Source organism: Aegilops tauschii, chromosome 3 (assembly GCF_002575655.3).
Source record: "Aegilops tauschii subsp. strangulata cultivar AL8/78 chromosome 3, Aet v6.0, whole genome shotgun sequence".
Classification (NCBI taxonomy): Eukaryota; Viridiplantae; Streptophyta; class Magnoliopsida; order Poales; family Poaceae; genus Aegilops; species Aegilops tauschii.
The window spans coordinates 600,100,998-600,172,585 of record NC_053037.3 but is presented as its reverse complement, the minus strand read 5'-3'; the positions used below and the strand labels follow the sequence as shown (position 1 = coordinate 600,172,585).

The 71,588-nt window shown below is 43.8% G+C and overlaps 5 protein-coding genes across 6 annotated transcripts; 2 read left to right on the top strand and 3 right to left on the bottom strand.

Annotated features, from left to right (window-relative positions):
• Positions 1-8,388: 8,388 nt before the first annotated feature.
• LOC109765827 (chloroplast envelope quinone oxidoreductase homolog) lies at positions 8,389-11,229 on the bottom strand. The gene is made up of 5 exons (XM_020324598.4): positions 10,643-11,229; positions 10,364-10,482; positions 9,885-10,023; positions 9,393-9,484; positions 8,389-9,305 (listed from the first exon to the last, which is right to left on the bottom strand). The coding sequence occupies exons 1-5, from the start codon at positions 10,767-10,769 to the stop codon at positions 8,625-8,627; spliced, it is 1,158 nt and encodes a 385-aa protein (XP_020180187.1). The 5' UTR covers positions 10,770-11,229; the 3' UTR covers positions 8,389-8,624.
• Positions 11,230-11,471: 242 nt separating this feature from the next.
• Positions 11,472-14,114, bottom strand: LOC109765826 (uncharacterized). Its single transcript, XM_020324597.4, has one exon. The coding sequence runs from the start codon at positions 13,944-13,946 to the stop codon at positions 12,120-12,122; it is 1,827 nt and encodes a 608-aa protein (XP_020180186.1). The 5' UTR covers positions 13,947-14,114; the 3' UTR covers positions 11,472-12,119.
• Positions 14,115-42,926: 28,812 nt separating this feature from the next.
• Positions 42,927-44,566, top strand: LOC109765834 (uncharacterized). Its single transcript, XM_020324603.4, has one exon. The coding sequence runs from the start codon at positions 43,084-43,086 to the stop codon at positions 44,380-44,382; it is 1,299 nt and encodes a 432-aa protein (XP_020180192.1). The 5' UTR covers positions 42,927-43,083; the 3' UTR covers positions 44,383-44,566.
• A 1,129-nt stretch (positions 44,567-45,695) lies between these two features.
• LOC109765824 (disease resistance protein RPS2) lies at positions 45,696-54,603 on the bottom strand. Of its 2 annotated transcripts, XM_045233909.2 has the most exons (8): positions 53,552-54,603; positions 52,740-52,821; positions 52,195-52,341; positions 51,996-52,086; positions 51,819-51,902; positions 50,433-51,674; positions 49,320-50,336; positions 45,696-49,223 (listed from the first exon to the last, which is right to left on the bottom strand). In XM_045233909.2, exons 6-8 carry the CDS (start codon positions 51,585-51,587, stop codon positions 46,587-46,589), a joined length of 4,809 nt encoding a protein of 1,602 aa, XP_045089844.1. In that variant the 5' UTR covers positions 51,588-51,674; positions 51,819-51,902; positions 51,996-52,086; positions 52,195-52,341; positions 52,740-52,821; positions 53,552-54,603; the 3' UTR covers positions 45,696-46,586. The 2 variants fall into 2 exon arrangements, with proteins under 2 accessions (XP_045089844.1, XP_045089845.1); XM_045233910.2 differs by having other exon boundaries at positions 51,996-52,341.
• Positions 54,604-57,135: 2,532 nt separating this feature from the next.
• Positions 57,136-62,175, top strand: LOC109765830 (wall-associated receptor kinase 2-like). Its single transcript, XM_040385885.1, has 5 exons — positions 57,136-58,203; positions 58,973-59,113; positions 59,447-60,337; positions 60,458-60,481; positions 60,565-62,175. Exons 1-5 carry the CDS (start codon positions 57,192-57,194, stop codon positions 61,767-61,769), a joined length of 3,273 nt encoding a protein of 1,090 aa, XP_040241819.1. The 5' UTR covers positions 57,136-57,191; the 3' UTR covers positions 61,770-62,175.
• Positions 62,176-71,588: the final 9,413 nt, after the last annotated feature.

The window sequence follows — 71,588 nt, the reverse complement described above, 5'->3', positions numbered from 1 at the left end:
CGCAGTTGGATTACCCGCGCATGTACTAATGGAAATCCTGCAATAAGGGGACACGATCTCCGCTTTGACAAGACGTGGGACGGTGGGCTGGCCAACGGTTCGAAAAAAGGACCAGGCAGGTGTGGCGTCATGTTACTCAAAAGCTGTCAGCGGATAGAGCACGTGTGAAACATATATTCTCTCTGCGGTTGTGTGTGGTACATGGCAGGTCCGGATACTATCGTCGCATCCAAAGACTATCTTGGAGTTCGGAGAAAGGAGAACCCGCCTAGCAATGCCGAATACAATCTGCGCATCGGTCTCCTCGTCATTGAAAGCCAGGTTCAGGGGCTACTGAGGGAGTCCTGGACTAAGGGGTCCTCGGACGTCCGGCCTATTATCTACGGGCCGGACTGATGGGTTGTGAAGACATGAAGACCGAAGACCGTACTCGTGTCCGGATTGGACTCTCCTTGCATGGAACGCAAGCCTGGCGACCAACTATGAAGATTCCTTCTTATGTAACCGACTCCATGTAAACCCTAGATACCCCCGGTGTCTATATAAACCGGAGGGGTTAGCCCGGAAAGCATACATCCATGCATACACACATTAGCATAGTCATACAGGCTAGACTTCTAGGGTTTTGCCATTACGATCTCGTGGTAGATCTACTCTTGTAATACTCATATTCATCAAGATCAATCAAGCAGGAAGTAGAGTATTACCTCCATAGAGAGGGCCCAAACCTGGGTAAACATCGTGTCCCCCGTCTCCTGTTATCATCGATCCTAGACGCACAGTTCGAGACCCCCTACCCGAGATCCACCGGTTTTGACACCGACATATAGTGCAATAGAAATATTAGACAGGTGGATAACTAACTACTACTAGTACTCCAGTAGATGAGATGTGTGAACTGTGAAACGTGCACGCAGGCAGGAGGGTAAGTTGCCACACATACCAATCGTGTACGTGCATGCAGAGCTTGTCTAGGCACGAAGGAACTTTCCACGGACGCCGGGAGCGAGCAGGCAGGAAGGATTTCTGCCGATCCCGGGAAGTTGATCTCTGTCGATCGGTGTTACTGACGACGACCGGAAAGGCGCGTGCCGGGGGCAGACAAAAGCTGCTGCGTCCGCCCGCCCCAAAGGAGATCGATGGAGCCACCGAGGCGTGCATGGCCCGTACAGTGTCTGTATGGGAAGCAGGAGACCGCGAGATCGACGCACATGGCCGGAGAGGAGGCGGCGACGTAAGGCGTGGCACCACAACGGCGAAAGGAGAGGGGGGAATAATGAATAATCCTACCCCATGCCGTCTTGTTCCTGCTCTCTCCTCATCATGAGGTGTCACCTGTCTCACCGAGAGACGCTGTATGTTTTTCTTTTAGCAGCGTGTCTGCTCTGTGCAAAGTAGTAGATGAGGATCGGCGAGGCATCATCCTGGTCCTGGTTCATATCATCTCCATCGGCTCATGTGGACTGGAGTGCGGTTTCTTCACTTTCTGAGAGATGTGGCTCACGGTTATCTCTCTCTCTCTCTCTCCTCCTGTGCTCGGCAAAACCACATCAAGCAGCACTAGAGGCAGAACAGATGTGATATGAGGAAAAAAAAGGGGTTTTCTATTTGGCGCTTCAGGCGCTCGTTATAGATCACTTTATAAATGAGCCCCTGTACTCTTTTCAAAATCGATCAACATTTTTTCATATTGATGAACTTTTCTTGAGATATTAACTTTTTAAAATTGTTGATTTTTTTAAAACAATGAACTTTTTCCAAATCCTTGCACACACACCCCCCCCCCCCCCCCAAGAAACATGATTTCTTTTCAATTTTGTATATGTTGTTTTCAAACTTGTTGAACTTTTTTCTCAAATTTGTATTTTTTAATATTAATGACATTTTTTTTAAAAATCTATGATTTTTTTCAAACTCATAAACTTTATAAACTTTTACAAAATCGTGAACATTCTTTAATTCACGTTTTTTTGATTTTTTTTGCGGATTTCAGATTTTTTGTGTGTCAAAAGTCAATTGTTCATTGGTCAACGATTGACCGATCAACTGGGACTAGTCAGCAGTGAACCAAGCGACCAATCAACAACGAATGAGCGAAGGAAGTGGCCAACGTGTCGGGCGAGCGAGCGCATGCATTGGGCCGACCCAAGTGTGTTGCTGCATGAGCGCCACTTCCGCGAAAGGGTGGCCGAAGCATCGTATGGGAGCTCCCAGAAAAAAGCTGGAAACCTCCGCAGTAAACGGACATTAGCATCTGAACTAAAGAAGGAAATATGAAAAGTGAATGTGGTAAAGGATACCAAGAGTAAGTTCCCTGTATGATTTTTAGGCTTTTTTTCTTTGAACGCATAAATCTATAAAGAAAATAGGATGGATCTTCCACACATGCTATGACTGAATCTTATCATCACTGACTAGTTGGCGCTCACGCACACCCTAGTGGGCCAAGGCCCACGTGTCTTGTTTGCTCGCTCGGACTAGACAGCTCGCTCATCCCAGCAGGTAGGATACTAGATTTCCCTAAAAACGAGGTAGCCTACTAGATCAGGAAAAATGTCAGATTTTTTATACATTAACTTTTTCGTGTATTCAAAACATTTTAAATGATGTTCGTCAAAATTTTAAATTTTCACAAAATATTGACAAAGTTTGCGAATGGGATAAAATTTCATGAATTTAAAACATATGTTCGCAAAATTTGGAAAATGTCGGCTAATTCAAATAAATTTTGTGAGTGCACAAAGTTCTCAGTTTTTAAAAAGAGCTCACTAATTTTAAAAAAAATCACGAGATTGAAAAAGTTTGTGAATTCGAAAATTGTTTGTGGTTTTCAAAATAGTTTGCAAATTTGAATGAATTGCATGAATTTAAAAACTATTTCACAAAATTATAATAAGTTCGTGAAATAGAAAAAGTTGGTTTTATTTTAAAATTATCGAAAAAATTTAGATAGTTTGTGAATTTTGAAAATTGTCATGAAATTGAATATTCTGCAAATTTGAAAATCGATGATGGTTTCCAAAATAGTTAGCGCATTTGAATAGAGTTTCACAGCCAAAATCTGTTCACAAAATTTCAATTTGGAAAAAATAGTGTATTTGATAAATATTGTTGAAATTTGAAAAAAAATCATGGTTTGTAAAATGTTCATGAATTTGAAAAAGCCAATCATGAAATGTACAATGGAAAAAATGTTAAGGAAACAAATTAAAAAATGGCCGAAGAAATAAAAGCAGACACAAACATGCCAAGAAAATAATAAACTGGTTGAGAGCTTATAGAAGTGTTACAAAAATGGTTGGAGGCTTCTAGAAACTATGTGGTCCCTACTTCCTACCCTTAGAAAAACTACCCGGTTTTTCCAATTTCATATCTGAAACTGATAAAACAGGTCAAGGAGCATTATCCGCACAGTTCCTGAGATTATTACAATCCTTTCATGATCAAGGCTACAAGCATTGAACCAGAACACACTAGAACATAACATGACAATGCAAAAACCATACGAAACCGATGCTAGATCAACATCGGAAACTCTATCATATCTTACACAACTCTGAACTTGACAACCATCATCCACCCCTAGTGGCATGCTCACGCCAACAGATCCTCATCATTTGTTGGAACTATTAAGCAATCCGCAAGGCCATCGCCGCCTAAACACTTTTATATGAATACATTAACGGCGACCTGCATCATCAGTAGCCTTGCACCTTAGATTGTGGAGGGGCTATATGTGGATGTCAGCGGGTGCAAAATGCAAACTATGGATGGTTGAGGGGGCAAGCTGGAAGCCTCCGCAGTAAATGGACAAGCAGCACTAGAGGCAGAACAGATGTGATATGACAAAAAAAGGGGTTTCCTATTTGGCACTTCAGGCGCCCGATATAGATCATTTTATAAATGAGCCCCTGTACTCTTTTCAAAATCGATCAACATTTTTTCATATTGATGAAGTTTTTCAAAATTGATGAACTTTTCTTAAAATATTAATTTTTTTAAAATTTGTTGATTTTTTTTGAAAATTGATGTTTTTTTCGTCAAATCCTTCAACTTCTTTTTTCCCAAAAAATGATTTTTTTCAATTTAGTGAACTTTGTTTTCAAAATTGTTCAACTATTTCCTAAATATGCATTTCTCCCAATATGAATGATAAAAAGTCTATGATTTGTTTTCGAAGTCATGAATTTTAAAAAAAATCCATAAACATAGTTTAATTCACGTTTTTTTTTGTTGCAAAGTCAACGCTGGTCAACGATTGACCTATCAACTGGGACTAGTCAGCAACGAACCAAGCGACCAGTCAATAGCTAACGAGCGAACGAAGTGGCCAACATGTCAGGCAAGCGAGCGCGCGCATTGGGCCGGCCCAAGTGTGTTTCTACACGAGCGCCACTTCCGCGAAAGGGCGCCTGAAGCGTCGTATAGGAGCTCCCGAGAAAAGGTGGAAGCCTCCGCAGTGCACGAACATTAGGGTCTGAACTAAAGAAAGAGAATATAGAAAGCGAATGTGGTAAAGGATACCAAGAGTGAATGATTTTTTAGAAGTTCTAAAAAAAGATTTTTAGGCATCTTTTCTTTAAACAAAAAATTCTAGAAAGAAAATTGGATGGATCTTCCGCCTATGCTATGAGTGAATCTTATCATCACTTACAAGCTGGTGCCCACGCGCGCCCTAGCGGGCCAAGGCCCAGCTATCTCGTTCACTCACTCGGACTTGACAGCTCGCAAATCCCAACAGGTAGGGTACTAGATTTCCCTAAAAAAGAGGTAGCCTACTAGATCAGTAAAAAGGTCATACTTTTTATCCATTAACATTTTAAAGTTGTTCGCCAAATTTTAAAATTCACAAAATATGAACAAAGTTTGCGAATTGGATAACATTTCATGAAATTGAAACATACGTTTACAAAATTTGAAAAATGTCTGCCGATTCAAATAAAGTTTGCGAGTGAAAAAAAAATTCAGGGATTTTTACAAAGAGCTCCTAATTTGAAAAAAAAATCATGCACTCAAAAATTTATGAATTTAAAAACTATTCATTATAAGAAGTTTGTGAAGTAGAAAAAGTTGGTTTGATTTTAAAATTATCAAAAACTTTTAAATAGTTTGTTAATTTGGAAAATTATCATGAAATTGAATTTTTCATAAATTTCAAAATTGATGATGGTTTCCAAAATAGGTTGCAAATTTGAAGAGACTTTCACAATAAAAGTTTGTTAATAAAATTTAAAAAAATTCATGAATTTGAAAAAAAATAGTGTGTCTGATAAATATTATTGAAATTTTAAAAAGGCCAAAAATTTGGAAAAAATCGTGGTTTGCAAAATGTTCATGAATTTTGAAAAGCCAATCATGAAATGTAAAATGAAAAAATAATTAAGGAAAGAAATAAAAAAATGGCCGAAGAAATAAAAACAAACATAAAAATGCCAAGAAAAGAACAAACTGGCCGAGAGCTTATAGAAGCCAGACAAAACCGGTTGGAAGATTCTAGAAACTAAGCGGTTCCTACTTCCTACCCGTCAAAAAATTAAGCGGTTCTTCCAATTTCATGTCTGAAACTGATAAAACAGGTCAAGGACCGTTATCCGCACAGTTCCTGAGATTATTACATTCCTCTCATGATCAAGGCTACAAGCATTGAACCAGAACACACTAGAACATAACATGCCAATGCAAAAACCATACGAAACTGACGATAGATCAACATTGGAATCTCAATCATATCTTACACAACTATGAACTTGAAAACCACCATCCACCCCCAGTGGCATGCTCACGCCAACAGATCCTCGTCATTATTTGGAACTATTGAGCAATCCGTAAGGCCATTGCCGCCTAAACACTTTTTTATGAATACATTAATGGCAACCTGCATCATTAGTAGCCTTGCACCTTAGATTGTGGAGGGGTTATATGTGGAAGTCAACGGTGCAAAATGCAAACTACGAATGATTGAGGGGGCAAATGAGACTATTATCTTCAATCTAGGCCCCTCAAACAATTATTTCCTCGGTGACTTTTCCTAGGCTTGGGGCGATGCATGTGCATAGCTTCACCACTGACCTCTGTAAGCCAGAGAAAAATTCTAACTAATGATCTGCGTGTAGTATAACACTAGTAGGATCAAAAGGAAATATATTTTGAAAACATGATTCTTCTTCTTCTCTCTGGTCTTCCAACATAATGGCAGATACCCCTATACAACATTTCTCACCTTACCAAGGCACTAAATTATCCAATTACATGTCTCTTGTAGATAATTTAAGTTCATGCCAATTCTAGAAGCACATTTTACCACGCACATGCACTGCTCGCAAGCGAGCATTGTTTGAAAAGATGATCCACCGTTTCCTCTTTATTACAAAATCTACAGTTTTTCTTACTATGCTCCCGTCCCCTACTCAAAAGGTTATCTTTAGTAAGTGTACTATTCTTCAACATAAGCCAAAAGAAAACTTTATCTTCGAAGGAATTTTACAAACCATAATTTCCTAAAAGGACACCTGGCCTAAACAACTTTCAACATAGTAACATTGAATTTGCGAAAAGAAATTAGAGGAGCTGGTAAATGTCCATATAACTTCTTCTTTTCACTAGACGGACTAATATCAGCACAAAGATCATCTAGTTTCTGTCAACGGACCAGCAAGTCCCTCTTCAAAGTTCTCATGCATTGTTGCTGTGATATTATTCCCTAAAAAAGGCAGACATCTAGTTCCACAGAAAAAATTGCAGAAGTCCATAGATTTCATGTGTGTTTGATCTCTAGTTAATAGTTCTCGAAGACCTTTGTGTTAGTCTCTGTACCTCCTAATTCTCGAGCAGGTGACACAACTCGTGTCATTTGCATTAGAAAAAATACATCAAAATGGCGCAAAGCACGACCATCAAGAGCCAGGAAAGCCACACAAGGACCAAAAAGTGGCCACAAAATCTAGAGAAACCTTGCAAAAGCCAAACTAGCCCGTGTAACAAGCACGAGAAGCAAAAACAACAAGGGGAGAGCTTCAAGCGGTGGTTGGAGAATTACCTATAGAAAATGCAATTAAAGCTTTTTCTTTTGGTATGAATAACACCCTCATACACGATTTGTTCGATAAAAGATATCAACATCTCAACCAATGTGTCCTCACATATGTCATGCTCTATGTAACGCTCTGTTTTACTAACACTTGGGGGTGTATATGAGGGTTGCAATCACCTTGGGTGGAGTATTAGCCATTAGGTTTAATTGCCTCCTGATAAAAGAGGTTTGTCGTGTTAACTTGGTGGATTTATAAACGTACTGCCCATATAATATGAATCCAGCCTAACGCGTGTTCACGTTATTGGTTTGACATCTACAAGTCCATGAGCTGAGAAACTGTGCTAGTCTAATATTCATATATGCTTTATCAGTTTCCGAGGGATTACTTTATAATATCACATACTTGCCATTTAATACAAATTACATTATTCAATGAATATTTAAAAAATTATGGATGCAACAAAATATAATGATCTATGTGATTGCCACTAGTGCATATAGCTAACATTATTGGAGAGAAATGTTAATTTCAGAGTGGATGGGCCAATAATGGTGGGACCATGGGTGAAATCATACGAATATGTGAAATTTGGATACCTGTACATTCGTTGATATGAGTGAATCTTACTGATTTGTGAAATTTCATTAGAAATTTTGTGAATAATAATTGAGATTTTATTGAAATGCTACCGAGTTAATTGCTTTAATTTCACGCATGTTCCATCAAATTCACACATTCTAAACTTTTTTTTAGTAATATCCATTAGTTTCACAAGTTTCGAGGATGTTTGACGTAACTTAAACTACATTGCTAGTGTGTTTACAAAATTATCCCAATCTCAGAATTCATAGAGGTTGAGCTGCCTTTTCTATTTCGTACAAGAATCATGACTTTACACTGATGCTTTGTTGTTGTCGATGGTGAAAATAATAATCCAATCAAAGAATATAATACGGTTCACGTAAACTTAATTGTCATTTTGGTTTATTATTGCATAGTGTAAGATGAGGCAGGTCGTAGCATAATGTTCACAGAAAATTGCACATCAATATGGAAGCGAAGTACTATTGATAGTATAAACCCGTTCGCATCTCAGTTGTCAATTATGAAACACAAAGCATAAGTGGCACACAAAATTATGAGATGTGGACGTGAATAAATTGTTGACAAATAGTCCGGTCATGAAACTTTACTAAATCAAAGGATAGGTGGTTGATGTAAACTCTAATACAAGTTCTATAATAAATTATTTGGGTCTAGCAAGCTAAACTTCATGCCTAAAATTTATTGTGTTTATAGGTTTTGTTTGATACTTTTTTATTACAATGGAAGAAGAAAAAAACTATGGTAGCAATAATAAATATTGAATAACATTACATGACTTCTAGACTGAATGTGCTGTTACACCATATGAACTTTTACAAGATAAAGTAATAGTCCCTCTCCCTTAAATATAAGACGTTTTTTGGCACTAAATAGTGTCAAAAAACGTCTTATATTTTGAGGCAGAGGGAGTAGATGATTAAAACGTTTTTTGTGGATGCGCTTGCTACTACTCTAGTTTACAATAAAGGATCATATGCATGAAGTTCACATCTCAACAATGACCTTTCCTGTCGCGTGGCCGCTCATGCTCTTCTCCCACGCATCAGCTACCTTCTCAAAAGGGTGCCGTGAGTCGACAACCGTCTTGAGCTTCCCTTCCTTCATCAGGTCAAGCAGGAACCTCAAGTCCTCCTTCTCCATCGATGCAATCATAATGGATAGCTTTTTCTTGGAGAAAAATGTCAAAATTGATGCGACGAAGTTCCAAAAGTTGGAAGCTATGTCGACAACTCTGCCAGGGAAGTTGAGGGCCGGCTTGAAGGCCGACCACTTGCCATCGCTCGTGATGTTCACGATGTAGTCGTACTTCTTGCCCGAAGAATTTTTCAGGGCCGCACCTTCCGGGGTCTTGTAATCAAGCACCTCATCGGCACCGATGTTCGCGACGACCTCCAGGTTGCGTGCACCGCAGGTTGCCGTGACATTGTGGTTTCCGAGCTTGGCCAGCTGAACTGCGTAAGTGCCGATGCCGCCTGACCCCGCGGTGATCAGGATGTTGCTGCCGCTGCCCGTGCCGTCAAACTTGGTCCCAATGGCCCTCAAGGCCTGCAAAGCAGTGAAGCCGGCGAGGGGCAGCCCTGCGGCATCAGCAGCGGATATTCCGGCAGGGCGGGCGACGGTGATGCTCTCTGATGCTGCAACATACTCAGCGAGGCCGCCAGATTTCTGTAATTACATACCTTGTGTCATGAATGATGGATATGTGCAATAACATAAAATGAATTGTTAAAATTGTACGACTTTCCGAATTACCCAGAAGACTAATTTGGACACAACTTTGTCACCGACTTTCAACTCTTGAACCGCAGGGCCTACCTCAACAACCTCTCCAGCAACATCGGTTACTGTCTCATTTGTAGGTAGGGAAATGAGTGGTTAGATTGCCATTTTATGATAACAAAGTATACACAAATCTTTCATTTTCTAATTAACAACAAAACTAGATATGCTCTCCCTGCCAAAAGGAAAAATGTAATATCATTGCAAAGATTTGACCAGTCATGAATTACTACCTCAAGGGGAAAATATCCTATGAGACCGGGTCTTCTCCCCCCTTAACTCTCGTATTGTCTCATAGGACCCCCCCCCCCCCCCCCCCCCACCTAGGTAAACCATTCTGTAACAAGTTGCAATCAACTCGATGGGAAATATTTTCACCACAAAAGCTAAAGTCTGGTATACAAGCAATCTATATCTGAAAATCCGGATAATCGTGTTCATAATACTAAATTTATGCGTGAATACCTGGAATAAACGGGAACTTAGGAACGAAAGGACGTAGCAAGCCTTTCTGGATATTCCAATCCGCTGGATTTATGCTTGCTGCTTCAATCCTTATAAGAACCTCATCTTTCTTCGGTGAAGGGACAGGGATATCCACGTACTGAAATAAAACCAAGTCAATCTTCATTTCAGTCGCATTAATTTGTTGTACCTAATCTTGAGAAGTCAACTGCATTCACAGGTCCTAAATTCTAAGTTATGTGTCTTGATTGAGAACTCCTAACTCCATCTTCCCTTTCCAGGGTAAAAGGGTAGTATGGCTCCGAATCATTAAACTCGATAGTATTCATCAACAAGTTTTAGGATCTGTTTGAACTTTTGAAGCCACAGATCTCTTGCAACCAGCTGCAAATTTCACATGAAGCTGCATATGGTTTCATTTACAAATACTACCATAATCATGCATTCTAAAGTTCATCAAGACGAAAACAAGAGCTGACCTTGAGTGCTGCGCCGCCGCCACCGTATCCGCTGTACTGGACGGCGCGCATGGTTGACGGCTTGGTTCCGGCGGTGGCCATGATGCTGACTTTCTGGATGGAGCTGGGGGAGAATGAACCTAGATCAAGACGTATGACTGGTTAGGCATATAAGGCACACTTGCAATTTGCAAAGACAGGTGACTTGGTTGCAAAGAGTTTGACCGGGAACTAGATGATAACTCTTGGAGATTTAAATAGGGAACGAGTAAGTTGCAGTAACACTTATTTTAGCACAACCTGGTGTTTGACTATATATGATCACTACAGCATATATTGAAAGAGTGTTCCTCTCGTGGGCCCCACGAACCAACCGCGTGACAGCATATGGGTCCCATCGGCAATCGGGAACGTCGATGAACAACATGGTTCCATCTCAGATCCAGAATGGACTTCAGAATTCCAGCCCTCGCCGCTGTGTCGTTTCGTTGGCTTCAGACAGAGGTTCTGCAAAATGCACCAAGCCTGAAACCACTACTACCGCACATGCATCTAGTCACCCAGAGTTGAAAAACAGAACGAACAGCTTTCAAATGTCAGTAGCCTCTCCCTTAAACTTTAGGACATAGCAAAATGCATACTGCATTGCATTGCAGGTCTACTATCCCGGCCTCCTCCGCACCATCTCCGGCGAGGCACCGTCACAACTGCATATACTCCTATATAACATCCAAGGACAGGTGATCGGTGTGGAGATGACAGGTGGAAGAAGTACAACCACCTAGGTGGATGATGACTGATGAGGATCCACAGAGCATCCCAAATTTCATATCCACCAATGCATCATGATCCAAGCCGAATTAATTTCCATTCCAAAATACACTGGTTACTGTTCCATACAACAGGAGCATACTAGTAGCAACAGACTTGATTACTGCAGGCATCACCCAGCTCTGTCAAACCACATTGTGTTGTCATTCCCTTTAAGGGGAGCAATAGTAACAACAAACTTAATTCTTGCTATTACAGTACCTCAGTTCTTCAACACAGGAAAGTGTATCTCTTAATGACAAACTCGAACAAATGCCCGAAGTATAGTAAGTATATGTTGATCAGATATAAGTTCCCTGTAGAAAATGCCAAGACAAGCATTTTCCAGCATACACTCTATAACACATGATAGCAATCTTATAAACATATTATGACCCAAACACAAATGTAAGATACAAAGCGCCGTCAGTGATCAGGAGCGTCAGTTAAAACGTGGCACCTCTTAGCGTCAATCTGAAGCTCACAATGCAGAGGAGCTCCAGAATTCCAGTAGTCCTCAGACACAGCTTCATAGTTGGCTTCAGACACAGCTTGCGAGGTTCAGAATTCTAGTCCTCGCTGCACCGTCGGCTTCAGACAGAGCTTTTGAAGTTCACCCTCGCCGCACCGTCGGCTTCAGACACAGCTTGTGAAGTTCACCCTCGCTGCACCATCGGCTTCAGACACAGCTTCTGAGGTTCAGAATTCTAGTCCTCGCTGCACCGTCGGCTTCAAACAGAGCTTTTGAAATGCAACCAGCCTGAACCCAATGCAAAACGGTATATACAAACTTTATTATTTATTATTGCAGCACCTCAGTCAGTTCTTCAGCCCAGCAAGTGTATCTCTCAATGGGAGCATAGTAATAACAGACTTGATCATTGTCCCAACCAGCGGCAAAATTCCCCTGTTTTTTCATTTGCCGAGGAAGTAAGTATAGTATTCCTTTTTAATGGCCGGAGCTTCTTCATTCCTCTTGACGATAGTCTAAGCCAGCTCCATATTCCCATGCTTCAAGATACCGCTCCCACCGATATCTATCCCTCGGCGCCAAAGATTTAACCCAAGGCCTAACAGCCGGACCGACAAAGCTGGAAAGGAAGGTGTAGTGACCAAGCATCACAAAGTGGCCTGACCAGTTGAGGATGACCCCAACTCCAACCTGCTTGAATATTTCAGGCAAGATCTGCGGCCGGCTGATCATGACCAGGCCCAACGTTTTCACCAAAGGTCCAAACTGTATCACATCCTGGAGAAACGGCCGAAGCACCGAGTCCCCAAGCTTCTGCATCGACTGGAAATTCGCAAAGAGAAGCTCGTTGATAAATGTCGGCAAAATGTCGGTCCCGGGCCTCGTCGACATTGCTCTTTGGAACAGCCATGACGCGCTTAGATTCGGCATGTAAGGGTTTAACAGCTTCAGACTTTGTGTGTCCAGGAAATCTCCTGAAACCGCTTCGTATACACCGTTGGACAGTCGGCCGAGATGCCTTGTCAGGCTCCCAAACCCTCCGAATGAAACGGGTGACTGGATGCCACTGGCGTCGCCGACCTGCAAGATCCGGTCGAACGCGGCCGGCAGCGGGCTGTCCCGGTAAGTCGGGAAGATCCCATATATGACTCTCCTTATGTCCAAGTTGTCAAGAACTGTATCTTGGTAACCAGGCATGAGATCCCAGAACATCTCCAAGAGTTCCTCCAGCTTTGGGCACCCGAACTGCGGATCGACATATGTGAACATGTATGTGGTGCGATCAGTCGGGCCGGAGCCGGCAGGAAATGCCTCCCAGAAGAGCTGCACTGATCCCCCTGAATCTCCAACACTCTTCACTGACGAGCTACTGAAGATAACATCACTGGTTGTGTTCTTCTCAAACCCACGGGCACAGGCACCGACGACGAGGCACAGTCCGTCCGGTCTCCTGCCGGAGCGGATCTGCCGCACGATCGGGGAGAAGTTGCCCATGGCATCGACGACGAGCCGGCAGCGCAGACGGTCACCGTCGCCCAGTTGCAGCACCGCAAGATCGTCGTGAACCGAAATGCTCGACACGCTCTTCCCCTCGAAGATGGCTCCTCCTGAGGAAATGAAGCGCGCTTTCATGATCTCGACGAGCTTCGCCGGCGATATGCCGAGGTGGAGGATGTCCTCCACCCATATCTCGCCTTTACCCTCGAAGCCGCACCGGTTGGGGTTGAAATCGCTGGTGACCACCTGCTCGGCCTCGGCCTCGGAGAGGATGCCGACCTGCACGATCTCCATGAGCTCCTTGCGCGAGATGTTCCACTCCTGCTCCCGCCCTTTGACGGCGTTCCTCTCGATGATCCCCACCCGGAGGCCTCTGTAGCTGAGCGCCGTGGCGATGAAGATGCCCAGCGTGCCGCCGCACACCAGCACGTCGAAGGTCTCTGCGCCGAGATCGGCATCCGCCGCCGGTGCTGGGCCCTGGACCCGGGTGACGATTTGGGGAGGGGCTTTGGAGGAGGAGGAGGGGGAGACTTGTTGGGGAGCTGAGCATATGCTGGAGCAGATTTGGTCCAGCCTTTTCAGCGCGTCGTATGAGTAGGCCCCGCCGGCGCCGCCGACCTCGTCGCCGGCTGAGGAAATCTTGTCCATGATCATCTGGGTTCTGGACGGCGGCGGTGGCTCGGTGGTCTCCGACGACGCCCTGACGCGCACGGTTCCGCGGCGGCACCCCAGCGGCTTGAGGGTGAGGCGGCCGCCATGGCAAGGGCGAGCACGGGGCAGCGGAGGGGTGGAAAGGGGAAGAAGGAGAAGCGTGGGGAGCGGCATGAGGCGGGTAGGGTGGGCTTGGAATTTGGATTCGGGCACTGGCGCTGGGAGGCCATTGGCTCGGGTGAGTTGCTCTTGGGCGACGTGGTACTTCCAGCCCCACACCGTCGAGAAGAAGCAGAGCACCACCCAATGCCCCTCCCTCCAAGTTGATTTTGCTCCTCAGCCACATCCTCTGCTTCCCCCTCTGACCCCTTTTTTATAACCCCTCTTTGAAAAATCCAAATTTCTCCTACATAAACCCAAGTTTATTTTGACTGCACCCATGACACACGGAAAAATTCTAATCTTGAGCACTTCAAATACTGGAGTAGTAAATATATTGGTCACATGTACTCTCTCTGTAAAAAAATGTAAGATTGGTTGGACCACTACTTTAGTGATCTAAATAATTTCTATAAAGAAAAATAAGATTGTTTGGATCACTACTTTATAGTGATCTAATAATCTTATATTTCTTTACGGAGGAAGTATGTAGTAATTTCTTGCGGCTGCAGGTAATGCCAACACAAGCATTTTCGAGCCTACTTTGCATAAACATAAGTAACACCACTCTCGACGAGATTTTTAGATATCGGACCGGCCACCAGGTCCTACATATATGCTCATACAAACAGCAAAAAAAATTACTGTACACAAAGCGCGCGCCATACGACCGCGGTCAGGAGGATGAATGAAAACATGTCTCCTCCTAGCTTCCGTATCAAGTTTACAACGAGCTTCATGATTCCAGTCCTTGCTACTGCAACGTTGGCTTCAGATAGAGGTTTTGAGGTTCAGACTTCTAGTCCTCTGTTGCTGCAATGTTGGCTTCACAAGAGGTTTCGAGGTTCAGAAATTTATTCCTTACTGCTGCATCGTCGACTTCAGGCAGCCTTCCTCTGCGTAGTTCCAGACAAGACAATATTACCATTGAATCTCCTTCCTGTTACTACCATGTTGTTGGATATATGATGATAACGAGCGCCCTGTACCTAGCTGGCATGCGTATGGCGGTACAGAACGGAGGGGCTGATCATGTTGTTTCACGCACATAACCAAATTTAATAGAGGGTTGCAGGAAAGATTTGGCACCTTCTCAAAATTCCAACCTGTCTCAGCATTCAACATCATCAAACTGTAACTCCTGCAGCTTTAGCGGCAAGCTGTGCATCCGAAAAGGGAGTGAGCACCAGCTGCTCTAGGGACGGGAACGTCACATCGGGACTGCAGATGGTGACCAACATAGGGTTGTCCAAAATGCGTAGCTGTTTCAAGCAAGGAAATGTACTGTCAGATGCACTTGAACTCTCCCCTATTTCATCGTCATTCCTGGTCCTCCGAAATGCTTCCTTCATATGCCGCAGAAACATGCCTCCAGTTGTTGAAGGCAATTACCCAGGAGAGGTGCTCTAGCTTGGAGCAGCTATTCAGATCCAAACAAGTGAGCCTTGGAAACAAATGCGCTAGAGATCTTCCTACCCATATTATCTCTTTCAAGTTCACCAAAAACCACAGGAAGAGCTTATTCAGAGAACCGAAACTATAGTTTTGTTCTTGTCTTCCTGATATTTACTCCATATAATTTCTAGTTCATACAAGGTCTGTCGCGCAAAGTAAGCTAAAAGAATACCAGAGCAGAAGGGATGTGTTTCTTTGAGACTCCCTAGTATATTAAATATCGAGTGGGGAGATTCACGGCCACATCTCTTAGTGATTCGTAGTCAGTAAAGCCATCTGCCTCAATACCACATGCTTTCAATTGATGTAGAGTGCCCAACTCTTGGAATATTGTACGGCTATATTTGACAGAGCCTCCTCCATGATATGCACGCCAAATCCTCAAGTATATTATTTGTAAAACTTTAAGGTCAGATATGACCTCCTTTGGTATTATTCGTATGTGAGTTCACTATATATAGGTATAAGACCTTGAGCTTAATGAGGTTTCTAAAGCAGTATAGCAATTGATACATGTCAGGATTGTGACATATCGAGGTACTTCAAGTTTGCAAAGAGCATAATTCCTCGGGTTGTCCTTGAGAAGGCTCGTCCTCAAATCCAGATATGTTACTTAAGTGAATTGTTATTATTATATTAGCTATGCTTCTATCAAATAATTATTTTGAAGGCATAGCATTCTCAGTCTCATGGGGCCATGATTAATGTCAAAGGGAGAAATTTTAATCATTTCATTCAACATTGATGAGATGTACTCATCCTTGCTCCAAGTGATGCTAAAATTTTCTTTCATGCCAACTTTTGCACGGAGAAACAACTTGTTGTTCTCGCCGCATCCACAAAACATCCATAAAATCATATTACATCATGCACTTTAACAACACCATACCAATTTCCCCAATTACTGTAACAAACATGCATCTTATAAAGTCGTCGATTATTCTTATGCTTGTGTTTATAAATTTTGAAATGTCACTCTAATCAAGTAGACCTAATCTCATCCAGCTCGTGCAGGGTCTGTTTCGATAATCTCTCAATTCTCTGGGCACATTGCGCAATTGAATAAAAAAAGGTGTTTCAATGTATTATTCTGTAAACTATCTTAATTAAGCTTTAGTTGTCCCAAAACATTTTCTATAGACATGGGGTTATCCTTGCCACAACATAATCATTGCATATGTTGAATGATATATTCCAATTCAATCAAATAATTTTTTGGTAACAATTTTTTATCAGTTATTATCGTAGATAATGGCAATTTCTTCGACTTTTAAAGTTCAACATTTATTTCCATTAACTGATCGTCAAGAGTGGAGAAATAGCAAACCCCGTAGGAATGTCCAATAATTTAATGATCCTTGCATTATTTACAAACACATATCATTTATTTATACTAAACATTTTTACTTATATTGGTAATTAAATTTTATTTTTTCTACATATGATCTTAAACATTGTAGTTTTATTATATTTAACAACTACGTAATGATACAACTAAATATCAAAATACATTTTTTTACTCCCTCCGATCTGAATTAACTGATGAAACCTCCATATTATGTATAGAGGATGTGTCAATTAGTTTGGACCGGAGGGAGTATATAATTTTAACATATGCTATGGAAAATACATTTTCACTAAATTTGAAGCATATATTACAATGGTTTTGACAAAGTTTTTTTTTCCTATTTGAGACCTCCTTTTTATTTAACCTAATATTATGGACTAGAGAAAAAAATGGAAAATAACCAAATCATAAATCTTACGAATTAAAATGTGCCACTTAGATGATTCCACATATATAATTGGTGTTTTCGTCTATTAGTTCTCTTAAATATCATGGCTCGGAGTTATAAAGTTGACCAAGATTTTTATAATGCATGCTTGCCTATTTTTTGTGTAAGTACATAAAATGGATAATTATCTTTACATGTCATAAAATTTCTGGAATATGAAAATTTATGCCATTGTTTTTTTCCTGAAACTGTTGCACTTGTTTATTGGTTTTTTCATAGAAATATATGTCTTCCGTGTTCTTGGATTGACCAATCAACTGGTATGACATGCATTCTATGCACTTGGTCTTGAGTTAGATTCATTCGGCTCAACGCACATGAAATATGTATGCATTTTTTCTTGGTCTGATATGTATGTATGGAAATGCTTGCTTTGTACTTGGTCAAATATTATCACTCACAAAGGTATGCATGGAAATTTGTGCATCACTTTTTTTCTTGCTTTGATATGTAGTCTGCATCATAATGTGCAACTCAACCCCCAACAATAGTAGTGACTTGCATTCCTCATCTTAACTCACTCACAATCAACCCAACTTATCAAGATTTACGCGTTTACTTTTGATTGGGAAAGTTATATGAAGATACATTTTTTTTCATATTTGTTGGTTGTACTACAATAGTTTTCGGTAACATCGATACATACAAATTAGGACCCACTACTGAGTGGCCCTAGTTAAGCTTACATATTTCACTATCCTATAATCAACCCTGTGTTTGTGACCAAGACATTCAACGTCTTTTGCATCCATGTGTCGATGGATATGCTTTTGATATATATCAGTTTGGCCAGCTCACGAGAACCACAGACACGATCAAAGTTTTCAGCCTTGTGTGTCAATTGTGGTGTGAGGGCGTACTCGCTTGGTCTATGCCAAGTTCGGGCTCCTTTGATACAAAGGAATTACATAGGATTTTTGGACCCTTAGGATTTTTTCCTATGATGATCGTTTGATTTGTAGGATTGGAATTCTTTGGAATTTTTTCATAGGATTTATTTGTACTATATTTTGAAGGAAAAATTTTCATCCACTCAAACCTCTTTGTGGAATTCTGTTGTTTTGCCTGTGCTATCAAATACACTTTCAAATCCTGTAGGGTACAAAAAGGACATGGCACCATATTCCTGATTTTTTTTCTATTCCTGTATTTTGAGAATCTTGTGAATCAAAAAGGCCCTTCATAGTTCGTAGGTACGTATTATACTAGTATCTTCTGTCCAAGAACGTGACAAACATGTCATTGTGTATGTTTAAATGGTGGTGATAAGAATTAATTTGTTACATGCGTAAGGATCCACTACTAGAAAAAACGTTATACACAGAACTTTAGCAATAGCGCTTGTTAAAAAAGCACGCTACTGCTAGACGTGCAAAATAAGCGCGCTGCAGATGGACATATATCAGTAGCGCGTCTCACCGAAAACTCGCTACTACTAAAATTCCAATCACTTAGCCGATGGGCTACATATAGCAGTAGCGATTTTCCAGAAACCGCGCTACCGCTAATATACTTATAGTAGTGCGTTTATGCTTAAAGCGCTACTGCTAACGAAAAGAAAATAAAATGAAAAACGAATAGAAAAGTAAATGAAAATGAAAGAAATAGAAAAAGGAGAAAGGAAAAATATATAATGTAAAGAAAAATAAATGAAAAAGGGAAAAAATGAGGAAGACGTAGCAGTAGCGCGTTCTCTGAAACGCGCTATAGCTAACTTAGCTATAGCGCGTTTTCTGTAACGCGCTATTGTTACTTTTGACTTAACCAAAAATAGTTTCCCCCCGGCCACCACTTCTCCCCCGAATTGATTGCTCGACCGCTTCGCCGCCGTCTCCCCCACTTCGCCGCCGTCTCCTGCCGGCGTCGACGCCGCGCTCATCCTCACAGCCGCCGCCCGAGGCTGCCCAGCCTCACCGCCGCGCCTCTCGGGCCGCCCTCGACCTCACCGCCGCCGCCCTCGACCTCACCGCCCCCGAGCCTGCCAGGACCGCCGCGTCCCGATCCTGAGCCCGCCCTCGCCGCCCCTACCTCCGTCGCCGAGCACCTCCTCGCCATCGTCTCTCCCCTCTCTATAAGCCCCCCACCCATCCTTTTTAGTTAATAGATGTTAATGTTAAGTAGTAGATAATGTTGATGTTTTTTAGTTAGGGTAATAATAGATGTTAAGTAGTAGATAATGTAGATGTTAATTAGTTCAGTAGGGTTTAGTTTTTGAATTGAGTTTGTTTAATTAGATGTTAATTAGGGCAGTAGGGTTTAGTTTAGAGTAAAGTTTAGTTTAGTAGTTAACTAAATATAATCTATATTTGGTTTTTGAATTGAGTTCGAAAGAGCATGAGATTTGTGTAGATTTTATTGAAGTGTCAAATGCTAGGACATGCAAATTTGAAGTGGTGAGGATATATGCAAATTCCTCAATTGTGTTTGCCCATGTTTCGATTGTGCCCAAGTGGCCTTTTGTTGTTTCCAGGGAATGAAGCTGAGTGGCCTATGTTTTCCCGGAATGTTGATTCATTTCCATTCTGGCAAATTTCAGGTTCTCGATTTGTCCACTTTTTAGCAAAGGTCATCCCGAAATTTTCCGTGAATTTCGGCATGACTTGTGCTACAAACTAGGACATATCGAGTGCCCGGGATTTTCCGCACCGAGAAGGATTGAACGTTCCTGCAAAACATAGGCCTTTTTATGTCATTATTCATTTTATTAGGTCTAGAATTAATTTACTAGATTTAATCGTAGGAAACATGGCTAGCAACAATGAAGGACAGGGTTCTGGTTATTGCGACGACGTCTACCTGGTGGCAGACGAATTTTTGAGCCTTGCCGACGATCAACTGATGTTGTTGCTGGGCCCACTCGTCTCATCGGGGGCTGAGACCGACACGCAGACCGGTGCTGACACTGAGACCGACGCTGAGACTGAGACCGGCGCTGAGACTGATACCGGCATCGAGACCGGCGCTGGGACTGAGACCGGCGCCGAGACTAGCGGAGCCGGTGTAGAACCGAAAGCAAAGAGGCAACGGCTTCCTAACAAGCTCAGGACTACTAAACTGGTGGTCACGGAGGTGGATGACGGCAATTTTGAGCCAAAAGCGCCCGAGGAAGCGCGCACGTGCTACGGCAATCAATTAGACTGCATCGTATGGACAACCGCCACCATCAACGATGAGAAACTACAAAAGATAGATAATATGAGGCCCTCCCTCCTAAAGAAGCTGCACCAGATATTCTTGTTCCCGGGCCGGAATGAAAAGGATTATAAAGATCCAGATAAGGACCTGGCAATGAAGAAGATAAACAAACACGCCATGACCAAGTTTAGCGACGCGTTGGCCGCCTGGAAAACAAGGGTGAAATATCGGATCGTCAACAAGAATGAATCCTACTCCGAGATTGTAAAGGATAATCGGAGAATCACGGAAGAGCAGTTTCAAATATTCAAGGCGGCTTGCGAGGCTGAAGCTGCCAAAAAAAGTCTAAGTACATGAAGGGGCTTCAAGAGAGGAACATTGGGAGCCACCACCTCGGAAGCCGTGGTTACGACGGGAGGAGGTCCAAATGGGCCAAGGAGGACGCGGAAGCCGCGAGTCTGGGCATCCCAGACCCCTTGGCGGATTTCACCGTCCCGCGGGAGCGTGACGTCCTCAGGGCCCGGCACCATTGGGATCCAGTGAAGAAGGTTTTCGAGACGAACGCGGTCACGACGGAGTTCATGAGACTGCTGGTAATTTTAGTTTCTGATCAATTCGATTGCACGTTAGTCATATTTGTAAACGCTTGTGCCTTTTGCAGAGAGAGCGGCACAGGATTGCGGCCGAAAGCGACTCGCCGTCTGAGGCGTTGGCGAGGCCCAAGTGGGACACTCCATTCAACCGGGCGTTGAACATATTGAAACGACCCCCGGTGGAGACTCGACCATCGTATGGACGCGTGCACGGTGTCGGAGACGGCGCCACGTGGAAGAAGTACTACCGTGAGACCACGGAGGAGAGAAAGGAAAGACGGAGGTTAACTGAAGAAAACATCGACAAGAAGGTTGAGATTGCGGTTGAGAAGAAATCAACTCAGACAGTCGCAACAGCGGTAGCTGCCGCAAAACAGGTGGTTGTAGATATTTCTACTTCCTTGGTTCCGACCGTTTTTAATTGGACCAGGCAAAATCCAGAAAAAAAATGCAGCGGACTTTCCCCTTGCTGACTTCTTGGGGAGCAGCTCGACTAGCGTTGCACCAGCACCTGCAGCTGCACCTGCTCCCGCACCGGCTCCCGCACAGGACGTGCTCGGCGGTGCTTCGTCTTTGGCAGAGCTCGACGCCCTCACGGTATCTGTCACACCCGCCCCCTTCAATAAATGTATAATCTCCCGTTTTCGTTGCCTTTCGGATGTCTCACGTCGCAGACTTTTCTTTGCAGGCCGACGAAACCCCGTGCACCATATTGTACACCATCGGCGACCAGGAGGTGGACGTGGCGAAGGCGACGATAATGAAGCCGAAGGAACCACTGTTCCACAGCCGGCCGATCCCCCCGAACGTCTTTAAGGTTTCCGTGGCCAGTGTCAAACCGGGCCACGAGAATTTGCCTCCTCTGGTACTAGGGGGATGACGACGATACCCCGCGACGGCTTGGTGATCGTTGCAATGGGTGGGTCCTGTTGTGGCCAAAGAGTCTGCTTCGTATGGAGGCGGCCGGGAGCACACCCACGAGCACGGAGCCTCAGCAAGGTATGAACATCAACACCCCACCTACCCAATTAGCGTCGGGTGTCGGGTTGGGTGATAGCAGACGGGGTAAGGAAGAGGCTCCATTAGTCGCTGATGATGTCGCCATGGATGAGGATGAGGATGACGATGCCACTCAACAGTATGTCTATACTGGCGCCTACTCAGGGTTTGAGCGTCATGAGTCGGTGCCTGAATTGCCATCTGCGGAGGCTGAACGTATTATGGACGACCTTCCGGTAGTAAAGAAGTCTAGGAAGAGATCGAGGAAAGGCAAAAAAATTGATTCTATGATCCAGCCGCCTCAGCAGCCTCGGGTTCAAGACCGTATAGATATCCCCGGTGCGGATAAATGGCATATCCCCGGTCAACCAATCCTACCTGCAGCAGCGCTAAGGGCCAGATTTGGCGATCTAAGGAGACTTCATGACGATGTGCTGCGGATAGAGAAAGGCCTCATCGCCTCGAAAGATCCAGGATACCCACTCTACGTGGTTAACGTTCTGCAGCAATTATCGTACGTCGACACATTCCCCCCGGAGAAGTTCTTCCTTCGATTCGATTACATATTTGACATGTTTCACGTGAAGAAGCTGGATTTTACGTTTGTCCGCCTTTATGCCTTGCACATGAACTACATCATCGGGGTTGAGCAGATACCTCATATATGTGTCGCTGACCCGTACTTCATGCACGAGAGCTTCTTGGGAGTCTGCGCAAAGCACCGTGAATACGCGAGGGAATACATCGTCAGTTTCATGCTCGCCAATAAGGACAAGGAGACGATTCTCGTGCCTTATCATCCCCTGTAAGTCATCCGCGCGGATATCCTTCCTTCGATTTCAATCATTCATTTGCACGGTGGAGGCTAATTAATTTGAGGTGTACTTATTTTGCGCAGCGGCGGGCGCGCCGTCCTCATCATCCTCTACCCCCAATACTCCCACGCTCTTTACTTAGACTCGTCGAAGAACATTAACAAAAAGGATTACACCCACATCAAGGATGTTCTCGACAGTGCTATGTTTTACTACGACGCACGGGGTGGAGAGGTCAAGGACAAGAAGAGAAGGGGCGGCAGGCCCGCCTTCGGCCATAAAACCGACTTCTGCTGCATCCAGCAACCGAATGATTCTCTTAATGATGGATTCTATGTCCTACACCACATGTTGGAGTACAGACGGGATCACTAGAACCTTCGCATGTCACCTACATCCGGCGATGCCCATATTCTGCAATGGGCAAAGAACGTAGGAGATATCGAGGATCATCGACTTCGAGCTGAGTTCTATCACATCCAACGCGAACTTGCCCAAATCATCATGAAGGAGGTCGTCGGAAAAACAAGGATGTTCTACGAAGAAGGACAAATGTCGCGGGAAGACGTCCGAACACGGGTAGCCTCTCAGCGTCTTGACCTGAAGCCTTTCACTAGGCTCGGGGACTATCTCCCTGACTTGGATGGATGACACGACATGGAGTGATTGTCGATATATGACAATGTGTCCGTTTAGTCCATACTTTCTGTATGACGAAACTTTGAGTTATGCACAATGAAACTTTATTTGTGATGTAATTACACCGTCCTCCTCGACTAGCGCCGATCACTCTAGTTAGGGCATTTTGGGTACGATCAACTTTGTTATTTATGCTTATGATATGTTGCTTCTATTTTTACCAAGTCTGTCTCTTTCTGTTGCTCAACTATATATGTTGCATATCATCGACTCATGTGACGATGCAGGTGCATAGATCATCGATGGCGAAGAAGTGCTACGCCAGGAGTATATATACGACGAGTGGCCGGAGTGTCAGGCCCAGGTGTACCGGTTTCCGGTTTCCGAGCGACAGGCAGTACTTAGTTTAGGTTCACGCTAATGCGAGAGAGGGATACGAACTCATGTACTGCATAGTTTCGCTCTCACTCAAAGTGATAGCTCTTCTCGTGTATATCATTGTTTAGATGGATGACGATGTAGTTGCAAGTAATCAAGACTTGTATCACTATTTTCGAGATGATGACGAGAGACCACTTTGTGTTGGATGATGATTATGATGATGACATGATTTGATGAGACTAGTTGTATGTATATGTTATGATTACATTTGTATGTGTATGATATGCTAAAGATTATTGTATAAAGCCTGTTCAAATACAAAACAAATATGCAGAAAAAATTTAATAAAACTAGTAGTAGCGAGGGGAACAAAGTTACCAGTAACGCGTCCCTGTGAAAAGCGCTGCAGATAATATCAGCAGCGCTCTTCACCAAAGAACGCTACTGCTATCCATGTATAGCAGTAGCGTGAGACGACATGCGCTACTGCTACAAGTTAGCTGTAGTGCCTTATCAGTAGCGCATCGTCCCGCGCTACTGATAGGCCTAAAACCCGCGCTGCTGCTAGGCTTTTTCCTAGTAGTGATCTAGGGAAGAGTGATGATATTTTTACCCCCAAGCTCTATGAAGCTCCTATTTTAAAATTTAAAAGGAAACAACAGTACAGCAGGTGTGATGGCCAAAATCCCTAGGTGGCTTAGGTTTCAAGAACATCCAAATGTTCAGCTCGGCGATGCGCTTGCATTGGATTGGTACGGTTGGATGGAGAAGGGCAAGCCTTGGGTGGGAACTATGACGCCAAATGACGCTACTGACCGGTGCCCTTCGGCTGATTCGCGGTGGCTACAGGGCACGGCACCGGCGAAGCTTGCTCCCAACCTATTCGCGCTCCTTCGCTTCAGAAACAGGTCCGTGGCTGCGGCCTTTGAGAGCGATATCCACGCCGGAGCTTGTGGCTGAGTTCGTCCATTTGTGGACTTTGCTCAGCTCCGTCGTCCTCTCACCGGGCCTAGTGGACACGGTCTCCTGGCGTTGGACTCCGGATGTCCGCTATTCATCTAAATCCGCTTATGAGCTCAAGTTCAATGGTTCCTTCTCCTCCGTGCCAAGGCTGAGCACAAGTACATCTCCTTCTTGGAGATGTTCCACTCCTGCTCCCTCCCTTTGATGGCGTTCCTCTCAATGATCCTGATGGCTATGAAGGTGCCCAATGTGCCGCCGCACACCAGCACGTCGAAGGTCTCTACACCAAGATCGGCAGCTGCCGGTGCTGGGCCTTGGACGCGGGTGACGATTTGGGGAGGGGCTTTGGATGAGGAGGAGGATACTACCTCTTGGGGAGGTGAGCATATGCTGGAGCAGATTTGGTCCAACCTTTTCAGCGCGTCATATGAGTACGCCCCGCCGGCGCCACCGACCTCGTCGCCGGCAGAAGAGATCTTGTCCATAATCGCCTGGGTTCTGGACGGTGGTTGCTCGGTAGTCTCTGGCGACGCCCCAACTCGCACGTGCCCGCGGCGGCACCCCAGCGGCTTGAGGGTGAGGCCGCCGCCATGGCAAGGGCGAGAAGGGGGCAGCGCAGCGGTGGAAAGGGGAAGCAGAGAAGCATGGGGAGTGGCATGAGGCGAGTAGGGTGGGTTGGGTTGGAATTTGGATTCGGACACTGCTGGCGCTCGGAGGGAATTGGCTCGGGTGGCTGGGTCTCGGGTGACGTGGTCCATCCCAGACCCAGCGGCACGCCGGCATGAAGAAGCAGAGCACCACCCAATGCCCCTCCATGTTGATATTGTTCCTCAGCCACATCCTCTGCTTCCTCTGCTCTAACCCCTATTTATATGTACCCAAAAAAAACCCTATTTTATATAACCCCTATTTTAAAAATCAAAACTTCTCCTACATAAACCCAAGTTTATTATGACTGCAAATACACTTTAAATACATACATTGATCATACGTTAAAACTCCCTGCAGGTAATGCCAGTACAAGCATTTCCCAGCGTACTCAACAAAAACATAAGCAACACCACTCTCCAACTAGATATTTCAGATATCGGACCGACCACCAGGTCCGACGTATGTTCATGTATAAACAGAAAAAAATAAGACACATAGCATGCACCTTCTGACCGCGGTCGATCGGGAGGATGAATGAAAACATGGCTCCTCCCAGCTTCAAAATCAAGTTACAATGAGTTAGAATTCCAGTCCTTGCTGCATAGTTGAATTCAAAATTCAGATAGAGCTTTCGAGGTTCAGAATTCTAGTCCTTGTTGCTGCATCATTGGCTTCAGAAGAGGTTTCGAGGTTTAGAAATTTAGTCCTCGCTGCTGCATCGTTGGCTTCAGGCTACTTTCCTCTGCGTAGTTACAGATGAAACAATGTTAAATTGTTACCGTTGGATGTCCTTCATGTTATATACCATTTTGTTGGATATATGATGATATCGAGCATGTTATATACCATTTTGTTGGATATATGATGATATCGAGAACCATGTAGCTAGCCGGGGGCTGATCATGGTATTTCCCTCACATAGCCAAATTTAATAGAGGGTTGCAGGAAAGATTTGACACCTTCTTCACATTCCAATCTGTTCCAGCATTCAACATCATCAAACTGTAGCTCCTGTAGCTTTAGCGGAAAGCTGTGCATCTGGAAAGGGAGTCTGGTCAACTCTGGAGACTTTGTGAGCACCAGCTGCTCCAGGGACGGGAACGTTATGTCAGGACTTCAGATGGTGACCAACATAGGGTTGTCCGAAAGGTGCAACTATTTTAGGCAAGGAAATGTACGATCAAATGCACTTGAACTCTCGTGAGCCGTACTTGTTATTTCACCGTGATGAGTTATAAGCACATACTATTTATTTATACTACACATTTTTACTTTTTTTCGTAGTTACATTTTATCTTTTCAACATATAATCTTAAAATTGTAGTTTTCTAATATATTTAGCAACTATGTAATGATACAACTCAATATCAAAATACATATTTTTGTTATTGCCTTCAATCTGAATTAATTGACGCAACCTGTATACAATGTGTAGAGGATATTGTATAGAGGCTGCTTTAATTAATTTAGATAGGAAGGAGTATACAATTTTAACATATGTTATGGAAAATACAATTTACTAAATTTGAAACATGTATTACTATGAGTTTGACATAGTTTTTTTTTTCTATTCTAGACCTCCTTTTTATTTAACCAAACTATTATAGATCAGAGAAAAAAGGAAAATAACCAAATCATAAATCTTACGAATTAAAATGTGCCACTTACATGAGTTGCATATATATAATTGGTTCTTGTGTCTATTAGTTCTCTTAAATATCATGGCTCGGAGTTATAAAGTTGACCAAGATTTTTAGAATGCATGCTTGCCTACTTTTTGTGCAAGTACATAAAATGGATAATTATCTTTACACTTCACTAAAAATTCTGGAATATGAAAAATTCATACCATGTTTTTTCCTAAAACTGTTGCACTTTTTTACTGATTTTTTTCATGGAAAAATCTGTCATTCATGTTCTTAGATTGACCAATCAACTGGCATGACATGCATACTATGCATTTGGTCTTGAGTTAGCTTTATTCGGCTCAACACACGTGAAATGTGGATGCATTTTTTTTGGTTTGATATGTATGTATGAAAATCAAGGAAAAAATAGCGTGTTATAGCAAAATAGCGCTGGCCTTAAAATACGCTATAAGCATATGCTATATCGTGCTATTAGTGAGGCATTGTACACTGATTTATTTAGCGAGACAATTCTGAGGATGCTATAGCGCGCTATTTTTTTAGTGATGAAAATGCTTGGTTTGTACTTGGTCAAATATTATCACTCACAAAGGTACGCATGGAAATTTGTGCATCACTTTTTTTTCTTAGTTTGATATGTAGTCTGCATCATAATTTGCAATTCAACACCCAACAATATTACTGACTTGCATTCCTCATCTTAACTCGCTCAAAATCAACCCAACTTATCAAGATTTATGCGTTTACTTTTAATTGGGAAAGTTATATGAAGATACATATTTTTTTCATATTTGTTGGTTGTACTACAATAGTTTTCAATAACATCGATACATACAAATTAGGACCCACTACTGAGTGGCCCTAGTTAAGCTTACACATTTCACTATCCATGTATAATAAACCTTGTGTTTGTCACCAAGACATTCAGTGTCACCAAGACAAACCTTGTGTATCGATGGATATGCTTTTGATATAGATTGGTTTTGCCAGCTCACGAGAATTACAGACGTGATCCAAGCTTTCAGGCTTGTGTGTTGGTGTGAGGGCGTACTCGCTTGGTCTATGCCAAGTTCATAGTTCATAGGTGCTACGTACTATAGTATCTTCTGTCAAAGAACGTGACAGACATGTCACTGTGTATGTTTAAATGGTGGTGATAAGAATTAATTTGTTACATGCGTAAGGATCTAAGGGAGGGGTGGTGATTTTTTACCCCCGGGCTCCATGAAGCTCTTATTTTAAAGAGAAAAGTATGTTTATAGTCTTTTAAGTTCCTCAAAAGTGTAGACTTGGTCTCTTAAGATTTTTTGGTATACATTTGGTCCTTCAAGTCTCAAAACCGGATAAGCTAGGTCCAAAACCAGATTTTAAGCATGTTGACCGTGTTTGACCAGGTTTAACCAATAAACGGTAAATTCAAAAAATAGCAAAACAATTCTGGCAATTCTGAAATTTTGTGGGAAACCAAGATTTGTGTGGTGTTTTGACATTCGAGGAGCTCGTGGCAAAATCCAATTCCTGCGGGGCTTAGTGGACACAGTCACATGGCGTTGGACTCTGGATGGCCTCTATTCATCTAAATCAGCTTATGACATCAAGTTCAATGGTTCCTTCTCCTCCGTCAACGGGGATGCCATCTGGAGCGCCAACTACCAAGGCTGAGCACAAGTGCGGGTTCTTCTCCTGGCTCCTCGTGCAGAGAAGGCTGCTGACAGCGGATCGCCTGGCAGCCTGAGGGTGGCCCTGCAGCCTAGCCTGCTGCCTCTACGACATCGAGCAGGAGACGACTGACCATCCAGCCATTGGTTGCGCCTTCTCTCGACAGGTATGGCGGTCGGTTGCCATTGCCTACGATCAACCTGTTGGGGAACGTAGCAATAATTCAAAATTTTCCTACGTGTCACCAAGATCAATCTAGGAGATGCTAGCAACGAGAGAGAGGGAGTGCATCTTCATACCCTTGAAGATCGCTAAGCGGAAGCGTTACAGGAACGCGGTTGATAGAGTCGTACTCGCGGCGATTCAAATCGCGGAAGATCCGATCTAGCGCCGAACGGACGTCTCCTCCGCGTTCAACACACGTACAGCCCGGGGACGTCTCCTCCTTCTTGATCCAGCAAGGGGAGAGGAGAAGTTGAGGGAGAACTCCAGCAGCACGACGGCGTGGTGACAATGGAGCTCGTGGTTCTCCGGCAGAGCTTCGCTAAGCACTACGGAGGAGGAGGAGGAGGAGTTGGAGGAGGAGAGGGCTGCGCCAGGCAAGGGGTGCGGCTGCCCTCCCACCCCCTCACTATATATAGGGGGAAGGGGAGAGGGGGCCGGCCCCTCTGGATGGATCTAGAGGAGGAGGCGGCGGCCAGGGGAAACGCTAGATGGGTTTGGGCGCCCCCACCCCCTAGGAAACTCCCCCCCCCCCCCCCCAAGCCGGGAGGGACGGCTGCCCTAGGGGTGGCGCCCCCCACCTCTCCTGGTTACGTGAGAGGGGTTGGGAGGGGCGCACAGCCCCTTAGTGGGCTGGTTTGCCCCTTCCCCTTGGCCCATAAGGCCCCCCAACGCTTGCTGGGGCCTCCGAAACCCCTTTCGGACATGCTGGCCATAGCCTGGTACCCCCGGAACAATTCCGGACTCCAATACCCTTCGTCCAATATACCGATCTTCACCTCCGGACCATTCCGGAGCTCCTCGTCATGTCCGGGATCTCATCCGGGACTCCGAACAACCTTCGGTAACCACATACTATTTCCCATAACAACTCTAGCGTCACCGAACCTTAAGTGTGTAGACCCTACGGGTTCGGGAACCATGCAGACATGACCGAGACACCTCTCCGGCCAATAACCAATAGCGGGATCTGGATACCCATATTGGCTCCCACATCGATCTCATCGGATGAACCACGATGTTGGGGATTCAATCAATCCCGTATACAATTCCCTTTGTCTATCGGTATGTTACTTGCCCGAGATTCGATCGTCGGTATCCCAATACCTCGTTCAATCTCGTTACCGGCAAGTCTCTTTACTCATTGCGTAACGCATGATCCCGTGGCTAACTCCTTAGTCACATTGAGCTCATTATGATGATGCATTACCGAGTGGGCCCAGAGATACCTCTCCGTCATACGGAGTGACAAATCCCAGTCTCGATTCGTGCCAACCCAACAGACACTTTCGGAGATACATGTAGTGCACCTTTATAGCCACCCAGTTACGTTGTGACGTTTGGTACACCCAAAGCATTCCTACGGTATCCGGGAGTTGCACAATCTCATGGTCTAAGGAAATGATACTTGACATTAGAAAAGCTCTTAGCAAACGAACTACACGATCTTGTGCTATGCTTAGGATTGGGTCTTGTCCATCACATCATTCTCCTAATGATGTGATCCCGTTATCAATGACATCCAATGTCCATGGTCAGGAAACCATAACCATCTATTGATCAACGAGCTAGTCAACTAGAGGCTTACTAGGGACATGTTGTGGTCTATGTATTCACACATGTATTATGGTTTCCAGTTAACACAATTATAGCATGAACAATAGACAATTATCATGAACAAGGAAATACAATAATAACCATTTTATTATTGCTTCTAGGGCATATTTCCAACAGTCTCCCACTTGCACTAGAGTCAATAATCTAGTTCACATCACCATGTGATTAACACTCAAAGTTCACATCGCCATGTGACTAATACCCAAGAGTTTACTAGAGTCAATAATCTAGTTCACATCACCATGTGATTAACACTCAACGAGTTCTAGGGTTTGATCATGTTATGCTTACGAGGGAGGTTTTAGTCAACGGGTCTGCAACATTCAGATCCGTGTGTGCTTTACAAATCTCTATGTCATCTTGTAGATGCAGCTACCACGCGCTACTTGGAGCTATTCCAAATAACTGCTCTACTATACGAATCCGGTTTACTACTTAGAGTCATCCGGATTAGTGTCAAAGTTTGCATCGACGTAACCCTTTACGACGAACTCCTTTTCCACCTCCATAATCGAGAAAATTCCTTAGTCCACTAGATACTAAGGATAAGTTCGACCGCTGTCATGTGATCCATTCCTGGATCACTATTGTACCCCTTGACTAACTCATGGCAAGGCACACTTCAGGTGCGGTACACAGCATAGCATACTGTAGAGCCTACGTCTAAAGCATAGGGGACGACCTTCGTCCTTTCTCTCTCTTCTGCCGTGGTCAGGTCTTGAGTATTACTCAATAGTCACACCTTGTAACATAGCCAAGAACTCCTTCTTTGCTGATCTATTTTGAACTCCTTCAAAATCTTGTCACGGTATGTATTCATTTGAAAGTACTATTAAGCATTTTTGATCTATCCTTATAGATCTTGATGCTCAATGTTCAAGTAGCTTAATCCAGGTTTTCCATTGAAAAACACTTTTCAAATAACCCAGTATGCTTTCCAGAAATTCTACATCATTTCTGATCAACAATATGTTAACAACATATATTCATCAAAAATTCTATAGTGCTCCCACTCACTTCTTTGGAAATACAAGTTTCTCATAAACTTTGTAAAAACCCAAAATCTTTGATCATCTCATCAAAGCGTACATTCCGTCTCCGAGATGCTTACTCCAGTCCTTAGAAGGATTGCTGGAGCTTTGCATACTTGTTAGCATATTTCAGGATTGACAAAACCTTCTGGTTGTATCACATACAACCTTTCCTCAAGAAAATCGTCGAGGAAACAATGTTTTTGGACATCCTATCTGCAAGATTTCATAAATAATGTAGTAACTGCTAATATAATTCCAACAGAATCTTAGCATCGCTGCGAGTGAGAAAATCTCATCGTAGTCAACTCCTTGAACTTGTCGGAAAACATCTTAACGACAAGTCGAGCTTTCTTAATGGTGACACTTACCATCATTGTCCGTCTTCCTTTTAAAATCCATCTGCACCCAACAGCCTTACGACCATCAAGTAGTTCTTCCAAATTCTATACTTTGTTTTTATACATGGATCCTCTCCGGATTTTATGGCCTCGAGCCATTCGTCGGAATCTAGGCCCACCATCGTTTCTCCATAGCTCGTAGGTTCATTGTTGTCTAGCAACATGACTTCCAAGACAGGATTACGTACCACTCTGAAGTAGTACGCATCCTTGTCGTCCTATGAGGTTTGGTAGTGACTTGATCCGAAGTTTCATGATCACTATCATAAGCTTCCACTTCAATTGGTGTAGGTGCCACAGGAACAACTTCTTGTGCCCTGCTACACACTAGTTGAAGTGACGGTTCAATAACCTCATCAAGTCTCCACCATCCTCCCACTCAATTCTTTCGAGAGAAACTTTTCCTCGAGAAAGGACCCGTTTCTAGAAACAATCATTTTTGCTTCCAGATCCGAAATAGGAGGTATACCCAACTGTTTTGGGTATTCTATGAAGATGCATTTATCCGCTTTGGGTTCGAGCTTATCAGCCTGAAAGTTTTTCACATAAGCGTCGCAGCCCCGAACTTTTAAGAAACGACAGCTTAGGTTTCTCTAAACCATAGTTCATACGGTGTCGTCTCAACAGAATTGCGTGGTGCCCTATTTAAAGTGAATGCGGTTGTCTCTAATGCCTAACCCATAAACGATAGTGGTAATTCGATAAGAGACATCATGGTATGCACCATATCCAATAGGGTGCAGTTATGATGTTCGAACACACCATCACACTATGGTGTTCCAGGCGGTATTAGTTGTGAAACAATTTCCATAGTGTCTTAATTGTGTGCCAAACTCGTAACTCAGATAATCATCTCTATGATCATATCACAGACATTTTATCCTCTTGTCACGACGATCTTCAACTTCACTCTGAAATTACTTGAATCTTTCAATAATTCAGACTTGTGTTTCATCAAGTAAATATACTCAGCATCTACTCAAATCATCTGTGACGTAAGAACATAACGATATCCACTGCATGCCTCAGCACTCATTGGACTGCACACATCAAAATGTATTACTTCCAACAAGTTGCTTTCTTGTTCCATCTTACTGAAAACGAGGCCTTTCAGTCATCTTGCCCATGTGTTATGATTTGCATGTCTCAAGTGATTCAAAATCAAGTGAGTCCAAACGATCCATCTGTATGGAGTTTCTTCATGCATATCTACCAATAGACATGGTTCGTATGTCTCAATCTTTTCAAAAACGAGTGAGTCCAAAGATCCATCAACATGGAGCTTCTTCATGCGTTTTATACCAATATGACTCAAATGGCAGTGCCACAAGTATGTGGTACTATCATTACTATTTTGTATCTTTTGGCATGAACATGTGTATCACTACGATCGAGATTCAATAAACCATTCATTTTAGGTGCAAGACCATTGAAGGTATTATTCAAATAAACAGAGTAACCATTATTCTCCTTAAATGAATAACCGTATTGCGATAAACATAATCCAATCATGTCTATGCTCAACGCAAACACCAAATAACAAATATTTAGGTTTAATACCAATCCCGATGGTAGAGGGAGCGTACGATGTTTGATCACATCAACTTTGGAAACACTTCCAACACTTATCGTCATCTCACCTTTAGCTAGTTTCTGTAGCCTTTTATTTCGAGTTACTAACACTTAGCAACCGAACTGGTATTTATTACCCTGGTGCTACTAGGAGTACTAGTAAAGTACACATTAATATAACGTATATCCAAAATACTTCTGTCGACCTTGCCAGCCTTCTCATCTACCAAGTATCTAGGGTAGTTCTGCTTCAGTGACCGTTCCCCTCATTACAGAAGCACTTAGTCTCGGGTTTGGGTTCAACCTTGGGTTTCTTCACTAGAGCAGCAACTGATTTGCCATTTCATGAAGTATCCCTTCTTTCCCTTGCCCTTCTTGAAACTAGTGGTTTTACTAACCATCAACCATTGATGCTCCTACTTGATTTCTACTTCCGCGGTGTCAAACATCACGAATTGCTCAAGGATCATCATGTCTATCCCTAATATGTTATAGTTCATCACGAAGCTCTAATAGCTTGGTGGCAGTGACTATGGAGAACCATCACTATCTCATCTGGAAGATTAACTCCCGCTCGATTCAAGCGATTGTAGTACTCAGACAATCTAAGCACATGCTCAACGGTTGAGCTTTTCTCCCTTAGTTTGCAGGCTTAAGAAACTTGTCAGAGGTCTCATACCTCTTGACGTGGGCACTAGTCTGGAATCCCAATTTCAGTCTTTGGAACATCTCATATGTTCTGCGACATTTCAAAAACATCTTTGGCGCCTCAATTCTAAACCGTTAGCATTACGCACTGAACTATCACGTAGTCATCAAAACGTGTATGTCAGATGTTCGCAACATCCACAGACGACGCTCGAGGTTCAGCACACCGAGCGGTGCATTAAGGACATAAGCCTTCTGCGCAACAATGAGGATAATTCTCAGTTTACGGACCCAGTCCGCATAATTTCTACTATCAACTTTCAACTAAATTTTCTCTAGGAACATATCTTAAACAGTAGAACCAAAGCGTAAGCTATGACATAATTTGCAAAGACCTTTTGACTATGTTCATGATAATTAAGTTCATCTGATTATTTAATGAACTCCCACTTAGATAGACATCCCTCCAGTCATCTAAGTGATACATGATCCGAATCGACTAGACCGTGTCCGATCATCACGTGAGACGGACTAGTCATCAACGGTAAACATCTCCATGTTGATCGTATCTACTATACGACTCATGTTTGACCTTTCGGTCTCTTGTGTTCCGAGGCCATGTCTGTACATGATAGGCTCGTCAAGTCAACCTAAGTGTTTCGCATGTGTAAATCTGGGTTACACCCGTTGTATGCGAATGTTAGAATCTATCACACCCGATCATCACGTGGTGCTTCGAAACAACGAACCTTTGCAACGGTGCACAGTTAGGGGGAACACATCTCTTGAAATTTTAGTGAGGGATCATCTTATTTATGCTACCGTCGTTCTAAGCAAATAAGATGTAAACATGACAAACATCACATGCAAATCATAACGTGACATGATATGGCCAATATCATCTTGCGCCTTTGATCTCCATCTTCGAGGCACGGCATGATCACCTTCGTCACCGGCATGACACCATGATCTCCATCATCATGATCTCCATCATCGTGTCTTCATGAAGTTGTCTCGCCAACTATTACTTCTACTACTATGGCTAACGGTTAGCAATAAAGTAAAGTAATTACATGGCGTTTTTCATTGACACGCAGGTCATACAATAAATTAAGACAACTCCTATGGCTCCTGCCGGTTGTCATACTCATCGACATGCAAGTCGTGATTTCTATTACAAGAACATGATCAATGTCATACATCACATATATATCATCACATCCTTTTGGCCATATCACATCACATAGCATACCCTGTAAAAACAAGTTAGACGTCCTCTAATTGTTGTTGCATGTTTTACGTGGCTGCTATGGGTTTCTAGCAAGAACGTTTCTTACCTACGCAAAAGCCACAACGGTGATATGCCAATTTCTATTTACCCTTCATAAGGACCGTCTTCATCGAATCCGATCCGACTAAAATGGGAGAGACAGACACCCGCTAGCCACCTTATGCATCAAGTGCATGTCAGTCGGTGGAACCCGTCTCACCTAAGAGTACGTGTAAGGTCGGTCCGGGCCGCTTCATCCCACAATGCCGCCGAATCAAGATAAGACTAGTAACGGTAAGCAAATTGAACAAATCATCGCCCACAACTACTTTGTGTTCTACTCGTGCATAGAATCTACACATAGACCTAGCTCTGATACCACTGTTGGGGAACGTAGCAATAATTCAAAATTTTCCTACATGTCACCAAGATCAATCTAGGAGATGCTAGCAACGAGAGAGAGGGAGTGCATCTTCATACCCTTGAAGATCGCTAAGCGGAAGCGTTACAGGAACGCGGTTGATGGAGTCGTACTTGTGGCGATTCAAATCGCGGAAGATCCGATCTAGCGCCGAACGGACGGCGCATCCGCGTTCAACACACGTACATCCCGGGGATGTCTCCTCCTTCTTGATCCAGCAAGGGGAGAGGAGAAGTTGAGGGAGAACTCCAGCAGCACGACGGCGTGGTGGCAATGGAGCTCGTGGTTCTCCGGCAGAGCTTCGCTAAGCATTACGGAGGAGGAGGAGGAGTTGGAGGAGGAGAGGACTGCGCCAGGCAAGGGGTGCGGCTGCCCTCCCACCCCCTCACTATATATAGGGGGAAGGGGAGAGGGGGCCGGCCCCTCTAGATGGATCTAGAGGAGGAGGCGGTGGCCAGGGGAAACCCTAGATGGGTTTGGGCGCCCCCACCCCCTAGGAAACTTCCCCCCCAAGCCGGGAGGGACGGCTGCCCTAGGGGTGGCGCCCCCCACCTCTCCTGGTTACGTGAGAGGGGTTGGGAGGGGCGCACAGCCCCTTAGTGGGCTGGTTTGCCCCTTCCCCTTGGCCCATAAGGCCCCCCAACGCTTGTCGGGGCCTCCGAAACCCCTTTCGGACATGCTGGCCATAGCCTGGTACCCCCGGAACAATTCCGGACTCCAATGCCCTTCGTCCAATATACCGATATTCACCTCCGTACCATTCCGGAGCTCCTCGTCATGTCCGGGATCTCATCCGGGACTCCGAACAACCTTCGGTAACCACATACTATTTCCCATAACAACTCTAGCGTCACCGAACCTTAAGTGTGTAGACCCTACGGGTTCGGGAACCATGCAGACATGACCGAGACACCTCTCCGGCCAATAACCAATAGCGGGATCTGGATACCCATATTGGCTCCCACATGTTCCACGATGATCTCATCGAATGAACCACGATGTCGGGGATTCAATCAATCCCGTATACAATTCCCTTTGTCTATCGGTATGTTACTTGCCCGAGATTCGATTGTCGGTATCCCAATACCTCGTTCAATCTCGTTACCAGCAAGTCTCTTTACTCGTTCCGTAATGCATGATCCCGTGGCTAACTCCTTAGTCACATTGAGCTCATTATGATGATGCATTACCGAGTGGGCCTAGAGATACCTCTCCGTCATACGGAGTGAAATCCCAGTCTAGATTCGTGCCAACCCAACAGACACTTTCGGAGATACCTGTAGTGCACCTTTATAGCCACCCAGCTACGTTGTGACGTTTGGTACACCCAAAGCATTCCTACGGTATCCGGGAGTTGCACAATCTCATGGTCTAAGGAAATGATACTTGACATTAGAAAAGCTCTTAGCAAACGAACTACACGATCTTGTGCTATGCTTAGGATTGGGTCTTGTCCATCACATCATTCTCCTAATGATGTGATCCCGTTATCAATGACATCCAATGTCCATGGTCAGGAAACCATAACCATCTATTGATCAACGAGCTAGTCAACTAGAGGCTTACTAGGGACATGTTGTGGTCTATGTATTCACACATGTATTACGGTTTCCAGTTAACACAATTATAGCATGAACAATAGACAATTATCATGAACAAGGAAATACAATAATAACCATTTTATTATTGCCTCTAGGGCATATTTCCAACACAACCTGTGCTCGTCTTGGCGGTCCACTACTAGGGAAAAGTCTAGCAGTAGCGCCAGTTTTAGGTATATCAGTAGCGTGGGGCAGCGCGCTACTGCTACGGCGCTACAGCTAAAGTGTAGGAGTAGCGTGTGTCTGCCGCGCTACTGCTATACCTGCTTAGCAGTAGCGCTTTTGGTAGAAAGCGCTACTGGTAGTTACTAGCAGCAAGCTTCGCTACCCGCGCTACTACTATTATTATGTATTTATTTGTTGTTTTATGTCATATTCATACGCCATTATACAAGTTTTCATACAGTAGCAATTTAGAGATTGTTTTTACATCATAATGAGTTATTACATCATTGGGTGAAAGAACCATTGGCCACTTTGGATCCATGCACTTGAAACTAATCCACGGTTCTTTCACCCAATGACATAATAACTCATCATCATCATCATCATCATAATATCATTAACAACTTATCATCATAATACATCATTGTCATATAACAACTCATCATCATCATTTTCGTCCATGAGACATCATATAACAACTTGGTCACTAGTTATAATAACAACTCCTCCTCCTCCTCCTCATCATCATCATCATCATAGTACTCATAATCACTCCTCCTCCTCCTCAGCATCACCATCAACTCTAACACATTGTAGCACACAACTAAAACTTCTCATCATCGCCATAGTCATATATAATCAACACTAACTAATTGTTCTTAATACCTAGGACCTACTCTTGCTGCTCTCTCTCAGGTAAAATAGCATAAAACATGTGTAGCACTCCTGCTTCATCATATTGGAGCATGCAGATGAACATGTCTCCTAATTATGGGATGCGCTTCTGATTGCTGCCCCCTAGTACTTCTCTGCTGTGATCCTTCACAATTTTGCTCCAGTCTTTGACTATTAAGACTTGCTCGCTTCGAGAAATGATGAATGCACTCATGTGCAACGCAGGATATCTTGGCCATAAGCTAACCATTGTCATGCGACCTTTAGGCTCGATCCAACGAGGCACAACACTCATCGGGAGTCCCTGTTGAAGAACATCATAGTAACATACTTAGCATTGAAGTTTAGCTTAACAAATAATGTATGCAAAAGATGCACTGAGGACAAATAGTAAAAATCTTACCATCTTTCCTAAATAGATGTGACCGTAGTTCAATACGCACGCTAGTGGTCGCACGTTTTGAGTACTAATATCACGGAATTCTCGGAAAAATCCGGCATGACCTTTGCTAAAATAGGACATATCGAGCGCCTAAAATTTGCCGGAATGGAAATGAATCAACACTCCGGCAAAACATAGGCCACTCGGAAATAAATCAACACTTCGCACATGAGCATAAACTGGTGCTCATTGCATTTCAATGGTTCAATATTGACAAAAACATTTCAATATATCTTATAACCCGAACATTTCATTTGGTTAAGAAGCATAACTAAATACCCTAATTCTACTCTATTGAACACCGAGGAGTGGAGAAGGAGGACGTGGACTTTTAGGTCACCGACTCGGGTGTAGAGGAAGTAGAGGTAGCTCGGATGACGATCACTCCAAGGAGACACGACTCTACAAAGCCTGCATATTCCACCGAGTAAAATTTTAATTAGATCATCAAATCTCATATAGCATTCTTCGATGACAAAGTGATAATGACATAAATTCAACTAGTTCAACTAAGCACTTACTAAAAACAAACTAGTTCTATTAATTTTCTTACTAAAAATAAACTAGTTCTATAGTAAAATTTTAATTAGATCATCAAATATCATATACCTAAATTTTCTTACTAAAAATAAACTAGTTCTATTAATTCAACTAGTTCAACTAAGCACTTACTATAAATAAAAATAATTAATTTTCTTACTAATTCAACTAGTTCTATTAAGCACTTCCTAAATAAACTATTTCTATTAAACACTTACTAAAAATAGTAAAAAAAACTACATTATACAAGAACAGTAAAAAACAGTTTAGGGTTTATGAGAGATGGAGGGAGAAGGGGGTGGGAGGAGGGAGGAGGGCGGTGGTAGGTGGGAGGAGGAGGAGGGCGGTGGGAGGAGGGCTGCCGGAGGAGGAGGGAGGAGGGAGGAGGGGGCGGCCGGAGGAGGAGGGAGGGGCGCGGTAGGGAGGAGGGAGGAGGAGGAGGGAGGAGGAGGGATGGAGGGACTACCTCAGTGCAGGAGGAGCAGGAGCGGCGGCGGCGGCGGGCGACGACGGTGGTCGGGGAACGGCGGCGGCGGCAGACGACGGGGGGTGCGGGGGAGAGTGAGAGTGGAGTGGAGAGGAAGAGTGAGGGGCGGCCGGTTGATGAAGATAGGATGGCTTTAACAGTAGCGCGCGTTGGGATAAAGCGCTACTGCTAAATGACATAGCAGTAGCTCGTTCGAGAAGTAGGTCCTACTGCTATACCTAGTCTGGCGGCAAGGTTGTGCCAATTGTAGTAGTAGCGCTGTTTCCTCCTGACGCGCTACTGCTATGTGAATAGCAGTAGCACGCCTTTTTTTAAACCGTGCTGCTGGTAATATTCTGTCTATAAGGTTTTTCCTAGTAGTGGTCGTCGGTGCACCGCACACTGCTAACTTTTGGGGCTTGGTGACGGTGCACTCGTTCATCTATTCTTGCTGATTCGAGGACCACATCACCACGTACACGTCTTGGAACATCTCTGGGCCGAGCGGGCTAGGCATATTTTTATAACAAATATAGCACGGTGGCCAGTTTCGTGAAGGATGTGGCTCTACTTTCCATGCCTTTTATTATATGTCGTTCTAGTTCTTTGTTATGACTTGTTATCCTTGACTGGAGTCAGTTAAGAACCTTGGAGGGTTTCCAGCTTCGGTCTGGCCTTCTGTATTGGATCTTGCTTGATCATGTTGTTGGCTGGTTTTGGTCCTTGCACCTCCAGCATGTAAATTTGATGGGTTTTTTAAAGGAAGGCAGGAGCGCTGCCCATTCTATTATTAGCATAGAAGAAATAGTTCCTAGCCCCAAAGGGTAGCACTAACAACCCGCCTATATTGCCAAGGCTATCTACTACAACAAATTGTGCCTGACTCCGATGATGGAGGTGCGATGATGACGGCGCGCCTTCGGCTCGCTTCAGTGCTTGTAGCCGTCGCTAGGTGATTTACGGATCTAGATGTATTTTTTATTATTTCTGGTATTCGTTGTACTGTTATGATTGAAAATGAATAGATCGGAAGATTTTTCGCAAAAAAAATTGTAGAGCGACATCGACAAGGGAAGCCCGAAGCAGATCATAGCAAGGAGACCATCAAGCTTCAGCTACTCAGCCACGATTCGAAGCACGCCAGGACGCCACCCTTGCGATGCACGGTAAACTTCATTTGCTACTTGTTCGGCCAGCCTTGCTCCCAGCTTCAACACCCTTGTTTTTAGCTCCTTTATCTACAATATCGACCAATCGATAACCCATGCACACATCAGCTTCAGAAGAGTCATGGGATCAACAATTCTTCTTCTATTAAAGATATAAGAGCCCACGGGTAGATCCGCTCGTGTTGCTAGCCACACAACCAGCTGACTCCTATGATACAACTGCAGTGCGATTCAAAAAGAAACTAAAGAAAGCCATAAAACTTAAACACCAATCCGCGATAACTAAAATGGGCGAGCGAGGTCAAACACAGGACCTCCCGCGAGTGCATAACACCTATAGCCACTGCAGCACGCCAGATTTGTTGGCCAAAATTGCAGCGCACGTTGTATGCACTATAGGTCACGAAAGATTAAACCTTTTTTGAAATTTCATGTGTGATTTTCTTTTTCACAAAACTAAATGTTTTTTAAAACCATGTCGCAAAGTGAAACATTTCTGCGAGAAGACGCTCTGAACATTTCTCGCAAACATTTTTTAAATTTATGAACGTATTTTAAAAAACTGAAACATCTGCTGAACATTGTTTCGGAATCTCAAACATTTTTAAAAAAAAACTAGGAACACAATTGAAAGTGGGAACATTTTCTGAAACTACAAACAATTTATTGAAAGTACGAACATTTCCTGAAAAACAGGAACAAAATTGAAAACCTGAACATCTTTTCAAATTATGAACAATTTTTTAGAAACGTGAACATTATATGAGATTCCCAGAAAACATGAAAACTTTCAAAGTTGTGAACAAAATTTAAAACATGAACATTTTGTGAAAACGCAAATATTTTTTGAAATTGTCAACATTTTTTTCAAAACGCAAACATTTTATGAAATTCCCCGTTATTTTTAAATTTTCGAAAACACAAATATCTTTTGAATTTCGTGGACATTTTCTGAATTTCTTAACAAAATTTAAACATCTGAACATTTTTGGAAAATTTGAAACTCCAAACTTTTCTAAATTTCTGAGAAAAATGTTCATGTTTATTGAAAAGAAGAAAAAAATCGAAATTCTAAACTTTTTTATTTTTGAATATTTTTGGGAACATCTGGGAATTTTCAAACATTTTCTAAAAATTAACGAACATAATTTGGAATTATATACTTTAATATAATTTCTGAAACAAATTTTAAACAGGATTTTTTTTGAAAAAATGATGAAATATTTAAAATTGCGAACATTTTTAAAATATATGAACATCCGGTTTACTTTTTTTCGTTTTCATGTTTTTTGATTTTCTTTTTCAAACAATGCCCGTGCTTATATAAATTTGTTCAAATTTTCAAAAAATGATCACTTTTTCAAATTTTGATAATAAAACAAAAATGTTCGCATTTCAAAAATTGTACAAAATTTCAATGAAACGTTTGTGTCTTTCAAAATTGCTTGGAATGTCAAAACACGATTTTTTTTAAAGAGCGACCGAATTTTGAACACGAACATTTTTTAAAACCCTAAAAAGTTTGGAAGTCTAAACAGTGAGAAAAATAAGAACAACAATTGGGAACCATACTTTTTACCAAATTTCCCCAAATATTGTTTGTATTTTTGTAGAAAAAACACCATGCTCAACGTAGCGTGTCCGGGTAGGCAAGAAGGCTCCATTTGAGAGCACATTGTTTGTCAACATCTCTCAAATGATCCTAATTTTTTTATTTGATTGTATGACCAACTCAACGCATCATGCCAAGTTGTTTTGTTTTCCACAAATTTTGCGTTTGCTAGAGTATTCTCGTTAAAAAAAGAGATAAATGGCCGGACGTGCCGCAGCTTTCTTAAACTTTTTTATAAGTTGCTCCAAAATTAATGAATATGCATTTGATTTTCTTAAACTGAAATCAGGGGGAGGTTCCTGAGAATCTATCTAAAAAAACTAAAGTTGGAAGTTCATGGCAGAACTGTAAGTTTATTCAGTGATGAAACTAGAGGGCAGTCGGAGACGAGGCCCAAGCCCAAGCAAGCCGACCCTAAGCCATTCGCTCGCACGCGACGCGAGCTTCCTTCTTCCCCAAAATCCTCCGTCCCGGCCGCCGCCTCCCCCAAAATCCAATCCTTTGCCGCCCTTCTCCAGCTCCATTCCCTTTGCTCCCAGCAGATCCGCCACCCAGCGCGAGGACCATGGGCGTGGCCATGAAGATGAAGGAGGGGGGCGACTGGAGCAGCGAGTGGCGGCGGCCGCACGGCAGCGCCAAGTTGGGTGGCCTATCCATGGTCCCTGAATGGGATTCGCTTCCACCGGAGCTTGTCCAAGCGGTCGCCGACCGCGTCCTCTCCACCACCGGCGGCGTCGACGCGTACATGGACATGAGGGCCGTCTGCTCAACCTGGCGCTCTGCCGTCGCCAAGTCATCTCCTTTCGCCGCGGTCGCCGGCCTCCGTTTCCGCCCGCGCCACTGGGTCATGCTCGACCTGCAACCCGACGACCTCAATGACGAGGCTCGCCTCTTCCTCCACGTCCCCACCGGCCGCTTCCGCCGCCTGCACCTCCCGGCGCTCCGCGACAACCTCGTCGCCGGTGCTGCCGACGGTCTCCTCGTGCTCGCGGACATGTATCCGCCGCACTTGGCTCGTGTCCTCAACCCATTTACAGGTGACATGCTCCACTTCCCCGCGGCGTTACCTCGGCATTTTACCTTTACCTCGGTGATGAAGGGAGGCTCTCATCCGACGCTGGTCTTGCTGAGATGGGGCTCGGTGTTCTGTGCTGCCCCAAACAGCGATCTCTTTACACAGACAGAGGAGGCCGTTGAATCCTACTTGGTGAGCATTGCTAACTTCCAGGGCGACGTCTATTGTGCCGATGGCCGTGGATGTGTATTCAAGTTGGTCGCACTCGCACCAGCAGCAGACCAGTGTGATGATGATGATGATGATGATGATGATGATGATGATGATGATGATCTCCTGGTCATACCTGCCGCGGCGCCGCCGGATGTGCACGTATATACACAAGAGGGAGATGATGATACAAAAGAGGGAGATGATCACAGCGAAATGCCTTCTTATCTTGTGGAGTCTGCTGGGGAACTGCTGCTCGTTTGCTCCGTTGATCAAACTTTGAAAGTTTTCAGAGTCAACGTCGAGCACAAGTTGTTGGAGGAGGTCAAGAGCCTCGGCGGCCGCACCTTGTTCCTCGGCCAAGAGAGGTGTGTGTCTGTCGATGCAGCGAAGCTTCCTTCCGTTGACGGAGATTGCATATACATGTTAGATTTTGAAAACGCGCCCATGTCAGATTCTGAAAGCGTGTCCATGTCAGATTCTGAAGACATGTCCGTGTCAGATTCTAGAGACAAGATATGCGTGTATAACCTAAGAGGCGACGTGGTGGACATTATCTCCAGCAAGGACTTTTGTGCTCGACCTTTCAGCCTTGTCCAGGTTCTCCTGCGGTACTGTGATGTCCTTCCCAAATTGTAAAGGGTGTGAAAATAAACCTGTGCTGGCCTTGCTGCTACTGCCTCATGCCACTGTGAGTAGTAGATTAAGTAGTAGGTTTTCCCATATTGGAACAGTTTTATGTACTATTTTGCTTATCTCCTTCATCTTATGTATTCTTGCATCGCTCGACTGATGTTGTTTATCAGCTGTTCATTAACCCTTATTCCAGTCCGTGTTCTGACAATGGGTGTGTTGTACTCATAGTATAACCTTGAGTGTCTGGTTACATCTTTAATGTACCCGTCGAATCAAAATTTCTCAATATCTAGGAACTGACTTTCAATCCGGTTATACAGTGGTTAACGGGAAAAAAGAATCTGCTTATGCAGTATTTCACCAAAACAAGTAGTACCAGGTTCCGAGTTAACCTGAATGATAAGAACCCGGTTTCAATCATAAGAACAGTAAACAGTTTTAGGCTCGAATTGAAGTGACCGCATTATCAAGGGAAGTTTGTCAGGCTACAAGAGGATGGACGCAGGTGGTTCTTCCACCGGAGCTCTAAAGATTGGGGCATGCGTGCTGCTGCCTCTTTTCCTGCCTGTAGCTTTGTTCTTATAGGAACTAGGGCAGTGGCCCTCGTAATTGCAAAGGGAATCGCTTAAGTGTGTCTAACAGGTATGAACAATAAGCTTGTGGTTTCATAGTGCATATTAGACCATTAGAAATTGTTGATAGCCATTGAAAATGTTACATTTGGGTTGCAAACCTATGTATCCGGCATTTTGAAATTTAATTCAGAATTGGTCCATATAATTTAGTCAAATCTGGATTTTTTTTTCTGACCAAAATTGAATTTTGTTTGAATCTAGGAGATTATAAACCAAAGAAACAGGGTGAGCGCGGCTGCCAAGCGGGGAAGGAGATTGCTTCCGAAAATTTTATCTAAATCGTTGTGAAATATAGAGAACGCAGGGGCATTGGAGTGAGAGTGGGGATATATTAGTAATGGGGGTGTGACTGATATCAAGAGTTGACAGTGGATATTGAATGAAGAACATCAGCAGGCAAAGATGGAATGGGAAGCTGAATCGGTGGAAGAAATATTACAGTCATCTAAGCCAGGAGTAGGAGATTAAGTAAGTATTCTTTCATACGCCTTTATCCATACGGCTTGATGTGCAGCAGCTGTGTTCATGAATGCTTGTTTTAGTCAGTCAGTTATCTGACAATGTACGCTTGTTGCAAGCTTCTGAATTATTTTCTGTACGGACTTTCCAATCCTTAAATCTCAGTCCTTTCTTCTGTACTGCAATGCTAGTAATTCCCTTCAGGTAAAGCCAATACAAGCATTTTCCAGCATACTCTGCAAAAACATAACACCGCTCTCTGACGAGGTTTTTAGATATCGGACCGGCCATCAGGTCCTACATATGTTCATATAAACAGAAAAAAGAATACTGTGCACAAAGCGCGCGCCATCCGACCGCGGTCAGGAGGATGAATGGAAGCATCTCTAGTTGATCTACACAAAGATAAAAAGCATGTCTCCTCTCAGCTTCCGTATCAATCAAGTTTACAACAAGCTTCATAGTTCCAGTCATTGTTGCTACAATGTTGGCTTCAGATAGAGCTTTTGAGGTTCAGAAGAATTCTAGTCCTCGTCGCTGCATCGTTGGCTTCAGAAGAGTTGAGCTTTCGATGTTTGGAATCTATAGCTAGTCCTTGCTGTTGCATCATTGGCTTCAGACAGCCTCCTCTGCACGGTTCCGGACAAGACAATTTGACAGTTGACTGTCCTTCCTGTTATACATACTGCCATTTTGTTGGAAATGACGATATCGACCACCTTGTAGGTACTGATCATGGCATTGCAATCTCATAGCCAAATTTAAGACAGGGTTACAAGAAAGATTTGACTTTAACCTTCAAAACATTCCAACCTGACCCAACGCTCAACATTATCCAGCCGTAACTCTTAACTCCTGCAACTTTCACGGCAAGCTGTGTGTCTGGAAAGCGAGGGGTGATTCATTGATTCCTCTCCTCCCCACACAGCTTCCTTCAAGCACCACCAGCTGAAATGAGAAAGGGGGCAACCTCCCCTGCATGACCTCAGACGAGATTCCGTCACAATTGCATACCCCTGCATAACTCTGTTGGAAATTATGATGCTGAGCACCTTGCAGCTACCATGCGTGCGCCAAGAGAGAAAGCATGGCAGTGTGGAATGGAGGGACTGATCATGATATTTCACTCACATAGCCAAATTTAAGACAATGTTGTAGGAAAGATTTGACACCTTCTTCACATTCCAACCTGTCCCAGCATTCGACATCATCAAACTGTAGCTCCTGCAGCTTTAGCGGCAAGCTGTGTATCTGGAAAGGGAGCCTGATCAACTCTGGAGACTTTGTGAGCACCAGCTGCTCCAGGGACGGGAACGTCACGTCGGGATCACAGATGGTGATCAGCTTTGGGTTGTCCGAAAGGCGCAGCTGTTTCAGGCAAGGAAATGTACCTTCAGATGCACTTGAACTCTCTTGACCTGTGCTCGTTATTTCACCGTGATGCACGGTCCTCCGAAATGCTTCCTTCATGTTGTCGCAGAAACGTGCCTCCAACTGCTCAAGGCAGGGCAGGTACATCGTCCAAGAGAGGTGCTCTAGCTTTGAGCAGCTATTCACATTCACACAAGTGAGCCTTGGAAACACAGACGCTGGAGACCTTCCCACCCATGTGATCTCTTTCAAGTTCACCAAAAACCACAGGAAGAGCTTATTCAGAGTACCAAAACAGTAGTTTGGTTCTTGTCTTCCTGTTATTTGCTCCATCTTGCTCCATATAATTTCCAGTTCAAACAAGGTTCGTCGTGCAAAGTCGGCTGAAAGAATATCAGAGAGGCATAAGGGGTGTGTTTCTTTGAGACTCCCCATAATTAAAGATCGAATGGGGAGATTAGCTGCGACATCTCTTAGTGATTCATACTCTGTGAAACCATCGGCCTCAATACCAGCTGCTTTCAACTGATCAAGGGTGCCCAACTCTTGGAATATTGCAGGGTTATAGTTGATAGAGCCTCCTCCACGATATGCCCGCCAAGTCCTCATGTCTATCACTTGCAAAGCTTTAAGGTTAGATATCACCTTCTTTGGTATTATTCGTATGTCCGTGCACTGCAAGTACAAGAACTTGAGCTTAATGAGCTTTCCAAAGCAGTCCGGCAATTGGTATATGTCAGGATTATGTGACAAATCAAGGTACTCCAAGTTCACTAAGGAGCATAATTCTTCAGGTATGTCCTTGAGAAGGTTCGTCCTCAAATCCAAATATGTCAGTGAAGCGAAATTCTTGATTGTTTCAACTATGCTTCCATCAAAATAATTATTTTGAAGGCATAATGTCATCAGTTTCATAGGGCCATGATCATTGCCAAAGGAAGGAAGTTTACTCATTCCATTCAACATCAACGAGATGTACTCAGCTTTGCCCCAAGGGATGCTAAATCTTTCTTCTGTGGCAACTTTTGCACGGACAAACCAATTGTTGTTATTCTCACCACAGCCACAAGAGATCCACAAAGCCATATCACGAATCACGTCATGCACTTTAACAGAACCATACCAATTTCCCCGGTTCTCTAATAAACATGCATCTCTAAGGTCGCCGATTAGACTATATGCTTGTGAGTAGGACCTTTGAATATCACACTCATCCAATAGACCTAAGCCCATCCAGCATTGTGCAAGGTCAGCTTTGATAATCTCCCAATCCTCTGGCCACAGTGCACAAGTCAAGAAACAATGTCTCAATGTGTCACTCCGTAAATTATCGTAACTAAACTTGAGTTGTCCGAAAATATTTTCTATAGACAGGGGATTATCCTCGTCACAACATGATCGTTGCATATGCTCGATAGCATATTCCCATTCAATCGGATCAGTTTTTGGATACATTGCCTTTCCAATAACTATCAAAGCTAATGGCAAACCCTTCAGCTCTTTCACAAGTTCTTTTGCAAGGGTTTCAATACGAGGACTTGAAGAAAGAGTTTCCTGACTGACCTTCTCTTTAAATAACTGCCATGCATCCTCCTCCTGCAGACAAGTGACTATTAACTCTTCCCTTACCTCCATTTGACCACAAACTTTTCTTAATCTTGTTGTAAGAACCACTTTTCTTTTGAGTTGGTTTACAATTCCAAGGGGATATGGTATGCCAACTGCTTGCAAATCAATTTGCTCCCAAAGGTCATCCAACAAAAGAAGAAAGCTTCTATTTTTCAGGAATTCGTAAATGATTTGGCATTGAGATTCCACATTAGCTCCTTCTGGCATTCTGAGCTTCTTTAGAATCTCCTCTTGGATGGTTTGCACTGAACACCCCTTGGAGGCTGTCACAAAGATAACATGCAAGGACATGCCTCCAAATGAGTTATTGATATTTTTCAAAAGATATGTTTTCCCCACTCCACCTGGACCCCATATTCCAATCATTCCCACAGGGTCATCATTAATGAATAGGAGAGCCTTTTGAAGATTACAGTTCTCAGCAGACATTGATGGACCGGGTATCTCTTGGGTAGGTGCCGGCACAGACTCAAGTGCAATATTATTATTATCGGGACAAGCCCTGAGACATTCTTGGATCTCAGAAAGCTTCTCAGTTGCCTCCATTCTGATATCCTTATTCAACTCATAGCCATTGAAGATTACCTGTGCACCAGAATTGATAATAGCAACTTTTTCCAGCCATCCATCCACCTCAATCGTGGATGTCCTGCCCTCTCGCTCGTCAGTCTCAATCCTACGGCGGATGTCATTGCTCCTTGCAAGCAAGCTTTTGTTGGCATCCTTAAGATCTTTCACAATCTTTCCTGTCTTCAGGGCAGGAATTTTCCATGTTAATTAATAGTAAAATTTGGCATTTATGAGCAGTTATAATTTTTTTAAATGATTTTTGGTGTAAAAACTTACCACAGACAATGGGTCATCCTTACAAAGGTTTGATTTCTTTACTGCCTGAATGACATTTTCCCACTGCATTGGATCTCTTTTTCTTCGCAATACCTTCCCAAAATGTATCAATTCTGATGGCAGACCTTGTAGTTCTTTGACAAGATCTATCACAAGGGCCCCGATGTGCGGATCCTCATTCAGATTTTCCTGACCAACCGTTTGTTTAAATAGCTGGAGTGCTTCACCATCTTCCAAGCGAGGCACTTCTATAGGCACCTTCACATCCATCAGATGACATACGTTTTCTGATCGTGACGTGATTATCACTTTCCTCTTGAATTGGCCCAGAATTCCAAGAGGATAAGGAATGCCAACTGCTTGCAGATCAATTTGCTCCCAAAGGTCATCCAACAGTATAAGAAAGCTCCTGTTTTTCAGGAAATTAAAAATCTTTTGGCTTTGAGATTCCACATTACCATCTGCTTTCATTCCGAGCTTCATTAGGAAATCTCCTTGGATCTTCTCCACTGAACACCCCCTAGAGGCCCTCACAAAGATAACATCAAATGAAATGCCTCCAGCAACAGCAATTGAGTTATTGATACTGTTCAGAAGATATGTTTTCCCAACTCCACCTGGACCCCATATTCCAATCATTCCCACAGGGTCATCCTTAATGAACTGGAGAGCCTCTTTAAGGTTACGGTTCTGGGAAGACATACAGGGGCCCGGTATCTCTTGGGCAGGAGGTGGCACTGACACAAATGCAATATTATTGGGACAAGCCCTGAGACATTCTTGGACCTGAGGAACCGTCTTGATTGCTTCCATAGTAACATCCTTTTTCAACTTGTTGCGCGCAAAGATTACCTCCACATCATAATTGATGGTATCCACTTGTTCCAGCCATTTGTTCACCTCATTCGTGGATGTCATGCCCTCCCGCTCGGAAGCCTTAATCTTATTATGGACATCTTTGCTCCTCGCAACCAAGTTGTTGGTGGCATCCTTGAGATTTTTCAAAGTCCTTCCACCCTAAGGCAAGAAAAAATTAATTAAAGCTAAAAGAGGGCATTAGGACCAGATAAAAATACATAACAAAATTTCAGTTTTGATGTACAACATACGTACCAAAGTTGGGTCTTTCTTTTGAAGGTTCAACTTCCTTACTGTACAAATGACATCTTCCCACTCCCCTGGATCGCTTTTACCTACCATTTGTTTCCCAAAATGTATTAAGTCTGACGGCACACCTTTTAGTTCCTTTACGAGATCATGAGCTATGGCCCTGATGTGGGGATCAGAATCAATATCTTCCTGACCAAAAGTTTGTGCAAATAGCTCGAAGGATTCAGTCTCACCCAAACCAGGCATCTCTATATATTCATTCACAAACATTCGGTCACATACAGTTTTTGATTGTGATGTGATTACCACTTTCCTCTTGAATTGGCCCTCAATTATTCCAAGAGGATGTGGAATGCCAACTTCTAGAAGGTCTAGGTTCTCATAAAGGCCATCCACCAACAGGAGAAAGTCTCTTGTCCTGAGTTGTTCTGATATGTTGGTGGCTGGATTTGGCACAACATCATCCTTTCTTATTTCGAGACGTTGTATAATTTGAGCTTGAATATTTCGTACCAAGGATTCTCTGGAGGCCGTAACAAAGATAACAAAATATGGAGGGTTAGGTCCAACAAAGGAGTTGTTGATCTTGTTCAGGAGATGTGTGTTCCCAACTCCATCTGGACCCCATATTCCAATCATTCCAACTTGATTATTGATGCTCTCGCAAGCAGTCTGGAGAATACTGTCTTGACTTGCCAGTTGAGCGGAATGGATGGGGATATCTATGACAGAAGGTGGCGGTGGTCTGACTGTAGAATTACTGGGTATACTGTCAAGACATGCGCGCACTTCACGTCGCGCCTCAACTGCTCTCTTAGCAATTTTGTAGTTGGCGCAGCAATTTAGGGAGCAACATTTAGAAATTATGCGTCTGTCATCATAATGTTGATGGTTTCTCCTTTCTTCAGATATAGCTTGATTTGCCCTTTTCACCCAAGAATCTGCATCATCTGTTGCTACCAAGCCATTCGGGGTGCCAGTTCGGATCTCGCCTTGGACACCACTTCGTCTGCCAATCAAAGTCTGAGTATCCCTATCATGATCTCGCACGTATTTGCCAGGGTTGAAGCAATACATTGCATGTCTGAAGAAAATATCTCTGAATGGACTTATGACCGTGCCAATAGCAGCACCAAACCAACTACCCACAGCCGCCATTGTTGCAACTAGTTTAAAGAAAAATACAAGCAAAATACTGAAAAACGAATTGGCCTGTCCAGCTATCAAAATGGGAAGAAGAATGCCCTGCAAATAAATTATCAGAAATGAATATCAACTGACATTAAAGTGTAGGTTTTGACATTTTTAACACTCACAACATCAAGCGCAATCATTAAATTTAGTTATACGAGCTCAGAAGTTCATCAACAATAAGGAAAAAGAAATTACCTGCTGATAAGAAATGGAATTAAATAGATTCCAAGCTCATTGTGAAAGATGTAGTACATGACTTATGCTACCACAGTTTGAATTCTAGAAACAAGTCAGAATATTTAAAAGTTAGAACAAATACATGATCACATTATAACCATGGGAAATGGAAAACAAAGATTATTAGAGAAATACTTGGTGTGGATCTCCTCTTTACAGAAGTTGCTTCAGGAAGATCAGATTTTATCACGACACATAATAAAGTAATTTCCCTTTCTAAAAGTTACTTCAAGAACAACAACTTCAAGTCAGAATATTCAAAATATTAGAACTAATAAAAGATTACATTATAACCATGGGAAGGAAAAACAAAGATTATTAGCGAAGTACTTACCGTGGATCTTCTGTTTCCAGAAGTTGCTTCAAGAAAAGTACGCTTTGTCACAAAACAAAGCAATTTCCTCTTTCTAGAAGATACTATGCAAGAAGATCAGGTTTTCTCAAGAGGAATCAAGATAATTTCCGTATGTTCCCTTGGAGACTGGATCAAGGAAAGAGCAAGTGGAGAAGATCAAGGTACAGAATGAAAATAAGAGTCAAAGAAATTCATTGCAAGTTTTCGTTTCTCTCTCTGAAATAGCACAATGAAGAAGGTACTTTTCAGCCGTCCAATAAGGATAATCAAAGATGCAAGAACACAGAAAACTTATTCTGGTATTATATCAACATAGACGAAAAGTGCAACCAGAGTTCACTATTTTGTAAAGCACCAGACACTCAACTAGGGATAGTACATTTGATGGGATCCAGCATCTAAAAGTGGAACTGTAATGCAGCAACTCAAACAGGGGAGCTTTCAGGAGTCGCAATAGGCAAAAGGAGACAAGTAGGTACGGAAATGAGCCATGGAACTTAGAGGGATGCAATGAAGAGATCTACCTTGTGCAGACAAAAGTGACGGAGTGTGCAGAAGTGGATGCGAGATCCGTTGCAAGGGAGGGGGGATTAGTCAACGGGCAAGCTGCAAAAGAAGAGAAGGAAGGATCAAAATGGAGTACAGCCAACAGCTCTAGTACTTGGAACGTTCAATGATTGACTAATAGTTTATAGCTGGTGAATTACATATACAATGAAATATAGAACTCGGACGGCTAACAGCGAGCAAATCATATACATCCGGTGTCACGACCTTTGGCCTATTCAATCTGAAATATACGGTCAAAGGTGAAAGTCACATCTTGCAAATCTTAAGAACCACATATTGGCTGGTTTGGTGAGCTGCTATTCCTATTATTTAATCATGCAAGCACCCATCAATCCAGGTTCATTATGCACATTCACTGAATCCAAAGATTAGCACCATAGTTATCCTTTAGATGTCCAGGCTGCTTGCAATATTTAACATAAGTTGCCTGTATCTAAATCAGTACATGTTTGCAGCACCAATTTTCAGTCTTGGTTAACATTTCTGAAGGCCAGCCATAGGGAGAATAGAAAATGATTAATGAGAATAGTACTCCCTCCGTTCCTAAATAGTTGTCTTTCTAGACATTTCAAATGACTACCACATACGGATGTATGTAGACATATTTTAGAGTGTAGATTCACTCATTTTGCTCCGTATGTAGCCACGAGTTGAAATGTCTAGAAAGACAACTATTTAGGAACGGAGGGAGTAGAACATTAGTTGCATCCAAGATGTGGAAGGACAACTCCTTTTTTTTTTGTGGGCAGTGGAAGGATAAGTTCACCTGCAGGCAGACGAACAAGTCCAAGGAGAAACCGCCCGGTCGACGGTAGGCTCTTAAATTCTGGCCTGATTTGCAGCTGAAACTGCTAGATTCTCTCACTGCCGTTGGTCCACTGTCCGCAGACCCTGCAAAACAAGGCTCGCAAATTCAGCAAGACACTCCGAATGCGGATGAGTAAATTCGTCGAACAGTTGGCGTGCAGACACCGGCGCAGTGGAGCAGCACGTCGGCAAGTCACCGTTGGCTTAATGGCTTCGCGCCGGTCCAGGACTCCAGGCTGCGCCGCCCGTTTCCTTTGTAGAAGGAATGGCGAGCGGCCAGATGTCGGCGGCTGGCGGCTGCGTTCGGAGGAACCGTCGGTGTGCGATGCCGCTGTTGGGGGTGGAACATGAATGCCCCTCTCACCAACGTCGCCTCTGCGCTGAGTAGCGCCCTCTCTCCCACCCCGCCCGTTGGCATCCTCTCTTCTGCCCTGCCCATGTCCATGGCATGGAGCTCGGGCTGCCGGCTGCGGCGAGCTCGGCTGCGCAGGCGACACGGCGCGTGTAAAAACAGTTCCATTCGTTGACTGCCATTGTTTTTACAGTTCTATTTTTTCTTTCCATGCGAAGAATATTATTGTAGCTATATACTAAAAAGAAAATTTTGCGGGGATATAGTTGTAAAAAAAATTCATACCTAGTACTGTAAATGGTTAGGTATGAAAAAAATTTACAACCACCTTCCATCCTTACTATATCCTCCTGTTGAAGCTTTCCCGTTTTATGTTCAGTCTTCAATAATTCACTGTTCACTACCTTACTACAAGGAGGCAAATTTTCATCTATGAGTGTCTCTTTTCTGGAAAGGTACTGTTTCTTTTTTTGAGAATCTGGAAAGGTACTGTTAACCGGGGTTTTTGAATTTTTGCCCCCACTTACTTTGCACTTCGATAATTTGCCACTCTTTACATAGTAATTGATCTGTGGCCATTGTTTACTTTGTACTTTGATCTTTTGCCCTGTGTCGGACGGGTCCCATGTAAAATGACTAAAGTATCCCTGCCCTATAGATTGACCATGCGGACCCTCTCGCCGGCAACAACGCCAGGAGACGGCGGCCAAGCCCCGCTCTGCCTCTCCCTTGGTTGATCTGCACCATGACCGCCGGCTCACAACCGCGAGTCATGACCACGCAGGTGCTGGGCGGACACCAGAACACGCGCCGGCGGGGGCACACGCTGGTGCGGTGCTCCAGCAACTGAAACGCGCCCATCAACCGCGCCGACGTGTTTCTAGTGGATCCGGTGGCCGTAGTCGCGCATACCTCCACTGCCTCGTCGCCCACAACATGATGATGGAAGAGCCGTTGTTCTCGCCCCGAAGACCACGTGGCTGCTCCTCTGCTTCTTCTCCATGGGCCGTGGCGCCGCTCCCCTCTCAACTCCGGCGAGCACAAGCAGCGGCAGCAGCACGCGGCGCTGGCGAGCATGTACACGCTGTACATAAACAAGCTAGCCAAGAACAGGCTGCTTGATGGATTCTTTGGAAGACAAGCACGTACACTGCTTAATAGATTCCAGCGAGTTACACAACACGCAGCCAACGCACGCGGAAGCATATCGATTCCATCGACACACAGACGCGCCGCGGACAGATTGGAGCAGAGCGGCGCCCCACATCGCCGACGGCATCTGGTACTCCGGCAGCGCGGCCGCGGACAGACCGGAGGAGAGTGGCGCAAGGAGGAGGGGGAGGCGGCCATCGGCAGAGGCGACAGCGGCGGCTCATCCCCTTCCGATTTGATTTCACCTGGATGCGCTGGTCAAACCAACACAAAGGGTATTTTGGTCCACTGTTTTATGCACATATTAGGTCAACCAGTTGCAAGTATTGTTTTTATGATAAAAAGTGGCAAAGGATCAACGTGCAAAGTAAAGAGTGGCAATAGATTAATTACAATATAAGACGTGGCAAATTATCAAAGTACAAAGTAAGTGGTGGCAAAAAAAAACCCACAACCAAGAGATGTGTCTTTTGTAAACAGACATAATCCCATGATCATAGCCCCCATTGCCAAAATCTAATATATACTTTATTTAACATTTGATATAATTTGACTACTGTGCTTTTCAGGGTGATGTGTGGCCATAGTAATATTTCTTATAGGTGCATTGAGTTTGTAGGGAAACGGGCATCCTAGAAATATTGTTCATTTTCTGTGTTTTTGAAGAAAACCCCACGTCTGGTCCAAGCTCATAGAAATGAGTCAGATCTATTATTTAAGTTGGTAAATGTTGGAAGATGGTCCGTCGCACGGGGGCATATATGCATGCAGCCGTGTGATTGCATCAAGATTACGGAAAGTGGTTTTGTGATTAGAGCTTAATTACTGCATGCATGCAACTTTTGGCAGAGAGTGCATGCCCCACCCACTTCACCTCCCATGCTTTTCCTTTTGACTTGTAAATCTGAATCTATTGTATCTTTTGAACTGATAGTTTAAATTAAGTTTCGTTTACATATCCGTGTTCTTTGAGACGAGAGCTTTAGAATAAGACCAATTTTGAATACGTTTTGACACGCTTTTAAAGTTTCATTATGTTTCAACTGCTAAAACTTAATAGAAATGAACGAAAAAATTAGTAAGTTTCAAAACTAAAACATAAAACCATGTGGGGGGGGGGGGGGGGGGGGGCAACGTTTTGACAAGTTTTTAAAACTTCAGCAAGTTTCAACTACTAAAAAGAAACGCAAATTTCAAAATTTGCTAAAACTTTGTAAAACTTAATATTACGACTATCAAGTTTTAATATTTAAAAATTGGTATTTTTTTGAAAAGATGTCGAAATGTATTCAAAATTGGTCTTGTCGATAAACACTTGTTACAACGAACACAAATATGCAAACGAAACTTAATTTGAACTTTCGGTTCAGAAGATACAATCGATCCAAATTTACAAGACAAAAGGAAAAGCATGGGAGGTGAGATGGGTGTGTCAAAAGGTGGCATGCAAGGACCTAGTGCGGCGATTAAAATTAATGACATAAACTAGTGCATCAGTCTTGAAGCAAATGAGTGGTCAGATGCATACGTGTGCCTCGGACATGTGTGCCCCTGCGAATTTATGAGCACTGACATGCATCCTATTACAATCCTATAGCCTAATTTCTATGTTTTGTTTTGCTCTATCCGAATGAGCCCTAAAGAGGAACAATCAGGAATAAGATAAGGTAACACGTTTCCTTGGCATCAAAGGAATCAGAAGCTTCATCCATGGTTATCTTCTAATTTGTTCATACTGCTCTTTGGGGAAAGTTAAACCAAAAAAAAAAGCATTCATGCGCGTGTTAGGTGACAAAGTGAACGCAGTTAATTAATAATGCGAGCATGCATGCAACATGCATTCATGAAGAAACCTTCAGGCTCAACTGAAGTTGTTTACTTATCAGTAGTTCAACTTTTCCCAGCTGGCTGAGATGCTCAACCGAAGTTGCTTAACGGTAGGTGACATGTGAACGCTGCAGGATGGCTTCCCTGCCGGAACATTGAGCGACCTTATAACTAGAGATGGATCAGTGACAAGTTGGCCGGTGTGGCAGAAGCACAGTGACCGGAACGGAGCCACCGTGAAGCTCGCTTGCTGCCCTATATAGATTCAATGGCGCGCCGGAGAACCGCCGTGTCATTCACGACGCCGGTAGTAGCGCTCGTTGTGTCGTGCTCGTGCATGGTGATCGCCTCCGGAGCCCAGGCGGCGCCGGTGATCGGGATGCCGGGCTGCGAGACCAGGTGCGGCAACATGAGCGTGCCGTACCCGTTCGGCATCGGCCTGGACAGCCGGTGCTACATGCCAGGGTTCAACCTAACCTGCGACCACGGGCGGCTCCTCCTCGGCAACCTGCGGGTCATCGAATCCATCGACCCCAATTTCTACATGCTGACCGTCGTCCACGTCGGCGACGTTCCGACAGACGGCGCCGGGCGCGGCATGTTCGGCGGCGGAGGAGGCGTCCTCGGCGACGACGGGCCGTACGCGCTGTCGTCCGCCGGGAACCAGCTCGTCCTGGTGGGCTGCAACGTGCGGGCGACGCTGAGGAGCGGCAACGTCACCATGAGCAGCTGCTCCTCCTTGTGCCCCAATGGCTTCGACGGGCACACGGAGATGCTGTCGAGGCTGGACACCAGCATGCTCTGCTCCGGCATCGGGTGCTGCCAGGCGCGCGTCGTCGTCGACCGCGAGGTGGCTCCCGGAGAAAAGCAGCTCGTCCCCGTCACCTCCTACGACGTGCAGCTCGAGTACTTCGGGAGTAACCGCAGCCGCGACGGCGGGCGGTGGCCGCCCCGAGTGTTCATCGCCAGGGACGAGTGGTTCTCGCCGTGGAGCGTCTCGCAGCAGCTGTCGTCGGACCCGCAGGCCGCCGCGTCAATAGAAGTTCCCGTTTTCCTCAGCTGGGAGGTCATCGTTAGGGGTGCCCACCACGACGACGACGACGACGACGATGACGCAGACGCTGGTTCCTTGCCGGCCTGGGAGTGTCCTAGGGACGCGGCCCGCAAGGCGGTCTGCAAGAGCAACCACACTGGGTGCAATAGAGGTGAAAGAGGCGGCTACAAGTGCTACTGCAGAACGGGCTACGAGGGCAACCCCTACATCACCAACGGATGCCAAGGTTAGAACCACCGTTTTCCCCAACAAATTTACTGGATGTAAGTCGCTGAATTTAGAATTTAGGTTAGTCGATTCGGTTGAGAAGGAAGCAGCAGCTGCAGAGCACCGGGGCCGCAGGCGGCAGGTTTGGTCTCGTCTATCTTAGAGTGCAAGGGGGGAGAGAGTGCAGGGGAAGAAGTCTCCTTGTCTATCTTAGGGTGCAGGGGGTGCTGGGGAAGAAGTCTCCTTGTCTTTCTTAGAGTGTGTGTGTGGGGGGGGGGGGGGGGGGGGGGGGGGGGGGGTTGCAGGTTCACCAGAGAAAATCGGGTAAATCGAAAGATTTAGAGAGATGGCCGGAGGCGGCGGCAAGCCTGGCAATGGTGGAAGGTTGAGGGGAGGGCGGGGCGGCGAGGCGGTCGCGGGCGGAGGAGGAATGCGGTTCGGCTTGGGCTGGAGGGCGGCCAGAGGAATAACAGATCGTGGTAAGGAAGGTGATGAATAGATTTCTTCAGGATGGAGGTAGAAGGAGATCCAACCATTTTTTTTCCATCCAACGGCTGAAAGCGAATTTACTGACCCAAAAAACAAATACAGTCGACTTGGCTCTAGCCATTCCTTTCCCTAAACCCTTTTTTCTCATCCATTGGATTGATATTTTTGATGGTTAGATTGATTGGATTTATGTTTAGATAATGTATTCAGAATAATATTATCGTAGTTAAATATGTGGTTAATTTCGGAATTTAACCTGCTTTATACACGCTGACTTACTAGATTATATGTGTATGCAGACATTGACGAGTGTGAGAATTCAAAAAAGAATGGGTGCTTCGGCAAATGTACCAATACAGACGGGTCATTTCAATGTGAATGTTCATATGGAACCCGTGGGGACGCCTACTCGCCGGGTGGCTGCTTCAGTGTTCTCACACGTGAGTAACATTTCCACTACTTGATTTGGGGAGAACATCATTTTCTTTCTTTCACACTTCTCCTTTCGAGCAGCTAAAGTATATTGATATTTTTCTAGGAATAAAGTATATTGATATTGATGTTCATGGTTAATCAATCTTAGAAACATGGCCGGACTATCTATTAAATTAGCTATATAATTTTGCACATTGTCATCTCTAAAGTTGCATCACTGGAAAGGAAAAAAAACTAAAGTTGCCTACAACGTTTATATGCTCTTTAGAATTATGTTTGTGCTGAGATTGATCAATTAAATGAATAATGATTATCGAGGTTTTTGTGTCCACTTGCAGGTGAATGTAGCAGGTCGTGCGGCAATGTGAGTGTGCCATACCCATTCGGCATTGGGCCAGCCGAGTGCTACATGCCAGGGTTTAACCTCACATGTGACACAAGCCAACACCCCCCGCGGCTGATGCTTGGCAGCCTGCAAGTCATTGACATATCCCTTCATAACAACACCATGCATGTAATCAACAGCGACAGGGTCCTTGACATCCATAGTGGCATAGGAAAACAAACCTTCACATTTGAGAGCACGGGCCATGGAGACAAGGTGCCTTACTCGTTGTCGACAAGGAACGAGCTCATCCTCATGGGGTGCGGCGTGCAGACAGTGCTGTCCGGGGCGGGCAACCCAGCAATCTTGAGTGGTTGCTCTTCTTTTTGCTCCCCAAACATCGAGAATCGCACCTACGCCATCACCTCAATGGTGCCACCTGCAGCAGGAGGTAGTAGCAATGATGACGACCAATACTGCTATGGCATGGGCTGCTGCCAGGCACGCATCTCTATGTCTAACGATGGAATGCCCCATGAATTATGGATTGATTGGATGGACCCCAATACTGCAGCAGATGAGACATCATCACACTCCTATGCATTCATTGCACAAGAAGGGTGGTTCGACAAGCATCGGGTATCAGCCCAGCTATTGCGCTCATCGTCGACAAAATATTTTGTGCCAAGCTTGGAGGTCCCCATGGTTCTAGATTGGGAGGTTTTGCAGTTGCAACCCATTGGCTCACGGGCGGTAGCTAATGTAAGCTCACGACATCAATATCTCAAGTGTCCTGACATGTGCAGGAGCAAGAACAGCCTCTGCAAACAAGGGATCAGAGGATATTCATGTCACTGTAGTGAGGATTACCACGGCAACGCGTACGTTATTGACGGATGCAAAGGTTAGAACACATGCTCCTATTTCATGGCTAAGTAGTCTTTGCTATACTATTGTACATGTAATTAAGCAGTTGATTTAATTCCTACTTGCTTTCCCTTTCCTTTTTTCTTGTCTCCAACAGGACGTAGGCAAACATACTTTAAAGGTGAGTGCACTACAACAACATTTCTCCTAAATGCGTGGTACATGTAGGAGAAAATGAGTAACTATATTGTGTATATTTTTTAGGTATGAGCATCATAATAGGAGCTGCTATTGGGGCCGGACTCGTACTTCTAGTTCTTGCCGGATTTTTCAGTACCAAGAAATTAAAACATCATAGGGCTGAATTGTTGAAACGAAAGTTCTTCCAACTAAACCGTGGACAATTGTTGCAGCAATTGGTATCCCAAAGTGTTGGTATTGCAGAAAGAATGATCATATCCTTGGAAGAGCTAGAGAAGGCGACCCACAATTTTGATAAAGATCTTGTGATTGGTGGCGGAGGGCATGGTATTGTTTATAAAGGGATTTTATCAAACCAACACATTGTAGCCATCAAGAAACCCAAGAAGGTGTTTCAGAAGGAGATCAATGATTTTATAAATGAGGTGGCAATACTGTCGCAAATCAACCATCGAAATGTAGTTAAACTCTACGGTTGTTGCCTTGAAACTGAAGTCCCAATGTTGGTCTATGAGTTCATATCCAATGGAACCCTTTCTGAGCATCTTCATGTCAAAGGACCAAGATCATTGCCATGGGGTGATAGGTTGCGGATAGCCATTGAAACAGCCAAATCTCTTGCCTATCTTCACTCAACTGCTTCAATACCTATCATACATAGAGATGTCAAGTCTGCTAACATACTTTTGGATGATACTTTGACAGCAAAGGTTGCAGACTTTGGATCTTCAAGGTACATTCCGATGGAGAAATCTGGGGTAATGACCGGGGCTCAAGGTACAAAGGGATATTGGGACCCTATGTACTTTTACACCGGGCGGCTAACTGAGAAAAGTGATGTATACAGTTTTGGGGCCGTCCTCGTGGAACTGCTAACTCGGAAGAAACCATTTTCATATTCTTCCTCTGATGGCGAGGGTCTTGTTTTACATTTTGTTACGTTGTTTGAAGAAGGCAATTTGAACCAGATATTGGACCCACAAGCTATAGAGGAAGGTGGCAAGGAAGTCAACAAAGTGGCTACTATTGCGGTAGCATGCATAAAACTAAGAGGAGAGGATCGTCCAACCATGAGGCAAGTGGAGTTGACACTAGAAAGCCTCCGTGCATCCGAGGATTACACCTTAGATAATGTCGTGGAGAAGAAAGTTGAGAATAAACATGTCATGATAGACATTACATTTACTGGAGACAAAAGAAGCAACAACTCAACCAGGCGATACAGTATGGAAGAAGAGTTCATGTTATCCGCAAGATATCCTCGGTAGTTTTGCTTACGTGCACTACTTGGAAACTCAAGCTAAATAGGATTGGTACTTGGCAATTGTTTGAGATGGTTTGACAAAAAAAACAGTAACGTGACATGGCAACTTGGAATATTTTAACTTATAGTGATTGGCGATGTTCCTGTTCACGTGACTCGGTTGCATTTCTTTCACCTAGTAACATAAAGTGGGACTCTAGTTAGTAGCTCAAGTGGCACTGTTATGTTTTCTGGGCAATTATTGATAGATCAATGAATTTCGTAAAGTTGGGGCATTGCACATTTAACACCTACCAGTTACCCCTCTCGGGGTACTTGGCTTTGTTGTATTATGCAATATGATGTTGCTAGACGTATCATGCTAGTTGATGAGTCCAAAAGAAATTTAAAGCATGTCTTGAGTTTTGATATTTTAATTATTCATATTTATTTTTAGTTTCTTTGATATGCAACATTGTACATATTGCGTTGGTGCATCCAACTCCGTGGAAGTTTTTGGCAATGTTTGTCCTATGAGATACCTATAGCTTGAATGATTATCAATGGTTTTGACTGAACAATTTTTTCCATCTTCAACATCTTTGTTTTGCATTGCTTGAAATAATAAATTATTGAGAGTGCACCAGGAACAAAAAGTAGAATGCACGGCCACTAGCAACCGACATAGTGATGAATAAACCCAAATATGGCACGAGTGTTAATATATATAAACACTACCACCAAAAGGCACCCATTTTTATACGGATCCATGTTGAATTGCTTCACACACACCAAACAAGTGCTCAATTATTAGCTGCTTGTGGGTATGTACCCACTCTCTCGGTCACTTGCCATGCAATACCTAACACTAAAAGTAAGAGTTATTGATGTAAAGCTACTCCACCAATCATATTCTTGAAATGTCAACTTGATAATGAAAATACACCTTATACAACACAAAAAGTATATAAATTGATGAACTAGAAATATGCACATACCATATAAAGCTACTTCCCGTTGGTCTCGTGGCTTCCAGTTCCACTGCGTCGATGCCCCCATGGCTGCCAGTTGCGGCGATCCAAACATAATCAAAAGACCACCTAACATTCTCATCATCTATCACCGTCGTGTCTGGGACCTCTACAACGCTGACTCCTTGACGATGAAGCTACCACAACAAGCACATGTAGAAAGTTAATAAATCTCACCAAAGGCAACGCAAAAGGAACACTTGAAGCGTTGGAGACAAAACTTCCATCAGTAAGGCACTCTAGCCGCATCAAACATTTGCTAAAGTGGCCTCAACACGAAATCCCGCCGGCCGCCGAGGTAGCCAGGACCCTTCTCGGCACACATGCCCCAAGGCCTCACCCACTGCAAGTCATCCATCGGCACGATGAAAGTGCAACTATCCCTGGGTGGTTTTGGTAATTCCTAACAACATATAGCTCATTGAACTAATGCTACTTCAAGATGATTATTTCAAGAAGTTAAATGATTGGCATGGCATGGATTAGAAATGTGGACCCCTCAAAATGCTAAGGACAAAGGATTGGCTCAAGCTCAAAGCTCAGGACTCTACATTTTCTATTTTAGTGATCAAAGATCACATTGAGTCCATAGGAAAAGCCAATGCTATTAAAAGGGGATGAGGTGTTGCTTAGTGACTTGCTTGCTCAAAGTGCTTAGTGATATGCTCCAAAAACCCTCAACCACTTTCTCATATCCACATATGTCCCAAACCAAAAGTCAAACTCGGCCCCACCGATTTGATATATCCGGCGCCACCGAGTTCATTTGACATAGCCACTGCCAGAAACCCTAGTCACTTCGGTCTCACCGATAGGGATCTCGGTCTCACCGAGATGGGATTGCAAACTCTCTGTTTCCCTTCGTAATGTTTTTGTCTGACCGAGATGAGTGATCGGTCCCACCGAGTTCGCAATGCAAACTCTCTGTTTCCCTTTCGTAACGTTTCGGTCTCACCGAAATGAGCGAATCGGTCCCACCGAGTTTGCCTGACCAACTCTCTGGTTAGCTTGTTACCAAAATCAGTCCCACCGAGTTTGTGTAATCGGTCTCACCGAGATTACGTTATGCCCTAACCCTAATGAAATCGGTCCCACCGAGTTGACATGTCGGTCCCACCGAAAATCCTAATGTTCACATTTTGAACTAAATCGGTCCAACCGAGTTTCATGATTCGGTCCCTCCGAGTTTGGTGATTTTTGTGTAACGGTTAGATTTTGTGTGGAGGCTATAAATACCCCTCCTCTCATTCTTCATTCGTGGAGAAAGCCATCAGAACGTGCCTACACTTCCAGCATACATTTTCTGAGAGAGAACCACCTACTCATGTGTTGAGACCAAGATATTCCATTCCAACCACAAGAATCTTGATCTCTAGCCTTCCCCAAGTTGCTTTCCACTCAAATCATCTTTCCACCGAATCCAAATCTGTGAGAGAGAGTTGAGTGTTGGGGAGACTATCATTTGAAGCACAAGAGCAAGGAGTTCATCATCACCACACCATCTATTACCTTTTCGAGAGTGGTGTCTCCTAGATTGGTTAGGTGTTACTTGGGAGCCTCCGTCAAGATCGTGGAGTTGAACCAAGGAGTTTGTACAGGCAAGGATATCGCCTACTTCGTGAAGATCTACCCTAGTGAGGAAAGTCCTTCGTGGGTGATGGCCATGGTGGGATAGACAAGGTTGCTTCTTCATGGACCCTTCGTGGGTGGAGCCCTCCGTGGACTCGCGCAGCCGTTACCCTTCGTGGGTTGAAGTTTCCATCAATGTGGATGTACGATAGCACCACCTATCGGAATCACGCCAAAAATCTCTATGTCTACATTGTGTTTGCTCCCTCTAACTCCTCCCTTTACCTTCATGTGCAATGTTTTACATTCCGTTGCTATACTCTTAGAATTGCATGTGTAGGTTGATTCCTTGACTTGTGCAAAGCTGCTAAAATCTGCCAAGACTTAAAATTAGGAAAAGGCTAGATTTTTATTTGGTCAAGTAGTCTAATCACCCCCCTCTAGACATACTTTCGATCCTACAAGTGGTATCAGAGCTACGTCTCCATTTGTCTTGATTTCCATAGCTTTTGGTGATCATAGCCTTGGCTTCACAACCTAGGAGAGTATGGCGTCTAGCAAGGGAAATTACCACCGTAGAGGTCCTTACTTTGATGGTACTAATTTTGCTAGTTGGAAGCATAAGATGAAAATGCATATTCTTGGACATAACCCCGCCGTTTGGGCTATTGTGTGTATTGGCTTGCAAGGTGAATTCTTTGATGGGAGAGAACCGAACCGTGAAGCTATCGCGGAAGAGTTGAAGATGCTGCAATACAATGCTCAAGCTTGAGATATCCTCTTCAACGGATTGTGCCCCGAAGAATTCAACAAAATCAGCCTTCTTGAGAATGCAAAGGAAATTTGGGATACTTTGATTGATATGCACGAAGGTACCGACTCCGTCAAGGAATCCAAATTGGATGTGCTTCAAAGTCCGCTTGACAAGTTCAAAATGAAGGATGGTGAAGGTGTCGCTGAAATGTAGTCTAGGCTTGCTCTCATCACAAATGAGATTGTCGGCTTAGGAAGTGAAGATATGACCGACAGATTCATCATCAAGAAGATCCTAAGAGCCTTGGATGGAAAATATGATACCGTGTGCACATTGATCCAAATGATGCCCAATTACAAAGATCTCAAGCCTACGAAAGTCATTGGAAGAATTGTTACTCATGAGATGTCACTCAAGGATAAGGAAGAGCTTCACAACAAGCAAGTGGTGCTTACAAAGCCTCATGTGATGCTCCTACATCATCAACTGAGAAACAAATCTTCAATGAGGAATTGAGCCTAATGGTGAAGAATTTCAACAAGTTCTACAAGAGTAGAAGCAAGGAAAGAAGTTCCAAGTCAAGGTCCTACAATGACAAAAGATCTTCGAGTCGTGAACGTAATTGCTACAATTGTGGAAGACCCGAACACTACTCCAATGAGTGTACGGCTCCCTACAAAAGAAGAGAAGATTCACCCAAAAGAAGAAGTAGAAGATAAGAATCACCTCCAAGAGAGAGAAGGAGCAGAGATGATCGTTATGAACGAAGAACCTCTCGGAGAAGCAAGGATTCAGAAAGGAAGGACAAATCATCAAAGAGCTACACAAAATGAAGACATCAAGGTCACGTTGGTGAATGGGTATCCAGCTCCGATTCCGATCATCTCTCCGAAAGAAGTTATCACTCCGACTCCGAATATACTCAAGATGAAGGTGTTGCCTGTCTAGCACTTGTGTCAACCAACTCCTACGACATATTTGACTCACCAAATGAAGGAATTGGAAGACGCTTCATGGCTAAAGGCCCAAAGGTATCTCACCCCGAGTATGTTGATTTCAATAGTGATGAAGATGATTTGCTAGGTGATGATGATTTACTTGTTGACAAATCTAGTGATGAAAACTATGATGAACTTGCTATTAATCATGATAATCAAGATAAAACGAATGACGATGATAAGAAAGAGATTGAGCTTCTAACTAAAGAACTAAACACTCTTAAGTTAGCTCATGAAACTACCTTGGAAGATCATCGAGAACTTTTAAAGACTCATGAAAAGCTACGCTTTGAAAAGCTCAACCTTGAGCAAGAGCATGGGTTCTTAAAAGCTATCAATGATGATTGATACGTCTCCAACGTATCTATAATTTTTGATTGTTCCATGCTATTATATATTCTGTTTTGGATGTTTAATGGGATTTATTATACACTTCTATATTATTTTTGGGACTAACCTATTAACCCAAGGCCCAGTGCAAATTGCTGTTTTTTGCCTATTTCAGTGTTTCGCAGAAAAGGAATATCAAACGGAGTCCAAACGGAATGAAACCTTCGAGAACGTGATTTTTGGAACAAACGTGATCCAGAGAACTTGGAGTGGACGTCAAGAAACAACCGAGGAGGCCACGAGGCAGGGAGGCGCGCCCCCACCCTCGTGGGCCCCTCGTGGCTCTCCTGACCGACTTCCTTCGCCTATATATACTCATATACCCTGAAAACATCGGGGAGAACCACAAAACCCTATTTCCACCGCCGCAACCTTCTGTACCCGTGAGATCCCATCTTGGGGCCTTTTCCAGCGCTCCGCCGGAGGGGGCATCGATCATGGAGGGCTTCTACATCAACACCGTAGCCTCTCCGATGATGTGTGAGCAGTTTACCACAGACCTTCGGGTCCATAGTTATTAGATAGATGGCTTCTTCTCTCTCTTTGGATCTCAATACAAAGTTCTCCTCGATCTTCTTGGAGATCTATTCGATGTAACTCTTTTTGCGGTGTGTTTGTCGAGATCCGATGAATTGTGTGTTTATGATCAAGATTATCTATGAACAATATTTGAATCTCCTCTGAATTCTTTTATGTATGATTGGTTATCTTTGCAAGTCTCTTCGAATTATCAGTTTGGTTTGGCCTACTAGATTGATCTTTCTTGCAATGGGAGAAGTGCTTAGCTTTGGGTTCAATCTTGCGTTGCTCGATCCTAGTGACAGAAGGGGAACCGACACTTATTGTATTGTTGCCATCGAGGATAAAATGATGGGGTTTATATCATATTGCTTGAGTTTATCCCTCTACATCATGTCATCTTGCCTAATGCGTTACTCTGTCCTTATGAACTTAATACTCTAGATGCATGCTGGATAGCGGTCGATGTGTGGAGTAATAGTAGTAGATGCAGGCAGGAGTCGGTCTACTTGTTGCGGACATGATGCCTATATACATGATCATGCCTAGATATTCTCATAATTATGCACTTTTCTATCAATTGCTCGACAGTAATTTTTTCACCCACCGTAATACTTATGCTATCTTGAGAGAAGCCACTAGTGAAACCTATGGCCCCGGGGTCTATCTTCCATCATCTTAATCTCCCGACAACTAGCGATTTCTGGCGCCGTTTATTTTGCAACCTTTACTTTTAATTTTTACCATAAAATACCAAAAATATTATCTTATCATCTCTATCAGATCTCACTTTTGCAAGTGGCCGTGAAGGGATTGACAACCCCTTTATCGCGTTGGTTGCAAGGTTCTTATCTGTTTGTGTAGGTACGAGGGACTTGCGTGTGGCCTCCTACTGCATTGATACCTTGGTTCTCAAAAACTGAGGGAAATACTTACGCTACTTTGCTGCATCACCCTTTCCTCTTCAAGGGAAAACCAACGCATGCTCAAGAGGTAGCAATGATCTTCGCAAGAAAAGTTCTTCTTACACTGCCAAGCATTTACTCTTGTCCACTTACATGCCACAAGTTAAAACTAGCAACACGAGTAAGAATGATTCTTCTTCTAGAAGTAACAATAATCATGCTAAATCTAATGTTGTTGCTTCTAGTAGTTCTCTTGATTCCACTAACGATTCTTTTAGCCAAGTTACACTTGAGCAAGAAAATAGCTTATTGAAGGGAATTATAGAGAAAGGTGGTTACAAGAGCCTTGCTGGAAGTAAGCAATTTGAGGAAATTGTACGCAAGCAAGGAAGGCACCGGAAGAATCAATGTGTTGGTTTTGAACGAAAGTTCAATGCTAATGGAGTTGAGTGGGAAGAAGATCAATACCCCAAGACGAAGTTTGTTCCTCAACAAGAGAAGTATGATCCTACTTCCTTCCAAGGGACACAAGCTCAAGATGATATTCCACCACAATACCACAAGCAAAAAGGCAAGGATAAGCTTCAAGAGGAGATTGATGCATTTGAAGAAGCTCCCAAGGCCTTGGTCAAGTGGGTTCCCAAGACAACATCAAGTTCTACTTCATCAAGTACGACTACAACTCCAAGGATTCCCATCAATATGATGTGGATCCCAAAGAAAAAGAACTAGAGAGTTCTTGAGGGTGACTCCGCCAACATACTTCACTCATATCATTTTGGCAAGGACAAGTGCAAACAACTTTCACATCTTGCACTAGTTCAAGGAGTCACAAACCCTCTTGTTGGTAAGACAAGGGACAAGGTAACCTAATGCTTTCATGGACATCATCATATATGAACTTCATTCTATGTCTATGGATATCCTTGTTTGTTCCTTGTGGGACTAACCCGTTTAGGTATTGAAAGTGCAACTCACTCCAATGGACTGCTCCAAATGATCTATATCAACATTGAGCGTCCACATCTTCAACACCTACATGAAGTCATCATCGACAAAACCCAAGGTTAGTTCATCCCTCTTAGGGAGGATATCACATCTAGGGGGAGCTTTACTCTAATAAATTGAGCTAAAGCAACTCTAATGGTGTGAACACATCAATGCTTTATGTAAAAGTGGTAACCCCACTTGTGCCTAAGTGATGAGTATGACCTATGATCAAATGTTCTCATTTGACTCCTAAGTCAATATACTCATATATAGATGACCTAGTCATCGCCAATTGCTTGATACATGCTAGAATGTTTGTGCATGCTTCGTCACATATTTCATTTGCCATTTTATTGTGTGAGCATGTTGGATGCATACTTTACTCATTCGAGGACACCCATTTGTTGCTTTGATTGTTTGGCTCTTTCTCTTTTGCCAAATGGATGGACAAGAATGCCTAACTACTCCCTCTAGCTATCTATGCTTTTCTCGTCTCAAACTCTATTCATGCTACATCACACAGTTTGATCAAGTCAGATTCGAACCACCCTGTGTGAAGAGCACTCGGAGTCCCCGATTCGTCATAGACTTAAACTTCCAAAACCTCTCTGTGCATTTCGGTCTGACCGATTCACCCACTTCGGTCACACCGAGTTCACTGAGTTGATCTAGGTTTTCCATCTCAGTGCAACCGATTTGAACATTTCGGTCACACTGACTTGCAGTAACCGCTTGCAATTCTGCATCTCGGTGCCACCGAGTTGTTCCACTGGGTCACACCGACAGGGTCGGGATATATATACCGAGGGGTGAGATTTTGGAAATTTCTTCAAAACCTGTCAGCCCGCGCCTATCCTACTCTGCCGCCTCGGGTCTCCGGATCTTCTTCTCGTCACCAGCGACCTCCCACCGCTAGTTTCCATCGCCGTCAACGGGATTCAGCCCCGCCGTTGTCGCCGTAGTGAACTCACCGCCGAACTAGGGTATGAGTTCTATTCTTTGTGCTAATTCCTCACTCCGATTCTTAGCACATTGCTTTGCCATGATCTTTGCCACGTATGAGATCAGTCTATCCATAAGAAATCATCCCCTAGATTAGATTTGATTCGAAAATTTAGGGTTGGGTTTCCGCCGAATTCATCTTGGACCAACCGAGTTGTAGAAATCGGTCTCACCGATTTGGCTTAGGCCATTGCACTTGCACTTTTCAGTCTGACCGAAAGCTGCAAATCAATGTGACCGAGTTCAACTCTCTGTGAAACCCTAGCAATCTTGGAGTCACCGAACTGTGACTCGGTCTGACCGAGTTCAGTAGTTTAGACTCCAAAAGTTGCTTCGATGTCACCGAGTTTAACAAATCGGTAGCTCCGAAATGATTTCTGTGGAGAACTAAACTAAGTTTTTGACTCATCTGTTTTGCAAAAACTCTGCACTTTGTGATGCTCATCCACTCTATCTCATCTATATCTATTCACAGGGTCTGCTGTCAGTTTGCTTGCCAAGATGTCTGACCAAGTGATAGCCAGAACAGATCTGAAGAGCAAGTGCATATGAGTGAGGGCACTAGTCCCTCTAGCAGCTATGATGAAGGCAGCAGGAGCACTCCAAGCAATTTGCCCAAGGCAGCCACTAGAACAAGGAAGAAGAGAACCTCAGACTCTGAGGATGAGGACTATGTGGCTGTTGAGGATGAGGCCACCTCAAGGAAGAAAGTGCTGAAGAAGGAATATGGCACTGCTTCTGCAAGAAAGCCTGGTATGCATAAGAAGGCACCTGCCAAGAGAGTGTCAACATCCAAGCCAAGGAAAGCTGCTGTAGAAGAAACTATGGAGTTCACTCTTGAACCTAAGGAAACTGGTGAAGGCAAGAAAAGGAAAGAGAGGGCCAGGAAGACCATTGCCAGAGTCATTGGCAAACCCTCCATGATGAGAGATTCAGATGAAGAAGAAGAAGAGGAAGAGGATGCTGCACCAGCACCCAAGTCCCAAAAGCTTATGGGAGATGCTATTATGTCAGGGGCTACTGCTTCTAAGCCCAAAACTGCTCCCAAAGATGCTGCTCAAGCCACCAAGTCTGCACCCAAGAGAAGCACCAGGAACATCCCAGCTGAAGAGAAGAACAAGGCCCCAGTGCCTGAAGTTGAAGAAGAAGATGCTGAAGCCCAAGTGCTGAGAAAGCTCAAACCAAAGATTCCAGACCATAATGACAGCCATCCAGTGGCAGAAGATATTAAACTCAGAAAGGATGCTGGTCTGAGACTTTGGAGGCAGAATGATTCCTATGCTGTAAGAAGAAAGACTGCTGTGGACTACAGGTTTCACACCAGAGAACAACAAGATTTCTATGAGACAGTTCTGCTTGACAAGAAGCCTATAGTGTGTGATATGAAATGGGCTGATTGGAAGTTCATTGATGAAAATGAAGACTATTTCCTAGGTGTACATGACAGCTTCAAAGCTTGTGGTGTTGACAAGTTTGTGGGTCAAAAGTTTACAAAATGGAATGATGATCTAATCATGCAATTCTACTCCACTGCTCATTTCTATCCAGATGGTAGAATTGTATGGATGTCTGAAGGTACAAGGTACCAGTCAACTGTTGATGACTGGGCCAAGTTGATCAATGCCCCAGAAGAGCATAAACATGATTTGGATGTGTATGCCAAGAAGAAGAAAGACCACAACTCTC

Bases quoted from the DNA above. Each gene is read 5' to 3' on its own strand.
- LOC109765826 (XM_020324597.4), bottom strand. From the start codon at position 13,946: ATGCCGCTCCCCACGCTTCTCCTTCTTCCCCTTTCCACCCCTCCGCTG.
- LOC109765827 (XM_020324598.4), bottom strand. From the start codon at position 10,769: ATGTTGTTCATCGACGTTCCCGATTGCCGATGGGACCCATATGCTGTC. The intron at 9,485-9,884 runs GTATTCACGCAT...CAAATGAGACAG, and splicing joins TAAGTTCCCGTTTATTCCAG to TAACCGATGTTGCTGGAGAG. The intron at 9,306-9,392 runs GTAATTCGGAAA...ATGTAATTACAG, and splicing joins TGTCCAAATTAGTCTTCTGG to AAATCTGGCGGCCTCGCTGA.
- LOC109765830 (XM_040385885.1), top strand. From the start codon at position 57,192: ATGGCGCGCCGGAGAACCGCCGTGTCATTCACGACGCCGGTAGTAGCG. The intron at 58,204-58,972 runs GTTAGAACCACC...ATGTGTATGCAG, and splicing joins CATCACCAACGGATGCCAAG to ACATTGACGAGTGTGAGAAT. The intron at 60,338-60,457 runs GTTAGAACACAT...TGTCTCCAACAG, and splicing joins CGTTATTGACGGATGCAAAG to GACGTAGGCAAACATACTTT.
- LOC109765824 (XM_045233910.2), bottom strand. From the start codon at position 51,587: ATGGCGGCTGTGGGTAGTTGGTTTGGTGCTGCTATTGGCACGGTCATA. The intron at 50,337-50,432 runs GTACGTATGTTG...TTCTTGCCTTAG, and splicing joins AAAAGAAAGACCCAACTTTG to GGTGGAAGGACTTTGAAAAA. The intron at 49,224-49,319 runs GTAAGTTTTTAC...CCTGCCCTGAAG, and splicing joins AGGATGACCCATTGTCTGTG to ACAGGAAAGATTGTGAAAGA.
- LOC109765834 (XM_020324603.4), top strand. From the start codon at position 43,084: ATGGGCGTGGCCATGAAGATGAAGGAGGGGGGCGACTGGAGCAGCGAG.